The sequence below is a fragment of the Mercenaria mercenaria genome, unplaced genomic scaffold, assembly GCF_021730395.1.
Source record: "Mercenaria mercenaria strain notata unplaced genomic scaffold, MADL_Memer_1 contig_679, whole genome shotgun sequence".
NCBI lineage: Eukaryota > Metazoa > Mollusca > Bivalvia > Venerida > Veneridae > Mercenaria > Mercenaria mercenaria.
The window spans coordinates 1-64304 of record NW_026463569.1 but is presented as its reverse complement, the minus strand read 5'-3'; the positions used below and the strand labels follow the sequence as shown (position 1 = coordinate 64304).

The 64304-nt window shown below is 34.6% G+C and overlaps 1 protein-coding gene across 2 annotated transcripts; it reads right to left on the bottom strand.

Moving 5' to 3' along the window:
* Positions 1 to 29881: 29881 nt before the first annotated feature.
* LOC128554714 (uncharacterized) lies at positions 29882 to 59544 on the bottom strand. Of its 2 annotated transcripts, none has more exons than XM_053536027.1 (6): positions 59494 to 59544; positions 49135 to 49705; positions 46906 to 47064; positions 42407 to 43555; positions 40964 to 41045; positions 29882 to 34444 (listed from the first exon to the last, which is right to left on the bottom strand). In XM_053536027.1, exons 2-6 carry the CDS (start codon positions 49690 to 49692, stop codon positions 31833 to 31835), a joined length of 4560 nt encoding a protein of 1519 aa, XP_053392002.1. In that variant the 5' UTR covers positions 49693 to 49705; positions 59494 to 59544; the 3' UTR covers positions 29882 to 31832. The 2 variants fall into 2 exon arrangements, with proteins under 2 accessions (XP_053392002.1, XP_053392001.1); XM_053536026.1 differs by lacking the exon at positions 59494 to 59544 and adding an exon at positions 50683 to 50828.
* Between the last annotated feature and the right edge of the window lie 4760 nt (positions 59545 to 64304).

Genomic DNA, 64304 nt, shown 5'->3' with positions numbered 1-64304 from the left:
TCTCTGTGAACTGTAAATTGGAGCTAAAATCATCTTTCTTTGAAAGGAAAAAATTATACTCCCTTGATAGGACCTCAATAGAGAAAAAGTGTTCCGATATATATCGGAACAGTTTTACTGTGCTGATATATATCGGAACACTTTTTTTCTTATGAAACTCCATAGAGATTTCCGTGTTGATATATATCGCAACAGTTTTGTAAGATATCAGCACAGTTTTGTAGTAATAATGTGTGTTACTATGTATAACATGCTGCAAAGATCAAAGGAAAATTGCCGCACTATGCGATAATTTCTAGATAATATAAAGTGCTATCTTGAAAACTTTTATTTCATTTATAGCTTAAACCCCCAACTGCCATATAAAAGCCACAAGATGGTGCTGGGGCAGATTTTTATATAAATTATGCATGTTTCACATCAGAGAGCCCTTTTTCAAAATTTTAAATAAACCACTGAATAAAAAGTTATGAAAAATTGCATAAATACACATTGAAATATTCTTTATCAATTGGTGTTTTTATTTTTTAAAACAAGAAATGCTGAAGTATAGTTTCAAAAAATTATTTAAACCTAACTGCCAAAAATTTGAATTAGCTGGGAGGAGCTAATGAGGTCATGAACCCTAGAGGAACAGAGAATGTAAACAATTCCCACGTGGTTAATTTTATCAACAAACTTGATCGTCAGAAGGCTTCATATGTATCAATGGAATTAACACCTAGAGTGCATTGCAAAAGTTCTCCAGAAAGTAATTTTGAATTTTTAAACCAAATAGAATATCATAGTCATTTCTACAGTTATATTTTTATATGTAATATCATAAAAAATGTTTTAAAGAAATAGGGAACTACTAATAACAGACATATAGTGATAAATATTATTTCAAATTTATTAGTCCTTATCACAGCAGCACTTGCTAATTTGTGTGTATTGTTCTGCATCCCAGATTTAAATAGTTTATTATTTCTACATTTATGTGCTAGGTTATCTCAATTAATGGACCAGCCAGTAATGACAGAATTTTAGTTAAATGAATGTTTGATTTTGAGTTTCATTGTTAAATTTACATAAACAAGATTAAAAATCAGGAATGCTAGTCTTGACTCAATTTTTCATAGGATTGATACTGATATGGATGCACAATATGGATAATAATAGTTTTTAACCATCAAAACATGCAAACTAGTTAAAATTTCTTCTTCAACTGACCATTGTTTACATTTGCCTGTGAATCATTTAAAGTGAGCTATTTTTAGCTAACAGACAGCGTAGAGTAGCATTGTTATTTGATAGGTTCCTCCTACAAAACTTACTGCCAGGGTAGTAAATGTTGGGGCTTTAACATTATATGTATCAGTCAGAAAAATATCAATACCAAACCTGATCTACTTTAATAGATATTTGAAATTACCTACCCCTACCCCATTGTAAATCTTACGTTAATTTTAGGCAAATGCCAGCCAAAAATAAGGATGAAAATTTTTTTTTCGCTAAAAGGATAATATATTTGGTTAAATGGTACATTTTTAGCCATATTTTAATTATTTAGCATTAATTTTTGGCAAAACTTTTGTTAGAAAGCAATATTCGAAGAAACATTTTTCAAAATGGCGGATATCCTGAAAAAAAACGCTCGTACATCCTTAAACAGTGTCTCTATGTTTGGTTATGGACTAACTTGAGGTAAAATGATATAATTGGCCAATAAAGTAGTACCTACCTCTAATTTTGAAACTATTTATTTGCATAGATCCAGTGCGTCCACAACTGACAGACTGACCGGCGAAACTGTAGTCCATGTTTACACCTTACCATTCGGATTACTCCGGGCATATACACTTGTATCTGTCTTGCAACGAAAAATTCCGAGAATTCCGACTGGCTAGAATTTGCATATTCATTAGCTTATGCACACACAAGATTTAAGGGGCAGATAATGACCGATAATAAAAATGTGTAACATTTGTGTGTTAACAGACTTGATATTGCCTCTTTATGAGGACTAAAAGTTTTTTGCATAATCAAGAAGTGGTCCTCAAGAAGACTCCATATCTTGAAAAACAACTAGAGGACCCGTGTGCAAGTCCTCGAATCAGAGGAGGGTTCTCGCACCGTTGGTGTGTATACAATAATCACGCCTCGCAACGTCTGCTATACAAACGCACACACACACACACACACACACACACACACACACACACACACACACTTCAACTGAGTAAGAGGCGTGGCTATAAGCCGTACTCTAACTAAGTTAGAGAACGTGTCTAAGGTCACGCCTACGTACAGAATACTGTAGGGAAATGTTGAACGTTCTGAAACCATCTCTATTTCAGTTAGAAAACGCTGGTCACGTGATACTACTGACGCTTAAAATGGACTGTTATCTTGTCAATCAAATTGGTAGCCGAATGCGTTGTTCATATTGGCGGACCATAATACAAACAGAAAGCGTAGGGCAACTAGAATTATGAGGTTATTTCTCGAAGGCTACGTCTTCTCAAAATAACCAGATTATTCTTATGAACCCCTACTCTTTCATGACAAGAATTTAGAATTACACCCTGTATCATTCTAATTTGTTGCTGTTTGTGAAATTTATTAATGTTCATCACTAAAATAACCAGTCAAGTAATAAATGTTTGCTTATATTTATTACATAGTTATTTCAGAAAGTTCAAATATCATTTTCTGTTATATATTTATACAAAATGAATGATTGGGATTATATTTCATATAACAAGTTTATATACACATGTATTATATTTCGGTATGATACATAGAATAGGGGAAACCGGGTAAGTCGGAACACGGGGTAAGTCGGAACAAGAGCGATAATTTGAATATGTTGATAATGTACATGAAATTTAGGTATAAGACTGACGTAAACAGTACCTGCTATCTCCAAAAGTTTCAACTTCGGGAGGTCAAAACAAAAGGACGGAGTAAGAAACGTTTAATTTGCGACTCCATAAGTAAATTTTCGCATTTTGCACAAGTTTTGTTTCACACATCATGAGTAAAGAAACATTGTTTATGGTCATGCATGATTTAAAAGTCCTTTTTCTGAGCTAGCATCTGAAGCACTGCAATTTGAAATATCGTGATCGACGTGCTTTCACAAGACGATGACAGAAGGTAACACGTGGTTGGGGTAAATTGGTACAGCTTTGTCGGGTCATGTTGGAACAGTGTTGCGACTTGCCTCATTAAGGCCTATTGGTCGTCTGTGTGTCAAGAAATGCGTCTTTATAATATGATTGCCAATGCAAATTCCAGCAGCCAGTGTACAATTAAGCACATTTGACGTACGTTGGTATACTGCTCTATAGGCAATATTTAGCTCACCAGAGCACGAAATGCTCAAGGTAAGCTTTTGTGACCGGTCATTGTCTGGCGTCCGTCAACATTTGCCTTGTGAACATTCTTGAGGCCACAATTGTAACCAAATATTTATGAAACTTGGTCGGAATATTTGTCTTGACTTATGTAGGTCAAGTTTGAAACAGTGTTTGTGGGTCAAAACCTAGGTCACTAGGTCAAATCAAAGGAAAATCTTGTAACTTGTAAACGCAACAATTTAATGTTGAAACTCACGAGAAATAATCAGAATGTTTGTCTTGACTAACTCTAGGGCAGGTTCAAAACTTGGTCATTTGAGGTCAAAAACTAGGTCAGTAAGCAACATCAAAGAAAAATCCTGTTAACACTCTATAGAGTCCACGGTTTAAGTTCGAAACTTATGAGAATTACTCAGAATGTTTGTATTAATGACCTCTAGGACAAGTTCGAATCTGTGTCATGTGTGGTCAAGAACTATTTAACCCGTTCAATATGTTCCTTTTTACCCCTGTCCGTGTTCCGACGACGGGGCAAGTTGGAAATCTTTGTACTAGTGTAATGTGATAAATACTCATTCATTCTCGAAGCAATTGCAATGTTTTGCTAAGATATTTGTAATTGATTGACCAAATGTGTTAGAGATACACTGAACAGTTCGATGAGTACCTATTCTTTGTTCCTACTTGCCGCGGTCTCCCCTGATAACGTCTGTTATTAGTAATTAGAGCTATTCCTGTTTCATTGGTGGGAGGTTAAGTGAGACCTTGAGTTCAACTCAGCAAATGCACTGTCATACTTCTGGCAGACATGTTGGATCATTTTTCTTGCCTATCAAGATTTGGGTATTTCCTGGCATAACTTTTGTAGTTTATGACGTCGTAATAGTGCCAGTACTATGTTACGTCACCGGAGTGCACGCTGATTTAGACAATGTATTCCCTAGGGAAAGAAAGGAATATCTATCCCTGGCGTGTGCTCAGACAAATGTATACTTTCCCCTTTCCCCGCTATGTAGGCCAGAAATACAGACGAGCAGCTTGAAAACTAAGTAATTTTGCTATCTTTACCGCTGTAGCAGGAATGCTTTCAACACTTTGTTAGTGTCCTCTTTACTAAATGAAAACAAATGCAAGGTTGTTTCTCTATCTTTCAGTTTATGCACAGTATTTGTCTGTGCTGGTATGATCATCTTCCCATAAAATTCCAAGGAATTAAAACAACCTCTTCAAAAGACCAAAACCGACACATGCAGACTACTTTAACTCCACCTCCCCCCCCCCCCCCACACACACACACACCCTACGTAAGTACAGTTGAACATGATGCCTTTGATCATGCTATAAATGCACGCGTGCATATAGCTCTGCCAATGTCTTAGACATGTTTTAAAAAATCAAATTCCTTTCTCATCACTCACTCATGTATTCTTATAAACCTTTGTTTTTACTCCTGTGTCCACTCACTGTATTGATGCACACCTGCACGTAATAACATCACACTTGGTGACTTACCGCCCGGCAACCTTTCAAGTTTGAAGGTCAGTAATTGTATTTTATCAGAGAGTTCGGAAACTCTTCAGTCTTTAGATCCCTGTGACCCTTACGAAATCAATAGCTTGTTTTCTGTAATAGAGCTAGTACAGTGCTAACTCGTCCTGCAAAGTTTAAAAGTTGTAACTGTTATATTCATGACTTAGAGTCCATAGACATATGATCTTGTTGGGATATTACATTTCTTCTTCAACAAGGTTTCACTGTAGTCACATTTTGAAGTCGTGACAGACATGGAAAATATTTGTATATAAATAAGATTAAAATATTTGTATATAAATAAGATTAAATAATGTTTATCTGAAACTGAAGTACAATGATAAAGTAATCTTATCGAAATTGATACAGTTTAAAAACTTGGTATACGTCCTTGCGTGATCACCCCATTAAAGATCTACTTTTGAGACAGATGAACAAAATACAGGAAAGGGTGTTTCATTGTTCTAGATTTTGTTCACTTGTCCTTGCTGTAGAATCAAATTACAACCGCTTTACTAAACAGTTAGGATGTAAGATGTTGCTTCTTTGAACGGCTTGGTGAATTTGTTGACCATCTTTGCTTGATATATATTAGCATCGTACGATCCAGACAAATTAAATGCAGTCTCTTGGAATCATCGTTTGGAAAAAGAAATAGTTGAGTAACGAATAGAGACATGCAACTTCAGAATACAAAGTAGGTCGCAGAGTATGACTGATCCGTGTAGGAACAATCTAAAGCCTTCCAACTTGTTAAGAAGTACGACCACGAACAGCATTGACGCATTATCATCATCAATTTCAAAATAATTGTAAAATTTGTTTTTTATGATTTTATAGTTTTATTAGTATCAGTAAAAATAAAATTGAACTCTGCGTTTGTAAATGATCAGTAACCACAGAAATTGCGTTAACGCAGTGTATACGCACATCGGATCCCTCTCTATGGTAAATGAGAAAACGGATCCCTCTCTGTTTGCACACAGGACACTCTTTGTGGTAAACAATGAACTCTAACGTCAGAGTGCTCAGAAAATCAAACTTTTCGTCCTGAACACATTTTTATGCATCACAAAATATATGAACCACGGAAAGACGTAGCTATATACCATTGCTTTTTTATCGTTACATTTGTTATCAGTTGACCCAAGTCCAAACGAAGGTGGAATGTAGCCGGAGGTACCGGCTCGGATGATTATCGTGCTATGTTTATGAAACTTAAATACGACTTTACTTGAATATAGCAAGTATCTAATACCTTAGATGAGAAGCCGTTGATTCCCATCTTATTTGTAAATACACAATATGTGGTTATTTTAATTATATTTCCTTAAAAATGTTCTACTTTCGATTGCGTTAATTCATGGGATCCCTCTCAGTCGGCTCAATTTTGCCTCACAGGATCTCTCTTGACACTCTGCACACGGTACGGGAACCCTCTCGGACTCAATTAATTTTCTATCGGTACCGGTGCCCTCTCAATTTATCTTCAGTGTTAGAGATATGAGATGTTATTCGTATTTAAAAGCACCATAATAATTATAGGCTATGCACGAGTTTTTCAGCAGAAATAGATTGCACGACTTTAGGAGCGCACTTTTCTTCCGCTAAAGAACGAGTGCATATTTACCGATGCAAAGATAATAACCTTTCTACATACGCATACAATGTAATGTACTTAATATAAATTTGTTCAATAGTCTGAATAAGATTGACAATACTGAACTAAATAAAAAAATTAATGCCACTACACACATTCAGTTACGTCACACATCCGATGTGAAAGTCAGGCGTCAGTGTATGGAACAATATCGATGTTTCCGGTACAGACTTGTGTGCCCGGGTGGACGGGGTTTTGTTATGGTACAGATCAAAGGTGGCAGTAACGTACTTAGGATATAGTATGAGTCCATGATAAATATGTTACAATTATAATGTTTTCTTTAAAAAAAAATGCCAAAAAGTCAGGGGCAACAAATTTTCAAAATAACATTTTTTTGTCTTTTTTTCTAAAGAGCTTGGCTGATTCTTTTCCTTGGGTAGCGATTATAGAATTTTCCTCTATTATACTATAGCTGATTCTTTTCCTTGGGGTAGCGATTATAGATTTTTCCTCTATTATACTATGTAAAGAAGTTGTGAATTGCCCAAAATAAAACAGGTGAATACTGACAGAGAATATGTGAACATCAGTAAAATTAATATAGATATGTATGTAGCTAAACTGCATGACAAACTGCATTGAACCCTACAATTCAAATAAACAACTTTCAAATTCATGATTACCTTGTGTATCTTATTTTAAGTTAAGATAAAAGTTCTGTTTAATTACTTTGCAGCAATGTATACATTTATCTATATTGTGTATGTTGTTTTTAATACGACAATAGTTTTATTTACTTAATTTGAAGCATTCAATACAATTACTGAATGTGTGTTTTTGGTGTATTCAAGTTATTACAGTGAATGGTTTTTAAAATGGCAGTTTTTTTATATCTAAGGTTGCAATGTAGTCACGTCTGATAAAATCAATGTGGAAAGAAAATCACCGGTGGAACAAATGCAAATTGATAACTAAAATTTAACCGAAATAAACTTGATTATATTAATTTCATGTTCTATTTAAATACTGATTGATAAACAATGTTTAACAGAATATTTGATTTTTGTATTATAAGTCTATAATCCTTTACATGTACGAAGTATTAATTAGTCGTAATAGTTTTGTTTTTCTGCCGAGTCAGACTTACAATTATAACAATAGACAGCTTGCACTTGGAAATACTATAAATAAAAGCTATGGGCAGTGGTTACCGCAAAAAAATTAGTAAATAAACAACCCATTTATTAACAAGACAGTCAGTGCAGTGCATTTTAGCACATTTTAGTCTAAAATGTCATCATTTTTATTATTTTTTCATTCAATGCATATTATTTAGATTAAATAGAAGCCTTCCTTCCATCTATTTTAACATGAACCGATACGTTAAAGAACTTGTTGCGATGCGCCGAAATGCGAAACCGTCCGAAAAGTTATGTTGCAATGCATCCCAGTTTGAATGAGTTTATTTAAAAGTCGCTTGCCTTCACGTAGAGAAGCTGTCAGATACTTGTGAAGACAAAGTTAATACTAGTATGAAATCCAGGAAGCTGACTGTCCAGCTTTACTGAAATAATGCATGACATCAAGTTTATTGGACGGGATAGAGTTTTAGACAATACGGTGTTGAAATGCATAGCACCTTATGACTTGTATTTTTACAAGGTTTGGTAATATCATGAAAAAAAAACATGTAAAAAAAGAGCTTTACCAAATGATAAACGTATAAATGTGTTCAATTGCTCAAATGACAAAGTCCGACTGTTCGCAATGTACTAGATAGCATCAATACGAGTCTATGTAAACAAAGATATTAAAACAAAGATAGTAGAAATGATAAAATTGTAAATATAGACTGCGTATCAGTAACAGGTACCCAAAGTGACCTTGGATTTTAAGACCTTAATATTGAACCTCCAGTCAAAAAACGAGGATACGAAAGTTAGATGTTGATTATTTCTGTTCAGATAAAAGAGATTTGGATATTCGATCAATTGAAAGCAGAAAGAAACAAAAAACTGAAGGAGAAGAAAACAATGAAACTACGTCTAATTAAGACGTATTATATGACGAAACGTTTAATTTGTTAAGTATTTTGTGAATATAAACAGTGTAGGTCCCAGCAAGATTCTACCTGTAGCACCAACAGAGGGGTACTGTTCTTAGCTGGAGATGTCTTGTTCTTAGCAATACACACGAAACGTCTCAGCTACGATTACGATAATATGGAGGACGTTGTACCTTTGTTCCCTATAAACAAAGCACATTATGCTTTCGAAGGATTACATATAAGTTTTGTGTATTATAACCTGTCTGTGCTGTAGTTCTATCAACGGTTTGTAAATAGTACACATTCCCTTTGTTGTGACTGAACACTTATTTTTGGTATAAAAATATTCTGTCATATTCTGTGTTGTTTCGTTCGACAATATGCAACCTAGGAAATCCATATGTCCCAATACTTCCCGGCCTGTACTATATAAATACAACGCATTAAACGATTTGTAACTTAGAGACCAGATATCACTCAAAATTGGCCAATGTTATTAATCTAATCAGTACATTTATCTGTTAAAACATTCATATGAAAGTTTTTGCAAACAAAAATTCCCTATGTGGTCACCTTGGCATTAATTTATTTGGTACTGTGTAAATGATATTTAATTTATAGCCCCGTTTATGTGATTGAAAACAATGTTTAACAGAATATTTGATTTTTGTATTATAAGTCTGTAATCCTTTACCTGTATGCAGTATTATTTAGTCGTAATAGTTTTGTTCTTTTGCCGAGTCAGAATTACAATTATAACTCTAGACAGCTTGCACTTTGAAACACTATAAATAAAGGGTTTTATTACTTCAATTACAGAAATTAAATTCTTATGGGCAGTGGTAACCGCAAAAATTAATAACACAAATTGTTTTGTTTTTCTTGACAGCAATGTTGCAATAGCTACTATGTTTTACTTACAACGAAAGGCTGTCCCAGTTAGGTTACTCCGAAAAAGGTATTTTGTTTTTCTTTATATTTTATGACAATATGGTACCTGCATGAATTAAGTTTCATTACCAAGACAGTAGTGTTACTGTTACCAGTTTTGATTTTCTTTTATAGATAATCACATTTAAAGTGGGTGGGGTAATTTGACATGTAACCTGCCAGGAGCAAAATTTCCATTATTTCTTTTTAAATGTTTCAAACATTTTACATTGAACTTTCATGATAAAATATCTATGCAATGGACATTCACATAACAAATTGCATTTTAAATTGTTTTGAATACTTTTTCAAAAAAGTGGCCTAATCAAATTTAATGATTTTCAATGGACTAATTTCACCTAAAATCTAAAACATGTTTTATAAGTTGAGATATTCAAGTTTTATTTTAAGCAGATATTTTGAACTGAATTAATATTAAAATGACAGTTTAACAATAACAGTACACTCTGGTTAATATTGGAAAAATGGTACACTCTCAAACTGAGAAAAAGTCGGTGGGGTAAATAAACATTCGAAGCAACATCATTGAAGGAATAAAAATTTCGCAGTTGTTAAGAAATTACCTCAGATTTTCTACTACTTGTGTCTTTGTTTCGCAGACACCTAACTAGGACGCAAACACCCCCTCTCCATCACCAAATATTTGTCTATTATATTATGTATATGTACACATCGCCATGTACTTTTTGTAGCCTGCAAAACTTGAAATCATTGCAGTAAATCCTGCTTTAGCGGTCACCTCTATTGAGCAGCCAGCCTCTCTTATGCAGCCAGTGTCTCATTTCTCAAAATTGTCCGTCATTCTATGAATTTCTTGTATTAAGCAACCGCATGCTGTAAGCAGTCACGTTTTCCTACTCCCTTGGCAGTTGGCTACGGATAGAGTGTTGTGGCATGTGTCTCGTTTTCATTTTGCATTTATGCTCCTATATGTCTTAGACACTAATGTTTCTCAAGCTTTCAAAGTATGAACAAAACTAAACTTAAGGAGAGAAAACTTAAGATCTTAAGGATAACCGGTGCATTGCATGAATATGAGTAATGTTGATTTGATTTAAGATGGTTTCTAAACTTTAGTTTGTACCTTTTACTTTCATTCCGTTAGAGTTGACCGGGTTTAGAAATTGTATCATGGCATACCTGCAATATCATTATAACTGTTAACTTCTATCTGTAATATTCTTCAGCTAAGGAAGAGGCTATAAGCCGCACTCTTACTTACTTACTTAGAGAACATGTCTAAGTTCCCGCGTATACATAGCATAATGTAGGGAAATGTCGAATTTTCTGAAACCGTTCTCTATTTCAGTTACAGAACGCTTGGTACGTGGTAATGTCGACGCTTAATTGGAATGTTAACTTGTCAATCAAAATAAGTAGCCGAATGCGTTGTTCATATTGACCATGACACAAAACAGAAAGCTAAGAGGCCATTAGAATAATGAGGTTATCTGTCGAAATATCCTCGAAATAGCCAAATTATTTTTATGAACCTCAACTCTTTCCTTCACAGAATTATCTTAACAAGAGTTTTAGAATTACATCCTGTATCATTCTAATTTGTTGCTGTTGGTGAACTATATTAATGTTAATAAATAATAAAACAATTTAGTTTAGTAATGTCTTCGTATTATATACATATATTATATTATTATATGTAGAGCTAATTATTTCAGAAAGTTCAAATATCACTTTCCGTTTCATATCATTATATAATGAGTAATTAAATTAATATATAATATCACAAGTTTATATTATATTTCGATATGTTTCATAGAATAATAACGCATGTTATTAGTAAATATTATACATGTGCATATGATTTATAATATATTTCATCCATCTTTAGTGGACTGAACATTTTATTTTCTAAAATAACTTCTTTGCATTGCAATACAGTATTGTCCAATATCATATAAACTATTTGTCATCGTCTGTGTCAAAAAACATTCAAGAGATAACTGCCATTTATGGGACGTTAAGCGGGACCTTCAAATCAACAAATGCACTGGCATACTTCTGACCACTAGATACTTCTTTTATAGCCTACTTTTATCAAGCGGAGGTCGGTTGGTCATTATCTGCGAGAGACAGCATTATAAGGATATTACATGCCTGGCTATGCATGACTGTGTTTTCCCTACCCCAAGGGCAGTGTGGATTAAAAATACGAGCGTTAGCTAGGTTTTTTATCCAAGTTGTCCCGAGGGCTGGGAAAAAACGTTGTCTTACACAGGCAGACAGTTTTCTTGCCCGTCACGTTTAAACTAAATCTTGATGACGAATAGATATGGGTATTTCAAGTCATTATTTCTATAGTTTATGACGTCATGATAGTGCCAGTACTATGTGAGATCACCGGGTTCCACGATAGTTTAGACAAGAGTTTTTCCCGCGAGAATACTGTGGAAATACTATTGATAAACGGCGTTAAACCCAAAACAAACAGAGATCTTTGCTATATATGCCACTGTGATAGGAATGTTTTCAATTCTTGGTTGGTGTCCTCTTGACTTCAGGAGAACAAATTTGTTCTTACTCTTGTGTCCACTCACAATGTATTGATGCACACCTGCACATAACATCGCCACAATTTAAGACTTACCATCCGGCAATCTTTTAAGTCAGTCATTGTATTTATGAAGAGATTTCGGAAACTCTTTAGTCTCCAGATCCCTGTGACCTTGACAAAACCTACTGCTATTTTTCTGTAATAGTACTATGCTAAGTCATCCTGTAATGTTCAAAAGTTGTAGCTGTTACATTGACGACAAGATAAACATAAACATAAATATCAACCTATAATGTTGAAAGGGTATAACAACACTTTTTCACAAGGATTCACTGTGGTCACATTTTGAGGACGTGATAGACATGGAAAAGATTTGTATACATGTAAGCTAAATAATGTTTATCTGAAACTGAATACAAAGATAAAGTGATCTTACCGAAATTAGAACAGTTTAAAAACTAGGTATATGTCCTTGCGTGATCACCCCATAACACGATCTACTTTTGAGATAAATGAACAAAATACAGAAAAGGATATTACTTTGTACTAGATTTTATTAACTTGTCCTTGTTGTAAAAATCAAATTACGACCGCTTTACTGAACAATTGGGATGTAAGAAACATGTGGCTCCTTTAAAAGCTTGATGCATTCCTTATCAATCTGGGGTTAGTAATATATTACGATGCGTACGATCCTGACAATGTATTTCCTGGTATTACCGTTTGGAGTAAATAATAGAGGCATGCAACTTCAGAATATATAGTACAGTAGGTCACATAGGCTGGCTGATAAGTGCAAGAACAACCGAAATCCTTCTAACTTTTCACGAAAAGAATTATCATTATCAATATCTAAATAACTTTAAAATTCATTTTTAATGATTTTATAGTTTTATCAGTATTAATAAAATAAAATAGGAATCTTCGTTTGTTCACAGAAATAGCGGTGATAAAGGTCGTGAGCAAGATTAAGTATTTTATCCGTGTTAAACAGGGCTGGATTGGAAAAAAGCAAACAAAGTTGCATATCAACAACTGAAGCACAAAGTGGCATGATAACACATCAAACTTATTCATTGATATATAGCATATAACAAGTATGTATGCCCAGTACAAAAGGCTCATAATTTTAAAAGTACGGTCTACTGAAATCAGTAATGTCCATACAAACTATTCAGCTATATGGAGGTTTACATTAGCTACGAAAAGCGTCATTACATTAAATGCTCTAAAATAGGTGGGCCAGTGGTCTAGTGGTAAGACACTTGACTGCCAATCTAGAGGTCCGGGGTTTGAATCCCGGTCCAGGAACTGGAAAATTCTGAAATGCTCTTGAGTGTCTCCCACCTGACTATGAGCCCTGTACTTGTTCTTTCCTGAAAAAGACGGCTTCTCGTGTATCGGTGCTATACACAGGGCACGTAAAAGGACCAGACTGTCTATTCGAAAGAGCTAGACTAAGTTAGCAGGACAGGCCTGCATCTCTCTCTGTTATCATTGTCTGTCCCTGTATTTGATGTTTTAAACTATTAAAGATTGTAACAATGGTTCTTAAAATAGCAGTTTTATATAGGTTGCACTGTAGTCACGTTGATAAAATCAATGTGGAAACAAAATCACCGGTGAAACAAATGCAAATTGATAACAAACACTTAACCGAAATATGAAAACCTTGAAAACTTGATTAATATGTCCATTTCATCTTCTATTTAAATACTGATAGTCTGTTCACTTTAAAAATGTTTGACAGGATATTTGAATTTTGTTTATAATTCTATTATCTTTTTCTTGTATGAAGTATTTATAATTCGTTATAGTTTCGTTGTTCTGGCCAGTCAGAGTAACAATTATAAATATACGTCTTGCTCTTTGAAAACTATCAATGAAGGGTATTATTTACCATTCAATGCATTGTTTTTAGATACTATTTAATACAAAACTTCCTTCCATCCATTTTAACATGGAACGATATGCTAAAATACTTGTTGCGATGAGCAGAAATGCGAAACCGTCCGACAAGTTATGTTGCCATGCTGCCCAATGTGAGGTCATTAGACGAAACATGAGTTTGTTAAACAAAAATGTCGTTTGCAACTAACAACTGATTCACGTGAAGAAGCTGTCCGCTACTTGTGTGAAATCCAGGAAGCTGACTGTCCAGCTTAACTGAAATACTGCATGGCCTCAGCTTTTAATACGCCGCTCTAAATCACACAAAATGATTTCAATATGCCTCAGACGGCGTCATGTTGTAATAAATCATTTCATCCTACACTGCTTGTTTTGTTAAAGCGTTTCTCGTTGAACTGCATGCTTCTCATGTTTTGTCGGATGATTTCATATTTCGATGCATTGCAACAAGTTTTTTTCAATGTTTTCTTTCATATTTAAATTGGCGGCAAGAAGTTTTGTATTAAATGGTTTCAAAAGACAATGCGTTGAATGCAAACTTATTGGACGGGAATAAGTTTTAGACAATACGGTGTTGAAATGCACCGCACCTACATACTTGCTTTCGGATTTTTATTAGTTTTGGTGATAGCCGCCTCCTATAAATTCCAGCATAAGAAAAGGAAAAAGAAAAAAAGTCAGCTTTAACAAATGATAAACGTATAAATGTGTTTAGCTGATTAAATGACAAAGTCCGACTGTTCGGAGTTTACTACATAGCATCAAAACGAGTCTATTTAAACAAAGATATTAAAACAAAGACTGTAGAAATGATAAAACAGTAACTATAGACAGCTTATCTAGTAACAGGTACCCTTAGTGACCTTGAATTTTAAGAGGTTAATATTGAACCTCCAGTCAAAAAAGGAGCATACGAATGTTAAAAGTTTTATAATTATGTTATAAAATTCAGATAAAAAAAAACGTTTTGATATTAGATCAATTGAAAACAGAGGAATTAAAGAAAATTTGTAATTTTACAAGAAAACAATGACAATTCGTCTAATAAAGACGTATTTAATGACAACACGTTTGATTAGTTAAGTATTTTGTGACTATAACAGGGTAGGTACCTGCAAGAATCTACCTGTAGTACCAACAGAGAGATTCTTCTTCTTAGCTGGTGGTGTATTGTTCTTAGCAAGACACACAAAACGTCTCAACTACAATTATGATATTATGGAGGACTGTGTACCTCTGTTCCCTATAAACAAAGACATTCACACCAGCACATTACTCTTCAGAAGAATTACATATCAGTTTTATGTGTTATAACATATCTGTGCTGCAGTTCTATGCACTGCTTGGAAATGGTACACGTTTCCTTTGTTTTGACTGAACACTTATTTTTGGTAAAACAATGTTCTTTCATGTGTTGTTTCGTCCGACAATATGCAACCTAGGAAGTCAATATGTTTCAATACTGCCCGACATGTACTACATAAATACAGTACATTAAACGATTTGTAACTCAGAGACCAGAAATCACTTAAAATTGGCCAATGTCTTTAATTTAATCTGTAAATTTATCTGTTAAACAAATGCATATGAAACTATTCCTTCGGTATGTGTTAACCATTTGGATGTAATTTATGTGGTATTTTGTACATGATATTCAATTTACAGGCCCGTTTAAAGGCTATATACTTATAAAAGATTTTGAAACATTCCTTTTTTCTCAAAATAAAACAATGACTGCGTTGTTTTGAAGAATTGAACAATGATTTTGAAAGCTGCAGATCAAAGCCTAAGAAAAATTTTCATGTTGGTGCTAGGTTGTTTAATGAGGTCTGTGTTTTATCACTAAGATTTTTTATGTTAATGTAAGCATGTCCGTCGTTTATATGACTGAAAAATTGTTGAAAAAGACGTTAAACCCGAACACACACACAATGTAAGCATGTGCACAACGGGAGTGTACGTGTAAACTTTAACACGATCCCTATTTCCGTTTGCTATAGTGTATTGGTGGTTGCATTCTTTTAATGTAAGTATTCCTAGTGGACTTCTGACAACGCAATGGAGAAAACTCTTTCAATGGTGTACTGAACCATAAATAATAGTTTTCTCCCCTAAGCAAAATCAGCACACATTACATTTGTGTTCAATATTATATGTGCTTTAAGATTTTTACATTGTCAGACGTCCTTAAAGATGTTAGTGTGTTTGAACATTTATTCCAAAAAAATAGGTTACCTCTTAGTTAGGACTTTAGTTTGAGGTATTTGAAATCACCGGGAAGACATAATTATGGAAAGTCGTAGCTGTTTCCAGATCTTGATATGGCACTTTATGCTGTAATCAGCATATGTTGTGCTTTAGTTTATATGCACAATGTTTATACATGTATATGTTTCTGTTAACACTAAATTTGGGGTGCTTGCATCAACTTGTATGTGCGGTGTTTGTAAATTTCAGATGTAAATGCGATGCTTTCATTTGATTGCGTGGTATATTAAACTTTATGTGCGGTTGTAACAACTGTTTATGCGGTGCTTTCAACTTTATATCTTTCTGCAAGTGATACAGACGGAAGCTACTGAACACTTTAATTATATTTTCTAAAAGAGATCTGTGAAGAAATTTGAAATGAAATTGTCTCGCTCAGGACGACGATGCCCACAGCGGGCCCTGAATAGTATTAGACGAAGAAGAGGACTTGTAAATAGCGACCAGTACTTTTTATTCAAAACTTGTGCAAAGTATGTTTGCTTTTTTTCCTTTTAGCTGAAAGTTTTCTTTATCTTAAATCATACGTTTTGACTAATTAAGACATCTGTCTGTTAGTTTACATGTTTTGAGATCATGAAGTTCATTCAACATATGTATCACAGAGTTCCGCTTAAGCCGGTACTAGGGGGCGTGAGAGATATTGCACATTCAATCGCCTATCATGAACAGACTCAATCAAATCGAGTTTGCTATTATTTGGCTTGGATACATTCTTTGCCTCCAGATATTTTTCATAGATTTTATTACATGTATACGTATGCGTCAAAATTAGTAACGGAAATTCCACCAGTGTTAAATGTTTCATATAAATTTACTTTTACGTGTGCATCTTCTAGCTATCATGAAATTTGTTGCAGAAAAGTAGAAAACTTTAAAGTTTAGCAGTATTTCACAAAACACCAGACATTAACAGTAAACAAACAACATCTTAAAAACAACTCATCTGTCCAATTCATGTTTTACTCTTCTGTCCCATAGAATTGGATACTTGAAATATTGGATACTTGAAATATTCTTAAGAAGTTGCACCCTTAACAGAGAATGTCATTTGTAAAGAAATAGATGTAAACCATTGTCAAAAACTATGTTTTACCTAGTTATGTTAAGTTTAGAACACAGGTACTTTGTTGCAAATGCATCAAAACGAAGACAAGCTTTTTAAAGATAATGAGTTGTTAAAGGTGCTGAACTGTGCAGAATTGTGGCTCCTTTATGCAGTCTTTTTCCGAAATTCAATACATAAATTATATCAGTAAATTGACATTGGTTTTGTAAAATAATATATATGTTTTATATGCTGTTTAATTGTTTTCATGTGCCCGCCCGCTTAGCTCAGTAGGCAAAAGCGTTGGTCTACGGATCGCGGGGTCACGAGTTCGATCCTCGGGCGGGGCGTATGTTCTCCGTGACTATTTGATAAACGACATTGTGTCTGAAATCATTAGTACTCCAACTCTGATAATTCATGTGGGGAAGTTGGCAGTTACTTGCGGAGAACAGGTTTGTACTGGTACAGAATCCAGGAACACTGGTTAGGTTAACTGCCCGCCGTTTACATGACTGAAATACTGTTGAAAAACGTCGTTAAACCCAAAACAAAACAAAAAAAAATAATTTTCATGTAAAACAAATGCTTTCTATTTATGAATAGTTAATATTCAAACACTTAACACGACATAAATCTAAGCAATGTCCTAAAGTTATTCTTCAATTTCATAACAACGACGGCATATTTCTGCCTCGAGATAGGTAGGTAACTATCAAGATAATACTGTTAATTTTCTGGGAAGTTTGCGCATTCTTTTTGTCTGAAAACTTTGCAACAAAATATGATATTTTTTAGACATCTTCTTGTTGTTTTTTTCCTGAAAATATTTTTGCGAAAACAATTGCGTAAGTGCTTAAAACTGCTACGAGATATTTAATATATATCATGATCATATTCTAAACTTTCCAGAAATGCTGTGCATATTCTGAAACTTTTAACGCAATAAATGATTGTTTTCAAGATATGCATTTTATTTCTATGACACTTGAGGCTACTGCAATAAAAGCTTCAGAAAATTTCGAAATATCAAGATAATTGCTGAAAGTATCGCTAAAGCTATCTTGTTGATACATGGCACCTATACAAAAGCCACCAAAATACTAATGTAAAGTATCGTAATAATATTTCAGCAACGTTTGACTATTGGGATAATCGTTTTAGAAAACTTTGCTTTGATTATCAAGAGAACACTTTAAGGTATCGCGGCAGCTACCGAACTATCTCGTGGATTATATTCCACAATACATAACAAACACCTTTTTATTTACTTTTTGGGGGTTATCTATACTGGTTCTTTTAAAAGTAATATTGACAAAAAAAACCATGATCTATCCACTACAAGAAATAACGCATATACCTGTATATCTAAGTTTCCGTGTACGAACTATATTATTGTTAACGTAGTATTTTCTATAAAAGACGCCAAATTATTGTATGCGTGTATAAATTCTGTACAAAATTGTAAGAATGCTTTTTACAAGTAAATACTGACAATCAGAAAACAATTTTCGTATTGTCCTGCAAATCTTCTTTTGTGCAATTTGCCGGATTACTTTAATTAAGCTTATTTAAATAAAGAATTAAATCATGCAGACGCTTATTTAGATAAAGAATGGAATCATACAGACCCTTACTTACTAGTATACAAAGAATAAAATTCTCATGCAAAAAGTATTTCGATTAAAATATTTCACACGTATTATATTCTAACAATATCTTCTGGCAAATTACGCAGGTACTGTGACAGTATTCCTTTGCAGTTAGCTCAGTAGATAGAGTATATGAAGCGACCGATGCATATTGAACAAACAGTTAGATCATTAAGCAGGACACGCGGAACAACCGGACATCAAAATGATGGAGCACATAGAACAACATGTTAGCTCTGTAAGTAGACCACATGGAACGGCCAGTAAGTACAGTATGCAGATCACATTGAGCCACCAGTCAGCAAAGCGAAAATGCACATGGAACGACCAGTTAAATCGGTAAACACAGCAACCATATATCTCAGTGATAGGGAACATGGAACGACCAGTAAACGTACTCTGTAAAGCACATAGATCGACCAATTAGCTCAGTATGTAGAATACATGGAACCACCAGTCAGCTAGGCAGATAATTCATATGAGACGACCAGTTTGATCGGTATGTACGTGGGGCAGCCGGAAATCTAAGAACAGTTCAAAATATTTCTTACTGAAGAAAAGGCTAACAAAATTTACACGAATGCTAAAGCCTTGTTTGGAAAAAGAATAGTTATAGTGCTGAGTCTAGCAAATTTCATATAAGGGGAAACAAAATGTTCATTTGCACATTCAGTCTGACAATATCTGTGCTATCTTATATATCAATGATATGGGTGGCATGTCATCAAAATCAATGGATCAGCTTGCTAAAGATATATGGCAATGGTCTTTAGAAAGAAATATATATATTTCCGCTTGTCATATACCTGGGAAACAAAATATTGTCGCCGATTTTTATTCAAGAAATTTCTCGGATTCAATGGAATGGATGCTAAAACCAGAAATTTTTCCGAAGTTATGTAGACAGTTTTTTCAACCGAATGTAGATTTGTTCGCTTCAAGGTTAAACAAACAGACTGATGATTTTGTGTCATGGTTTCCAGAACCAGGCGCTTTACATTGCAATGCTTTCTCATTACATTGGAGTGAATATCATCCCTATATTTTTTTCTTCCATTTAATTTAGTAGGAAGGGTTATAAACAAGATAATTCACGATGAAGTTTTCAATGTCATTCTAGACATTCCATTTTGGAAATCACAGCCGTGGTTTCCACTATTACTGAATCATATTTCGTCTTTCCCTGTCAGGTTACCATGACACAAGGACCTGATTTACCTCCTACACAATGGAGATATTCACCCATTACACAGAACTCTAAAGATGGTCGCTGTGACAGTATCAGGAAAGGACTCTGTGGTCAAGGAATTTCGAGATCGGTTGCAGTTATCATTTACAAGATCCTGGCGTACAGGCACTAGGAAGCAATACCAATATGCATAGGAAAAGTGGATTGTTTGGAACAATTTCAGGTTTGGCAATCCATTTAAGACGACTGAAGCTATAGTATTACAGTATTTATTCTTTTTTCATCAACTGGGTAAGTCTTATTCGGTTATTATTACTCACAAAGCTATGCTTTTACAGACCTTGCCGTTCTTTGAAAATCATTGGTGTAAAAAGTGTGATCTTATATCCTGGTTTATGAAAGGAATTTTCTTCCAGAAGCCAGCCAGACCTAAATATTCTGTTACTTGGGATGTTTCGTGTGTTATAAAATTTCTGTCTTTATTATCCTTCAAAAATGTTAACTTTTAAAGTGACAGCACTTATTGCTTTTGCTACAGCCCCAAGGGCGCAGACTTTGGTGTCCATGAGTTTAAATAATATGTTGAAAGAACAGAATTATATTGTATTTCTTTTTCCATGTTTACTTAAATGTTCCAGGCAGGGACATAGGTTTTCGCTGAAAGTTGAACACTAAAGTGACGAGCGCCTGTGTGCTATGCATAATTTGCTACAGTATTATAAAAGTTACTGAATCTGTAAGACTTACTGAACAGCTGTTTATTATTTCATATGTTACTTTTAAGGCAGTGACCTCTAGCACTATTGCTATGTGGTTGAGGATTGTTTTGGAACTTGCAGCAATAGACTCTAATAAATTCCAATCTCATTCCTTTAGAGGTACTGCTGTATCTGCAGCTTTTGACAAAGGTTGTTCTTTGAAGAAAATTCTAGAGACTGCTGATTGGAGTTCAGATAAAAATTTTAATAAATTTTATTAAAGACATTCAGTTAGAAATAGTAAAATGTAATTTACAGAGTCAGTATTTAAGTGACTACTTATTACATAACTGGGAGTTTTCAGCTGTACTTTGTTGTTTGTTTAAAAAATGGACATAGAATACATGTGTGTTTCCTGACATGTGTTGTTTTGTTGCCTTTAAAGATGCTAGTGTATACATGCGAAGCTGAACGCCTTACGGAAAATAATGTCCTCTCATCTAAGCTTTAGTGAAGAATGAAGGGCATTATTGGAGTATGACCGGAGGCCGAGCATGTATACACCCAGCTCAATTTTAAATTCTATATATTTTATTCTTTATAGCGAGCTCGAAGGGCCTGCTCTAGAATCGAGCTTTACGGTAACACAAGTATACCTCCACACTTGATGATGGATTTGAAAAGTTTCGTCGGAAGTTCTTAAAAAGCGCACCCTAACGGATAGGTGCTCACAGGAAGTACTTCTTTCCGGAGTGAATACATAACTTCATTCAATTGCTAAAAAATATTCATCAAAAAAAATGAAAGAAGGCTTTCCAGTTGTTTGGAAAAAAAATATTATTTTCATTTAAAAGATCAAGCATCGCCCAGAAAATGGAAACAAATGTCATTAATAAGCAGAAAGAAACGGGAACGCTGTAATCATGTCACCGTGACACCGGCTTCCCATATTTTTGGCAACGTATAATATTCACTGTTACAGGTATTGTGACACTAAATGTAGACTTTTTCAAGTGAATGGGTTCTCCAGAATTCTTGTGAGTAGGGAATAATTTCTTTGTGACAAATAAATGATGCATAATGTTTTTAGCTAAATCTGATTTCTTTGAGCTCGCTTTGAGGCTTTGCCTTATTTCATATAATTGTAATGTCAGCCCACCCGTGGTGACTGTCTTGTGCAGGTTATAACACACTAAATAGCCACCACTATATATTCTATATAAAATGACAAGTTTTCACAATGCTGCAATACACACCTAGACCCATTTTAAATTTCTTTAGCTTACATTTTCTTGTAGATCAACATTAATACTGTAAAAATATCCAAAGAAAAGTAGGGGTCATGTTTGATGCAAGAAAAATATTTCTGGTCAAACGGACACAACGTAATTTTTACACTGAAATGACAATCACAATTTAGGGTAGGGGTGTATGAATAAATTTCACATGTTAAATCAGTTTGGAGTCTTTTTTCAACATGCAAATGCTACCAGTATGTCAAGTATAGGCATGCAATATGATTTCAACCAATATATAGCAATGATTTCAAGGAAAATCCTTCTTACAGCAAAAAAAACTGAGAACTATTTGAATCCGCCACTATGCGACTACCATTTTTTCATAGGTGCTCAGGCTATTTAGTGTCTGTATGCCTGCAACAAAACAAAGGCTTTAAATTATGATGGCCACCTGTTCATAACTTCCGGTTATCACTTCCGGTTGTGTTTGATTTTTTTTTAAGCGGAACATAATTGATGTCAGAACGATATGCCGGTGTATACACGCTCGGCCTCTTCATCCTTCACTAAAGCTTTGATGAGGGGTCATTTTTTGTATGGAGAAATGAGAAATAACAAGTATCTAGTTACAGTTTGACGGTAACATACAAAAATGTATATAAGGCTTATTATAATAAGACAAATAAGACAATGTGTTGTATTTCAATTAATGTAGTAGTATGCACGGTACTTCATGTATTAAGGTGAATTTGGACCACACTTTGTTTCTACAGTGTAAGTGTTATTATTCTATGCTTATAAAACTATACTGAGAAGAGAATGACTGAATAAGTTTGCAGATGAAGTTGTTAAACAAGGCCTTGATTGTCTACCTGACATCTTGTAGTACGGTTGCATTACCCCAGTATTACCAGAATTATTTGCACAAAGTTCACGTGGGAGGAAAAAGTAGACCACTAGTTATTGGTTGGTCTTTATCACTTCCAATTTCTTGAATACCGATGGATAACATTAACGGTTAATGCGAATACGATAATTTTACACACCGACAGCCACACGAGAACTACATTCAGATACAGATTTGCCACAGTTCGCTATTGCGAATATATAAAGTGGTAATATTGGACTGGGAATTCATAACATGATTTTGCCATGGAACAATCATTGGAAGAAGTGTGGAAACAGTGTGTGAGCTCGACAAATATGTCTGTAAATTAGTTAACTGTTTAATCTTTTGCTAAAACAGATTTTCAATGACAAAAAAACAGCAATTATATGGTAGAATACATGTAACAGACATTCCATGTAACAAGAAACAACTCGTGTTAATTGCTACAATCTGACTAAAGTACTTGATCTTCTAAACGAAGATCTGAGAACGACCCATTCACTGACGTCTTCTGTATATTTTGGATTTCCAGCATTGCTATTTTTATTTTCGCACTTCTATTTTTATTTGAACCAATCGGACGACTTGTTCGAATGTGAAAGAGTAAGAAAATTTTTCAGTCAGTCCAAGGCTCGAACTCGGGACCCCTCGCTTACAGAGCAATTGTCCTACCGACTGGGCTAACCGGCTATCTGACCTCTGACGACATAAGAATTATGGATATCAAAAACCAAGGCTTTTTAAGCTCGCAGAATGTTGTAAGTTAGGTTTTGATTGGCTTGCGGAAGGGTCGTCAGAACAGGGCTATCAATAGCTCGTGTTTAGATCCTATGCGTAGCGTAATAGGATATGTACTTTAGTCAGATTGTTAATTGCTGCTACCAACAGGGACCAGTTCTTTGAAACTTAAACCGACTCACGGTTAAACTAACTAATAAAAGAGGGAGTGAGCGGTCAGCTCAGTATTAACAGCACATGGAGCGATCGCTCAAATCAATATTTACAGCACAGGGAGCAATCAGTGAGCTCAGTATTTACAGCACTGACAGCGATCGGTCGGCTTACTATTTACAGCATAGTAAGCGATCGGTCAGCTCACTATTTACAGCACATTAAGCATCGGTCAGCTCACTTATTTTCAGCACAGGGAGTATCGGTCAGCTCAGTATATGCAGCGTTTCGAGCGAACGGTCAGCTGAATATTTACAACACGGGAAGCAATCGGTCAGCTCAGTTTTTACAACACAGGAAGTAATTGGTCAGCTCAGTTTTACAGCATAGCTATGGCCTTAAGCAATCGGTTAGCTCAGCATTTACAGGACATGGAGCGATTGGTCAACTCAGTATTTCCAGCACAGGAAATATTGGTCAGCTCAGTAATAACAGTACTGGGAGCGGTCGGTCAGTTCAGTATTTACAGCTCAAGGAATATTGGTCAGGTCAGTATTTACATCACTGGGAGTATCGGTCAGCTCAATACTTACAGCATAGACTGCGATCTTTCAGCTCAGTATTCACAGCACAATGAGCAATTGTTCAGGTCAGTACTTTCAGCACAGACAGCAATCTTTCCATCTTTAAGCTCGGTATTTAAAACACAAAGCGACATCGGCCAGCTCAGTATTTACAGCACAGGTTTATCGGCCAGCTCTGTATTTACAGCACATAGAGCTACAGTTCATAAGAGAAACAAACGTGTTTGTAAACATGGACGAATCCAAACTGAAAGGGAAGAAACAGCTCAGTATTTACAGCACAGTAAGCGATCGGCGGGATATTATTTACAGCACAGATAACGATCGGTTAGCTCAGTTTTTACAGCACAGACAGCAATCTGTCAGCTCAGTATTCACAGCAAAATGAGCGATTCATCAGATCAGTACTTCCAGCTCAGAATGCAATCTTTCAGCCCACTATATAAACCACAAGGTGCGATAGGTCACCTAAGTATGGACAGCACATGTAGTAATAATTTAAGGCAGTTGCGGACGGTCCGGCCGGTCCGGCCATGGTCGGACCACTTTTTGTGCCCAAGCATAATATCGGCCGTATCAGGATTTTCGTATTATCATCTTTTGCTTAGATTAAAGTCACTGTATGCTGTCACGTGACGTGGTGTATGGCAAGAAAAAATAAAGATGGCAGATGTAGATATTGAAAAAAAAGGTAGTGTCCTTGTTTGTTCATTGATTTCTCTTATTCCTTTAAGGGAGAATGTTTTGTCGTATAGCACGGCACTGACATTTGTCTTTCATCGGTTGTATACCATTACCTCAGACAACGTCTCGATTTTCTAAACACTGCCCTTGAATGCAACAAAAACAACGGAAAATAAATCTAAGCGAGGAGAGACTCGTTTTTTCGAATTTTTCTTCACTTTCTTGTGCGATTTCTGCCAGTTTATGAAGCATACATAGACTATGTACATAAACAAAACGTGTGTATCAGCCAGTTCTTTGAAAACCGCATATTTCTTCAAAAACAAATTCGTTTTAAAATTTGCCGAGTGTACGGGAAGAAGGCCGAGGTTGTTTTGTCGGTGTACGGTAAGACGACGGCCAAACGTGTACTGTAAGAAGACAAAAATTCAAAGATTTTGGTATACCATTGGGTAAATAAGGAAGACAAAATCCTGACTCGACCACTTATTTTCTATATTTCAACATTAGTGCTGCAAATTTTCAATGTTTTTCAAAACAACAGAATAATCTGATATAATCTGGTAGATCTATTCTTTCATACGTTTTCTTTAGACGATCTTAATTTGTTGGGAAGGAAAGTACAGAGGGATTCTAACCTTGTAGTGATTTGTTTTACCTGAACATCTGAGCTCACTTATGTCATAATTATGTGAATCCTTCGTGCAAATACAAAGTTGGTTTTTAATATTTCACACGATTTTTATGTATGTCATGCTGCTCTTTCAGAAGAAACTTTGAAGTCGCCATTTGAAAAATTATTAATAATCGACATTTGAAATGTATTTTGACGTATCGTCTTAGACAAGACCAAGTATTAATTTTAATAAGATCATTTACTGAAATATGATTTAAATTACAGTTATACTGATGAAAGTATGTTGAAGTTCAAAGGAAGACCTTGCCATTGGTATATTTAACACGATGTAGATACTATCATTAATGTTTAAGGATGTAGGAGCCTACTTTTTTATAACCTTAAGAATTTTTTCATACTCCGTGAGCTTGACGAATATTAGTTTCTAAGACAAACAAGAGAGGAAAAATTACAGGTCACCGAACTCGTTTTATTCTTATAGGACATTTTCTTCACCCACTGTTTAAGAATTTCTAAAAACTTTATAAAACTGAAAAAATGGTGGTTCTTTATAAAACATGTAATATCCCATTTAATGCTATAGGGATTTTATGTCTTACAGGCTGATATGAATACAATGTCAGTATTATATAAGCATAAATGTCACTAACAAATCTCTTTCATTTTTACATGTGGACATAATTTCCCCACCCACTTTATTTTCAGTGGAAAAATGTATTAAGATCTACAAAAAAAAAAAAAATCTGACGGTAAGATTTTCAAAATATTTTGCAGCTTTAATGACACGCATAAATGCTTCCAAACCTGAAATAATGTTTGGGGTCACCTTGCATATAAGAGATTTATAAAGAAAAAAATGTTAAAAACTGGTGCATTTTGATAGTTTGTTCTTTTTATTTCAATCTATATCTTTAGATAAAATAAAGTGCTATCTTGAAAAGTTTTATTTCAATTATTATCTTATTTTTATATGTATCAGTCAGGAAAATATCAAAACCAAACCTGATCTACTTTCGCAGACATTTGAATTTATCTATCTCTACCCAATCGAAAACCTTACGTCAATTTTAGGCAAATGCCAGCCAAAAATAAGGGTGATTTTTTCACAAAAAGTAGAATCTATTTTGTTAAATGGTATATTATTAGTCATTTTTTAATTATTCAGTGTTAATTTTTGGCAAAACTTTTGTTAGAATACAATGCTCGAAGAAAGATTTTTCAAAATGGCGAATATCCTGAAAGAAAAACGCTAATACACCCTGAAGAAAAACAACATAGACATGATAGAGATCAAAAATGGCTTTTTTGCGCCTTTTGATGCAAAATGATATTCAATATTTCGTTATAGTGAAAATACATTTACAACAATAAAAAATATAAAGTTTGATTCAGTAGGTATGTCACTAAAGAAGTTTCAAACTCTTTTGGAAATCAAGTTTGGCTACTTAATAATAAAATTGTAACGGAAAATATGAGTAAATACCAGCGTTATGTTTTGGGTTTTTTATATGTTTTTTCGGGGTTTTGTTACATAAGTCATTTAATTTTCAATTAAAATGAAGCAAATCATGCTTTGATTACTGTACTAATTATATACACGTGTTCTGTTGAGTGTTTCAAAGTCGGCATATGAACTGAAGTGAGCATCAGTATGTTGAATACCTGCCGTGTTGAAACGCGGCATATTTTTGAGGTGTCCGTAGCCCCTATTTAAAACTACAGCAGAAACACACATCTTACTTGGCATAATCACATGTTTACAATCTACTGTTTCATATCCACAGAAGGTATGACATATTTTTTTTTTGTACTTTGCAAGCTGTGGGTCAATATTGGCTATCCATAGCCCTTCAGCATCCGTAGCACATTGGAATAATCCGTTTTAAATAGATTTTCATCTGAATCAACAGATGCTTATAAACTGCATTCATTTCATTAGTTATTATGCTGTATATAGATAACAGAACCACTGGATTAATTCATGTTTTAGAACAAACTCGAGATATATGACGGAGGACTAATGACAAATGCGTTGCTCATTCTTTCCCCAACTATTTTTTATGCGGTCTCTAATGTTATTAGGTCTATGTTCTGACTGCAAAAACAGAACCCTTATTCATGCAAATTTATTCTAAATTCGGCCTTTATCTAACTATGACAATGTTTCTGGAAGAAATATTCACAAAATTGGCGGAACTATTCCCAGTCCTTGATTCGAACCATAACACAGCTTGTATTTGGCTGATTTATGACTGGACTTTACTAAATATATGATAGAATCACAATCAAAATGACAACAAATTGCTATGCAGGCATCCGTTTTTCATATACAGTGGTAAATCGAAAGAAAATTGTAGCTTGTATATTCATTTGTTCAAGTTAGCCCACACGATCAGGTAAAACACAATACTTTTATGTTTTCATACTTTGCTTCCCAACAATTTAAGGGTTCAAAGTGCATGAAAGAATATATATATCACATTATATTTTTCAATAATCTTTAAAATTCTGTACAGTTTAGAGAGACTGGAGAATTCTGTTGAAACAGGTTGAAAATTGACAGCACTAATGTCAAAGTACAGGTCACATTAATCCTTCTAAGTTCTAGGGTAATGCAATTGGTGATCGTGCCAGGATATCGTCTTCTTTCCGTACACCATTTCGTAGCAAAACCTTTTGAATTTTTGCCTGCTACTGTACACTTTTGGTCGACGTCATTCCGTAAACCGACAGAATATCCTTGGCCTTCTGGCCGTACACTTGGCAAATTTTAAAACGAATATTTTTGTAGGAAGTATGCGGTTTTCAGTGGACTGGCTATGTTCATAATCTATGTGTGCTTCATAATTTGGCAAAAATCGTAGAAGAAAGGGATGGAAAATTCAAAAAACTAAGTCTCTCCTTCTTAAATTTATTTTCCGTTGTTTTCGTTGCAATCTGGATCAAAGTCGTTGTCGGAGGTAATGGTATACAACCGATAAAAGACAAATGTCAGTACAGTGTTATACGACAAAACATTCTTCCCTAAAGGAAATATTAACAGAGAAATCTATGAACAATCAAGGAGCCTACCTTTCCCAAATATCCAAGTCCGCCATCTTGCATTTTCTCGCCGTACACCACGTCACGTGACAGCATACAGTGAAAGTGCCGAAATATTGCCTTGTTAATGTAATTTTCCACAAAGAGCAGTATCTGTCATGATTACCCACTGGTGTGAAAACAACTTCGGCACGCTTCGTGTCAGCTTGGTTGGATTTATCATAATTAAACGTTTATCTGTTGTATCTTTAATCCAGTATGGTTTAAAGGGCTATTTCTTTTTCTAAAATAATTGTATAAACAGATAAGAAAAGAATTATGCCGTATGTTTAAACAAAATGGAAACAATTGTGTTTGTTTGCGGCGTAATAAAACAATACTAACCGAAAGCTAATGTCTTCTGATTAAAATAATTGCTTCAAATAAAAAAATGCCGACATACATCTCAACAATGAAAACGTAGAAACTTCGTTTCTGTCTTCTTTAGATTCTGAAACCGTATACTTAAAGTATTACTTAACTTATCGCCAAGTTCGAATCTTTACAAAACCTTCATTATTAATGGATTTTCAAAGTGGTAGGGTGCTAGCGTATCGTTCAAAAAGTATGAGTCGTCCGGGTGCAAACTCGAGTAGAGAGAAGGGTAACGTTGCCAAAAGTGACTAGGGTCATAGATGAAACATTGTCGAAATTGACCGAAGATGCTTTCAAGATGCAAGAAAATCGCACTTAATTACATCTCAAATTTTACTTTTTTCTCCTGGGAGGCCCCCGATTCCCCTCATAAGTGAGAGGGAAAGCCCCCTCTCGTGCCTAAAGCTCTCGCGGAACGCTTTCGGTATCCCGTAGCCGGACCACCTTTTCGAAGCCGGCGACGGCCCTGAGCATTTGGTCAGCTCGGTATTTACAGCACAGGGAGTATTGGTCAGGTCAGTACTTATAGCACAGACAGCGATCTTTCCAAATTTCAGCGAAGTATTTAAAGCACAAAGAGACATCGGTCAGCTCAGTAATAAATATAGCACTAGGTGTATTGGTCAGCTTAGACTTTACAGCGCAGGGAATGATCGTTCAGGTCAGCATTAACAGCACAGAGAGCGATCTTTTAGCTCAGTATTCACGGAACAATGAGAGACTGGTCAGGTCAGTACTTAAAACACAGACACGATTATATCCGTTTTTCATCTAAATATTTTAAAAGACGTGATATCACACAAGTTATGTCGGCATTTACCACTTTACATAAAGCTATAGAATATACTCAGTTATAAACTCCGGTTAGTTACAATGGAACTAATATTTTTTCCATATTTCATATCTGGAGCAAGACGTCATTAGCGACATTATTTGCAATTGTTTCGTGGATTTTAAAATGTTTTTAATGACAGCATTTTCAATTTCGCTCATGTTGAATAAAAAACAATTTATATAAAAAATAGAGAAAACTGGAAACTTCACAGGTCGCTCAACACGACAAAAACGAAAATGTTGCAGGCTCGGTTTGATTGAGCCTGTTCATGGACGGTAGTGGAAATGCATGCTACCGTCCATGCCCTCTAGCCCCGGGTTGAGCAGAACTCAACATTTACATATGTTAAAGTACAAAAAGCAATTTAGAGACATCCGCAAATGTATTCAAACGGCGGTGAACATGGAACCTTCAATGATACACGTGTTGAGGCGTGTAATTCCATGAAAAGCGGCGTTTGGTCCCCAGATACAATAATGGGTTTGCCCCAAACGAGAAAATAACGGGCAGAACTAAACAAACTGGAATTTAGAAAGGGGATCTGAGGTTATAGAGTCACAGGACCTGTTAAAAGACAAAATTAAAAAACAGACACCATATCAAAGGGGTGATTATACAATACCCAGGCTATAAAAGCGGGAGTATTGGAATCACCCAGACCGAAATGGTTATGTTGAGAAACTAAAGAGTACCAATAACACGACATAAAAGTCGTGCTGAACGGTCTGAGAAGATCGAAGTATTATTGCAAAACCGTCTGTTATAAAAAGATTATTATATTTGCATCGGGAAATATACACTCGTTCTATCGCGGAATAATATTCAACACCTACACTCGCGCAATATTTCCGCTGCAGAGCTCGTGCATTACCTACATGCTATGTTAATATCCTAAAATTACAACTGAGTTAAAATTGTCCAAACAGTACTGTACATTGAACAAGTATAGGAAACGCTGAAGACATTTCATCAAACATAGCTACATGTACCGACAAGGCAATCAACAGGAGAAAAATATATACTTGCTTTAAAAGACGTTCTCTATGATAATATTTACTAAATCATAAATTACTCTAAAATATTACACATTTTTGCATTTTAAGTCAATAGTAGACATCAATAAACTTTGCCGAAAATATATACATTATGCAGTATACCAATGTTTGTGTCAACTTATTACATGTTAAACTAATTACATTACATATAATATAAATTGGCAATCAACACTCTATGCTATTGACATATCTATATAACAACTTTAATTTTTGCTGTACCAAATTTTTTTCTGATTTCATAAAATAATTGCCAGCCGTACCGAAAATAATACAACTTACATGTAATAATATGAATAAATATTAATAATAAGCATAAGATAAACGGTTAGAGACAGCCATGTCGACATATGAGTGACGACAACTTTAAAGTGAGAAGCCTCCACGTGCACATTGTATAATGTCAAAATAGTTTAAGCAAATAGCAAGTAAGACTATTCAATATAAGAATAAATCAACTAACATTTTCATATTGTTAAGTTTACAGCTAAGTTCCTTCTATATCATATCAAATATGAATCGCAGTAATTGTTGTTGTTTTTTTTATTTTTTGCAATTATCATGAATCTCATCATACTCATGTAAATTATGTGTTAATACAATTATATATACAGACTCAAACTATCAAAAGTACAATGATTTTGCATTTTGTTAATTGGTAATTCACAAATACAAAAGACAAACAAATGCTGTAAAGTAAGCCTAATATTAAACATTTAGGGTGTACGTTCTTTAATTTTTCATGAAACATTGTCAACAGTTTTGCCTATTTAAATGATCGTAATCTGCGTTTTAATAGACACATATTCTGAGTCACACTTTTTTACAAGTGAACTGAAAACGAACGGAAACATCTTCTGTCACGATGAATAAATGCGTTTTCTCTCTAACATACTGTTTTGCATCTTCTTCTTGTTTTTCATCAAACATACTGTACTTAAGTAATGTCCCATCTGTAATATACATTTGTGATGCTTCTACCGTTACTTCATTTGGCAGTGCAGGAAGACTATCTATAAACTTGCACCACGTTGTCATACTCATTTTTACCCTGCAATATTTTATTGTTTTCAAATTGTTCATAGCACACGGACGTGCTATAACATTGTTAGTAAAAACAAAGTCCCATAACTCAAGAGTAGTGAGATTGACTAATGATGGCAACAGTCTGATAAGATTTTCACTGAGACTGACAGTCCTGTTTTCTGTTATATATTTGTTGTAACACAGATGAAGATGCTTTAATTTACATGCATTATACAGACTGTTACACAATTTTCTTGTAATGTTATGCTTACACGTTTCTAGATTGTCAGTATTACAACTGAGCTTATAGAACGAAGAATGAAACAAGTTAACATGTCGAAGTTGCTTATGATTTGATAGGTGTAACGTATGTTTGTCGTGTTTCTCACAATAACAAAGAAGCGATATATGCTGAAGACTTGTATTTTGGGTCAGAAATTCACCCAACGACAAAATAACATCATGCGGCCAAAACTTTACTAAATTATTATACATCTGGAGAGAAGTTAACTGTCTCATTTTCGATAATGTTGGAAGAAGACGTGTTAAAATGCTGTTGTCTACATCTAACAAACTGACAGTTTCAAGCGTGCGAACATTTGTCTCAAGTATTGTAGCAACTTCACTGTCAATCCTCTTGTCACTTAAATGATGAGACCTTATTTTCACTGCTTTTAATTGAACAAAGTTTCTAAACTGTCGAACGGTTTCTTCATCAAGTGTTTCACCTGTTAAGAATTCAAAGGCATCTACTTCTACCGATAGAACATTTTTCGCAATAATATTGTTAACATAACGTTTCAAATCATTTGCAGGGCCAATGGAAAGATCGGCAATATAAACAGGTAGGTGAACATCTTTTTCAATCGACATAACTTCTTTAATGCACTTAAAAATGCACCTTTGAATACTATAGATCCATAAAAAAAAATCTTTAAAATCTGGTACCGGAACCTTGTTTCTTTCCTCAATGATCGTTTTGTCAACAAGTGTTACGTTATATATATGCTCACTTACATTTGTCAGCAACTGTGGTTCTAATCTACAAAGTATATTTAATACGTCTGACTGTTCTAAAATATCAACAACCGTTTTGCAACTGCCGAAGTACTTCTCTACGCACTTTTTGCAGACATTTGTGAGATCAAGTTTATCCTTCTGCGATTTTAGCATTTCTTTGAATTCATTAGCGATATATACTGCAGCTAGATATTCTTGCATAGATTTGTGAAAGAAGGAAATTGATAATTGTATGCTCTCACTCAAACTTACGTTTCGCTCTTGTTTTAAAATGCCACTGTCCAAACAGTCCTTTATCACATCATTTGGTATGCTCAACTGGGTAAGTGTTGAACTGCTAAACGCCAACCTGGTTTCTTTATTTTGGTCGAACAAGGTTTCGTACGCTAAATATGAAAGGTATTGCGTAACGTGTGTATTTCTACTAGGGGCCTTGATACCATAAAGTTGCTTTTGACCTTCAGAAGTCCAAAGTACTTTCCACTCAAAAAAGTAGTTTAACATACTTTTGTATATATCACATTTCGAATTATCTCGGAGTTTATCATCAAACCATAGACAAACTAGTTGCTGCAAGACCAGTGGTGAATGGCTAATGTCGGACACTTCTCTCCTTTCAAGATCAGTTACACACTCCGCTGCAGTTTTACTTTTTTGATAGATGTCATTTAATATTTCGATTGTTTTCTTAGTGAGGTTTTCTATTTCATACAAATCAATTCCTTTTAGTTTGATTTTTTTATCAACTTCGCTATCACTTATTGGCAGAGCATCAAATTTCCATTGTCTTGTAGTTGTAATAATGGTGTAGTCCGCATCGAGCTCACGTCCTGGAAGTCCTATGGTAAAAAACTGCGAACTGTGTTTTCTTTCTGGGCTCCATTCGTCAAGACCGTCAAGGACAATGAGACATTTACCTGAGTCATTTTGTAAAATATTTCCAAGAGCAGTATCACTGTATGATTTCTTTAGCATTTCTTCTATACTGCTGCAATCGGAGAAGTGCTGGAGTGAAACATAAAATAAGAAATTAAATTTCTTCATTTCTTCAACTATGTCACGTTCGTCTACACGGCATTCCTGATACGATTGAGCGATACACCAGAAATGCACCAGCATTTTACATAACGTGCTTTTCCCTGAGCCAGCTTCTCCGATTATGTAGATATATTTTGCGGGCTTTTCATCATTTCTGAATATTTGATGCGTTGAAATATTAACCTCTTTCCATCTGTTAGGCTCTTCATCCTTTATTTGTACAGTCATCCAGGGAGAAACATACATGTCACTTACATTCCTCCTATCTTTATGTAGGCGGGGCAACGGAGGTACCATCATTACTTGTGTTTTATATAGTTTGACCAGCTTCTTCTGAAAGTCTTCAAAACATAATGGTAAATTTATTACACGTTTGAATTTTATAAGCATAATGATTTTAAACATATTATCTTTTTATACACTGGACTGCACTTATTCGAACAGTGATTATGTTCTTCCCATGTCTTTTTCCGTAAAATGGTAGTATAGACCGTACATTGTCAAAACATGTGAATACCTCTACATGTATTATTTAACTGAATTTCTATTTTTGCAGTATACGGACTGTTTCATCAATATGCAGTATGTCCTATAAACTCTCATGCCTTCGTAATGAAATGCTAAAATTGCAGTAACTTGTTCAATGTTTTCATGCATATTATACTCACAGTTTACACTTTTTTATCTGGTACGCCTCTTTAAATCGGCTAATATATTTAATGTTTAATGAAGTTTACGATTTGAAGCTGAATGAATATATTTCATGTTTAATGTAGCTTACGACTGTAAGCTAACATGAATATATTTTATGTTTGAAGCTAACGATTGGAAGCTAAAAATATATTCAAACTCTCTCTTGAATCATGGCTACAATAAATAATTAACTTCTATTCTATCGTATTCTAAAGCTGATAAGGAGGTTGCACACTTTTAAATAGTAATCTGTCTTAGTTTTACTACGGTCTGTAGACCCATGCCATATTCCTTCAATATTTCTTATTCCAGAGAAACGCACGTTGTTTATAGTATCATCAACGTTTCAGAAAAAAACTTGAATGAACTTCCCTTATGCAGTTCCAGTCTAGATTACAGAATTATTCTGCTTGGCTGAAACGAAAATGTATCATGTCAGTCGTCGTACGCTTAATTATGTAGCCTATAAGCAGCATTAATTGGCAATGTTAGTGAAATAAAAAATACAAATGTTTACCAATTTATGACTTCAAATTCAAAATCAATTTTTAGATTAATTTCATTTATCATTTCGAGTTTTATTGAATAACTGTGAATATTATGATTTTGTTAGTATACATTTCGACAAACATGTAACCATGTGACCTTTAGACGGGATGTTCATTAGGGAAGTTCACGCAAGTTTTCTTTTTTGTAACGTTGACGAAAGCACTGAATAGATCTATGGGGAGTATGAAATATTGTTAAAATTGGGACTTGTGCACGATGGAAGATATATTCCTGCTTGTTCAATATGCTTAGTACCCATTCAAGACAATGGTTCTTACGCTATACCTTAGGGTAGGGTATAACCACAGGAATCTGAAATTCTATCCATAAGCCAGCACAACTCTATATAAAATGAAGCCCCTGTAACGTTGTAAACTGACCCCCATAGAATCATGACCACCGGTCATTATTTTATATAGAATAATGACCCCTTTTCTATAAAATACTAACACCCCTTACAAAATAATGACCCCCCCCCCCGCCCCCTCCATTTTTATCTATAAAATAGTGACCCCCACCTAACCTATTACTTTCAATTGAAATCACTGTCGTTGTTCTATTGCTTATATTTGGTGTTGTTGTTGTAGTTTCTGCTGCTATTGTTGCTGCGTCTACAGCTGACACAACAGCAGTATTCTTAAAGGCCCCGCTAAGAAATAAACGTACATCTATTGAAAAATGAAATTTTAAAGGGTTTGTATTTGAATTATCATTAATGTACTTAAGAGAATTTTATGTAAATAAATATACCTAGCAGCTTCTATTGAGATTGTTTTGAAAGATTATTTATGTCTTCCATGGTAAGAAATAGTCATGTTCCATAACTCTTGATTAGATGTTTATCGATATGAATACTTTTCTTATATATTGTTGTTAAAACCTATATCTTCTACATGCATATACCAATGCATGATTAACTCCCCTGATTTTTATAAGAATGGATTTAACTCAGTATTTATAGGACTCATTTGAAACTTCATTATTGTCATTAGTTGGACTGAGATACTGATTTGAAATGTCATTAATGCCATCAGATGGACTCGGACAATCAGGGTAGATAACTTTTGATTGAATTTATGACAAATTACCTCCCTTCATTTTATGTAAATGGATATACCTCAGCAGCATCTAATGAGACTGGTTTTAAATGTTAATTAAGTCTTCCAGTGTAAGAAATAATCATGCTATTACAGTCTAGGACCCTCAAACAACTTGATATGGAGATTGGCCCTTATTAGTATGTGACCCACAGATCAAAAGGGACAGTAACAAGAATTTGTTCATCCTGATGATATTTAATGTGTATGCCCATGTGAGCTATGTCAAAACTTGATCTTATCATTAAGAGCAATGGTACTTAGGTGAGCGATATAGAGCCATCACGACCATCTTGTTTGCTATAACAATTATACAAAGAAAAACACATTTTAATGCTATAAAGAAGTTTTAAAATTCTCGAAATATCGCAGGTTCAGTAGCTTTAAGCTTACCTGATAACTGTGTCTAACAGAGGACAGTGTCATTAATCGGTATCCACAAAGTCCCAGACATGACCCTGCAAGCGACTCTACTCGATGGTTCACAATATCTTGTATAGATTACTATTAAAATTACAACATTTATAAATTCCGCAAGGTCACTGCTTTATTGGCTTCCGATCGGGACCTGTATCCATAATCATACCCAAGTAAATAAAAAACGAAAGGCTTTATTTACAAATAATTATTATTTTCCTATTTCTAACTTATTCGCTCTTATCTATTCACTTAACGTGGCCTGCCAGTCTTCTTTGACGTCGGGCGATGCCATAATGCTCAAAAAGTAAAGATACTTGTATTGCCATGATACTCGCTATGCATATACAAGGAGACATTCTGTTAATTTTGTATGTTTCAGATTTTCGTATTCCATTTCATTGCCTAGCAACGGGCTTTTTGTGCAACTGGTGAACATTTAAGAATTATTTTGCATGAATTGCTTATTCTTTTTTGTGTTAAATGATTTCTAAAACCACTTTTCGAATGTTTGGTCTATGGAAAATGATTCAAACTACTTGTCACTTATAGTGATTTTGCTTAAATACTTGGTTGATGTTGCCGGGTGGTTAAGGTCGTACTGGTAAGCAACCCAGCGTTACTGGATTGAAACCCAGGCATCCTCGCCGCCTGAAAACTAGCCAATTCTGGCTATCTAAAAGAAGACGTTAAACTGAATAGGAATGATATAAATATGAACAAATCTATGAAATAGAAAATAGGATTCTTACCGTGATTTATTTCATAAACAGCAATTACATTAAGATTTTGTAATACTGAAACTTGTGTTACGTCGAATGACAAATAGGCTACTTCAATTATGCACTCGATGCAAATATTTCTTCTACCGCATTTTGTGAAATATGACCCTCTTTTTTATTTCATAAACCTGTTCGGAATATTCCTTACAAAAAGACTGCGTAAGTCGTTAGTAAATTGAATCGTTTTCCGTCGACCAAATCGTTCACCGAAGCTCGTATGGTGCTACTCTAAGATCAAAAGAATCGCGCATTTTTAATAACATTTAACGAGCACCATAGTGACATTTTATGAAATTTCCGATTGACAACACTGACTTGTATAAGTTTGTTTCCCTTGTCAACTCTTAGCATACGCAAGTTGTTTTTGAAAGTAAACCTTCGAAATAAAACAGCCATTTTTACTACAGATACTACAACTTTTCATTGATTGTACGAATTAGCCCTTTTGCTAAACAAAAAAGGAATATAAAAGATCTGAATCGTACAAAATAAAGGAGAGGTGGTCTTGTATATGAATACCAAATATCAGGGCAATACGATATCTTTACTTTTCGACCCTTATTACGTCGACCGACGTCAAAATAGACTGGCAAGCCACCTTAATTCACCCTATTCTTCGAATTGCGGTGGCATAACAACGCATCTTAAAAACCAGCTTTCCCAGTTGAGGCCGCATCCTCTTTTAAATACTTACTACTTTTGTGAGCCTCGGTGGCGCAATGGTAGTGCGCTTGCTTATTAAAGCGGATAGGTCTCACCAAAGGGGGGGGGGGGGTACATAAAGGAATCATTTTGCAATTTGGAACCCCTGCAAATTTCAAGGTACACGGTAGAACATACTTAGAACATAGATCAAGAAACTCCTGCTTTGAAGGTACATGACAGTTTTGTTGCAAACATGTTTTAAATCTAAATGTTACCTACAAAAGTTTCATGCTATAAGTATTTCAACTGGCTTAAGTTTTATTTCTCCAAGATTTTTCCAAGATTCGATGAGATAGTACCTTTTGACAGCCTCGTAACTTTGTGACATCGTATTATATGCAAGGTATAATATATATAAAGAAAAAAATAACAAAGGGCCATAACTCCCGAACAGGTGGAGCAAATCCTGCACCACTAGGCATCGGTAGTAGTAATCCCTGAGATTTTGAATTAACTACGTCAAATAATGAATGAGGAGTTGCGGTCACAAAAATGTTGCACGAACGCACGCACGGACGGGTGCCATTACCATATTCTCCTCCGATGCCTATCGGCCGGGGATAATTATGTTGAAAGTGTACCTTAGATGGGTTAGAGTTATGGTTTTGGTTAGGGGGTCATTATTCTATAGGGGTCATAATTTCATGTGAGGGTCATTTTTCTACGTGTTGGGGAGTCATAATATTATATTCTATCTAAAATAATGATATATAAAATAATGCCGGGGGTCATTATTCTATTGGGTTCAGTTTACAACGTTACACCCCCTCTAGTATATGAAAAAGCACCAGGAATGCAACGCATTCACATCCCACCCACCACACGAAAACAAGAAAAAATAAATAAAAAACACCAGTGCGAGTGTGGTCGGATGGGGTAACAGTCAGATAAAAAATATCTATAGATCTATTCGTTGTTTTTCATTGTTACTAGTTCTATGTATAAAGTCTACATCTTTGAATTAATTAAATAAAATAATTTGAATCTATTTCATATGCATGGTGATACCATGCTTTAAGATTTTGAGCGACGTATAAAGAATTGACACCATGCATCCAAATGTGAAACATTTAACGCAAAATGAGAATATGCAATGTAAAATGAAGCAATTCATTACAAATTGACTCCGTCTAATGCATCTTTGAGATTTAGTCTTCCCTTATGCCTTTGAAGAGGCACTTCCAAAGCTCTAATATGGTTTAACTTTCATTCACCCATAAATGTAAATATTAAAATTAGAAATACATTATGCATGCCCACGGGCAGAATGTCGAGCCCGCCAGCACCTTTGGCCTCTAAGTGTGACCTAGACTTTAGACCTAGGGCCCTGGTTCTTGCGCATGACACTCCGTCTTATAATGGTGAACATTCACGCCAAATTACATCAAAATCCCACAAAGCAAGAAGAAGAAATGCACCGGACAAACTTCAATTTGAACTTTGACCTCCAACTGTGACCTTGACCTTTAAGATAGGAACATGTGGTTTGCACATGACACTCCTTCTCATTGAGTTTAACATTTATGCCAAATGTAAACAAGATTGGTCCATGCCTGTCAAAGTTATGGTCCGGACAAACTTCAATTTGATCTTTGACCTCAAACTGTGACATTGACTATTGAGATAGGACCATAGGGTTTTTGCATGACACTCCTTCTCATTGAGATAAACGTTTACGCCAAATACAAACAAGATTGGTCCATACATGTCAAAGTTATGATCCGTACAAAATCGGACGGACGCAAGCACATGCACGCACATACAGCGACCTGCCAAAAGTGAAGACTATATCGAGCTCACCGCAAGCGGGCTCGACAAAAATGTTTTTTGATCGTGCATCGCATGCTCCAACGGCAAGCGAGATCACAACGGCGAAGAGCAAAATTAAGTAAAGGACAATCAGAAAACTTTGTTTTACTGAATGGGAAATACTGAAGAAATCAGATATAAAATCATTTGTCTGTATAGCAGTTTTTGAACAAACTAAACGTATTTGAAGCCTTTTCCTCAATTTTACTGTTCTATAGATTCACTGTTTTAGGATATTCTAAATTCATTTATGTATATCACGAATTTATTCATGAATATCCTTAATTCATTTTTTATATCACTGAAGGTATTTGTAGACATGACATTTGTGTCATGATTTCGGTAAATGATATCCGTAACTCATTTTCATAATATCTTTAACTCTCTTTCATTATATCAATAAATGATCTTTGGATATTACAAAATGACAATTAAGATAATAATAAAGATAATAAAAATAGAATTAAGGATATCATAAATAAATCGACTTTGTGCTATCACTAAATAGACATTTAGATAACATTAAATAAACCAAGGATATCAAATATTCGATTTTAAGAAATCATCAAATAGATAATTAATATCCAAAATCAAAGGCGATTTTGGATATGTTCAATGATACTATTGCGTATGTAGTACTGCTATCTATAAATGATATCATTAACAACACCATATTTCAGGATATGACAAAATACATAAAGGGTTTTCACAAAATGAATAAAGGAGATCATAAAATGAATTTAGGATATCACAAAATATTTTTAAAAAGACTAAAACGACGCCATCTGTAAATTCTGAAAGAAATTACCTGTTTTTTCTCTGTTAGTCACATCTTCTGTTCTAGTCTGAGAGGTGCTCGTCATCGACCCTTCGATGAAGTTTTTGTGACTCTGTATTAAATAGATTTAAAAGCCCTGTTATCTCTAGTTTAAAGGTCATGTTTGCATCATAGATAAGCACAAACACACTTGCAAGAATGCAAGAATGACTTTTCACATTAATATAAAGGAGTATCACGTAGATGAAACAGTAGTCTTTCTGAACAGCTGGATTCATCATTTAGCATTTGGATATTTTAAAGAAAATGCTCTGCATCTTCAACAAGACCCCATATTGGCTGTTTGGTTCGATTACGTAACATTCAACTGTTACGATTTCTACACTGAATTCTCGGTCTCTCTGCATATCAAAGAAAGGACATCTGCCGTGTTATGTTTGTTTGTTTTGGGTTTAACGCCGTTTTTCAACAGTATTTCAGTCATGTAACAGCGGGCAGTTAACCTAACCAGTGTTCCTGGATTCTGTACCAGCTAGTACAAACCTGGTAAATGTATACATTTCAACGGTTTCGTTTTACAAATTTACATTGTTTTTCAACATATATCATCCAAAAATATCTAGGTCAGTTCAAGTAAATGTATTATATATATATATTAGAATTTCTCTATAAACTTATTTATAAATGTACCACATTCTCGTTTATATTTTAAGTACTGTTTCATCATATTCATTTCATATGATGTTGATAATGTTCAATTCTTTTGAACGTTGATTACTTAAGAAAAAGGATTTGTATATACAATAACTGGCTACCTTTAAAATTACATTGAATTCAAAGTAATGGCTGTTGTCAAAGTTGTATCCTAGAACAACACTTTTTAGGTACTCAATATATCTATGAAGACCTAGTGACTTAAAGACATTCGATGCTCTGTTCCATAAAGGTCTTATCAAATGACAGTCAACAAAGGAGTGTTCTAAATTGTCTGGTATTTTGCAAAAATCACAATTAGGATTTTCGTTAATTTTCCATTCACACAAGTTTTTACCATTGGCAATAATATTATTAACCAATTTGTATCGAAACTGTCTATTTCTATTATCAATAGATATATTCAATTGTGAGTAAAGTTTGTTCAATGGTATTTTGAGACCAAACTTCCTTTCCCAAAATGAATGCAAATATGCTTTCGAGACTCTTTTCTGCAAAAGTGTATTGTATATCGCTTTATTATTCAAGAATTCTAATTTTAGTGTAGAAAAAATAAGACATAAAACAAATATGAAAGTTCATTTTGTAGCCAATATATATAGCCAATATGTAACAGTTATTTGAAATAATGTTCTATATAATAAAGGTATTTATTTGATAACTTCACCATACTGAAATTCAGATTAGGATTCAAATCCAGATTGAGGTGTGTTTTTCTCGTTTGAAATGGTCTAGTGCCACTTTACTTTAATATTTTACCTCTAAATGCAACTCTGCTTCTTGAAGTTTCTGCTCTAGTTTTTTTGTTGCTTGCTTTTCGATATCGATTCCTTTCTGTTCAATTTTCAATTTTGACTCCTCTTCTTTTATCACCAATGTCCTTTTAATGTGGTGCCCTGTCTGCTCGAGTTCAGCTTCTTTCATCTCCAAATCCTGTCTAATTTTCTGTCCCGTCTGTTCGAGATCAGCTTCTTTCATCGCCACAACTTTTATTATTTTCTGTCCCGTCTGCTCGAGATCAGCTTCTTTCATCACCACTTCTTTTATTATTTTCTGTCCCGTCTGCTCGAGATCAGCTTCTTTCATCGCCACTTCTTTTATTATTTTCTGTCCCGTCTGCTCGAGATCAGCTTCTTTCATCACCACTTCTTTTATTATTTTCTGTCCCGTCTGCTCGAGATCAGCTTCTTTCATCGCCACTTCTTTTATTATTTTCTGTCCCGTCTGTTTGAGATCAGCTTCTTTCATCACCACTTCTTTTATTATTTTCTGTCCCGTCTGCTCGAGATCAGCTTCTTTCATCACCACTTCTTTTATTATTTTCTGTCCCGTCTGCTCGAGATCAGCTTCTTTCATCGCCACTTCTTTTATTATTTTCTGTCCCTTCTGTTCGAGTTCAACTTCTTTCATCGCCAAATCCTTTCTGATTTTCTGTCCCGTCTGCTCGAGATCAGCTTCTTTCATCACCACTTCTTTTATTATTTTCTGTCCCGTCTGTTCGAGTTCAACTTCTTTCATCGCCAAATCCATTCTGATTTTCTGTCCCGTCTGCTCGAGATCAGCTTCTTTCATCACCACTTCTTTTATTATTTTCTGTCCCGTCTGTTCGAGTTCAGCCTCTTTCATCACCAAATCCTTTTTTATGTTCTGTCCTGTCTGTTCGAGTTCTGCTTCTTTCATCACTAACTCTTTACTTATTTTTTGTTCTGTCTGACCGAGTTCCACCTTGATAACTGAACCCTTCCACTCAATATCGTGTTTTCCTTCGTCAGCTGTAGTCCTAAGTTTGTTTCCTGCGTCGACTATCGTCTGTTCAAGTTCTTTTTCCTTTTCATTAATTGCAGCCATCGCAACACGACGAATTTCGGTCTCGTCCGTAGTTGATATAATGAAATCCTCCTGCTTTAGCTGTAAAAATTGACCGAATTATGTAAAACATTCCAAATGTTCTCAGAGTAGATATCTATACGCATATGAATAAGCTATTCTTTTTAAGAGAGATGAGATAAGATTCGTGTTAAGGACGAATAACTCAAATCCTACTGCCGACCATAGAGTCATTGTTTTACCTTTTATTGATATAAAAGACATGTCAAGTAAGAAACTCAATTTCAGATTTCTGTTATTTGTTAGGTAATATGTGTGCGAAATATCCATGGTTTTGCTAATATAACCTACATATATCAAGTAAAATATTTCAATGCAATAAATATACAATGCTTCACGTTGAAATTACGGATTGCAACTACTAAACACTTAAGGTGACCATATAATTTGACACTTTTCTACATTTTAGGCCGCTTTATATATTGTAAGTATCGACTTGGTTTAACTGACTGCATTCGATGTCGTTCAAAAAGTGAGAATAAAAGTGCAGATATATCTATGATCTGTTTCAAAAATGAATATATAAAACTTTGAAAATGAAACTAGACAAAGCTTTAACAAAAAACGTATATTTTATTTAACATATTTATTTTAATTACATTAGAAATGGATATATTTCAACAATGCATTTTCTATTCAATCAGCTTTGTTGTTATCAAAACTTTGTGTACTTGTTATCTATATGCATTACTTATTTTTATTTTTTATTTCTTACTCACATGACTTTCGTTTGCATTCTATAATGCTTGAAATATGGCCTGTCCTTTTAATTTGAATTTTACTGAATTTCACCAATGATTCAATACGATCATCAAAATGATCCGATAGAAAAAATATTGATAATACAATTGTTTTCGAACATGTTTTCAGATGTTCGGTATATGCAAATGGATCTCTATCAAGTTATATATAATGTTATTAAAGGGAATTCCAGACCTATAGTTGTTTTTATGCGCATCTTTCTGCGTAGCCGACACTTTCTATGGAAAACTGAGTCGACATTTGTTAAAACATGTTACAGACAATCTTAAATATGAGGAATCTTGAATGAAATAACATTTTTATAAGTTTTATCAGTAATCAAATGTTGATACTGGTTTATGTTGTATTGACAAGTATCATGCCTGACAGATATCTTGCTATTTTTGTGGTTGTGTTTTCACAGCGCATTTTAGTACAAAGACAGTGTTGTTAATATAATGTCCGATAATTGACTTAGTACTAATAAGACAATATCACTTTTGAGATTATTTAGTATTCAATTATAGAAAATATTAGGAATTTGTAAAAAAAAATTTCGACTTCCAGCACACAAACATGTAATCAATTTGGCCAGGTTCGCGCCACTTTCCGTTTAAACAGGTGTTGTATTTTAGCGGTCTTAACATAAAATTTAGCCTGGTGACCCATACATTTTCAGCAATTTTTATGCTCACAATACAATCATCTATACACAAGAAAAATAGGAAAACATAATTCTATGAAAGAGTTTTTTCAGAATTAAAACAACAACTTTAATATGGGTATTTTTCATTGAAAAAGGTTCTCAAAAGTAAATATGAAGCAATAATTCTTTTTTCATCTGTACCCATTATTGTAAGGATAGAGTATTACAAATACGACTATGATATCAAATAAGTATATAATAATATCTGTAAGAAGGACAAAAACCTTATTGTGTTGTCTTGATGTATATTTTGGTTGGTATTTATACAAAAAGCAGAAAATTATGAAAATGTTGAAAAATTGCCGGCAGTTTCAGCAACAGTGGGTGTGTTCAAAACTACTTTTCACAAAAACAAACCAAGTGACCTATTGTTTTTATTTGTTCATTGTATTCAGCACAAAATTTCCTATCACATATGTGAATTTAAAAAAAAATCTATGAAAGGAAGAAAACTATAGAAATTCAATTTGCCTTGTGACTTGCCGACGGTTAGTCGTATTGGCAAGGCTTGACGCCATTATGAAATCACATGATTTAAGGCAAAAATTATTCAACTCAAAAATATTGGCTAAAATTCAAATATACCAATATAATTTTAGAACAGGGGTACCAATATGGCCCTAAATCGCTAACCTGAGTTTAGTTGCTTGCTTGAAAAATATTGTTTGTTTAAGCTTCACTTACAAAAATTAGTGAGTAGGTCATGGTTAAGATTATTCAAGATAACTACTGCAATTTGTTTAAAAATTAAACTGGTGGTCCAAATTTCTTTGTTGTAGCTTAAAAAATAAGAAGGAAGATCAGTATTTCAGAATTCAGAATATTAAAGATGAGTATTGAAATCAGTATCAAAAGTTATAATAGTGGTCCGAATTTCTATACTCTATCTTCAAAAACAAGATAAAAGGTCAGTAGGTCATGATTAATTTGTTTGGTTTAACGTCGCACCGACACATTTATGAGTCATATGGCGACTTCCCAGCTTTGATGGTGGAGGAAGACCCCAGGTGTCCTATAGGCCCGGTGGTATTTCAAAGTTTTTCCCTATACATGTATAAGTCTATATAAACCATGGGATCCATTTTTTAACAAAATTTGAACAAATTTGGTAGAGGATCATTAGATGATGCTACATACCTATATAAAAGCCCAGTAAAATTGGACAAGAATATTTTTTTTCCTCCTCGGTTGCCATGGCAACAAGAGTTCTGTATCGAATACAATTCTTTGCACTTTTTAAGAAGGACTTTCCAAGGGACATCCCTGTGAAGCTTCATCAAAATTGACTTGGTGGTTTGGAGATGTTGCTTAAAGGAAAGTGTGGACCGACGGAAGCCGGACGTTTTGCGATCACAATAGTTCACCCTGAGAACTTTGGGCTCAGGTGAGCTAAACCTAAGCCAATTATTTATATTACTACGCGTTCATTTTTGAAGTATTTGAAATTGTTTAATTCTACTGTAACTATGAAATTCAACGAAAGCGACTTGACCCTTTCGTTTAAACGAGTCAAAATGCTTGAATTCCGTATTAGCCCGCTTTTTTCGTATTGACGCATATTTTCTCATATTGGCTCAACAGAGTTATTAGCTCTACCTATTTCACATGATGTGGTCATTTATCTAATAACATGTATAATATTGAAAAGTTAAATAATCCATTACATCAACCAATTTGAAAATACCTAATACACTTTTCTATCTGGACCATTTCCTTGAAAAAATGTACTCTAAACAATGATTTTCTTCAGTGACAAATTACTGTTTGGAATATATCATCTCTTAAACAAACAAACTATTACTACAGTGATCTATTTCATCAGCCAACATACCTACACAGCTTTCCATCTGGAATATTTCCTTGAGAAAATATATATAATGCAAAAAGTGTTAATGCATTGACACATTAACAAAATTATTTTTACCTCTTGCAGTTTTTTGACAGCATCTTGAGATTCTGGTGTGTGTTTAATTTCTTGTTCATCTTCCAACAGTTCTATCATATCATCAATATAACCGTTAACCTCAGTGTCTTCTAGTTCCAAGCTATTAGAATGCAATATATCGTTTCTAGACTTGCGTACCTGTATAATATAAAAAAGACATACAAAGTTTATCTGAAATTGATAATGACAAATAGTATGTACGAACAACATCTCTGCAAAATTTCTCAAATCTTATCATCTATATCTTGAGCAGATAATGGAAACAAGAGTGAAAACGTGCAATAAAGGGATTCTCGCGCTCACGTGCTGACAAATACTTGTTTATATATTTTTCGTTCGTAGCACTAAACGGCCACAAAACGGATAATTCAAATGGGTATTACATCAACGTGAAAAAGCAAACACGACAGTCCCGAGTATTTCATGAAGTTGAGGGACAATATAATAGGGTTATTATAACAGTAGCTTGATCTGGGATGCAGTATTCGGCTCGAGTGGATTTTGCTACATCGGATCTCACGAGGCGCGCAAGCGCCGAGTGTGATCCGACCTTGCAAAATCCACGAGAGCCGAATACAAAGTCCCAGATCTAGCTACTGTTAAAATGACCCTTTTATTATATACCTTTACCATTTTGATTCTTGTTTTGTTCTTGAACAAAATCTTCAATGTTTATCGATATTAAATGGAACTTAGTGAAGTTTTTATGTACGCTATTTATAGAACTGCGTCAGGTTATGCATATTAATGAAAAAAGTCCGGCAGCATACAATACGGAAGGTACAATACGGAATTTAAAAGGTACAATACGGAATTTTTGTCTGTCTGTTCATATTTAATTGTGAAATACACGCCTTTTTTTTTACAGAATTTATATAGGTATATAATAAATTCATTTATCAGTATCTCTGTGGATATTTGTGCAGATGATCTTACTTTTGTATTGTCAGTGCTGAATTAGCTGTATGCATTATCTTCCTGAAAATATATGCGTATTAGTAGTACTGAATTTTATTAGTTGTATGGATGATCTTTGTGGAAATTTATGCAGCTTATCCTATCAGCAGCACGAAATTAACTGTATGCATTTTTGTGGATATTTATGCATACATTGTATTTGTACATATGATCCTATCGGCAGCTTTTAATTAGTTGTATGGATGATCTTTGTGGAAATGTGTACAGATGATCCTATCAGCTGCGCTGAATAAGTTGTATGCATTGTGTTTGTGGATATTTGTGTAGATGATTATACCAGTAGCGCTGAATAAGCGGCATGTACTGTCTTTGTTGATATTTGTGCAGATGATCCTATCAGAAGCTTTAAACTTACCATAACTTTGATCTGTAAGGGTATATTGTATGCCGTATATTTCTTTCCCTATTAAACAACAAAGGCTACAACTGGGATGCATTATACAACAAAGTCACTGCTTGTACGTCACAATTATTTGATTGTAGCGTCTGACGCCATACATGTAGCGGCGCGCTGTAAATGAATATGACACGGAACCTAACGTAGTAAAGGATATAGAAAAGTGTTCGAATCAAAATGATATATCTCAAGCAGTGTCATAATGATTTCATTCAACATTCTAATATGGCTAACAATGCTTTAATCATCACAACGATGTTATGTTGACGTCACGTCAACGTGTTTATTTAGCGCCATGTACGCATCAAGAAATAGCGCTTTCAAATTTTATGAAATATTTTACTTAGTAAAACGTTTTTAACGAAATGTCACATTGCAAAAATGTTTTGATTAATTTTTACACCTACTGAATAAGTTATTCGCTTTGCTGAATAATTCGCAATAATTTTCGCCCGAACAGAATTCTGCCGCAAGACGTATTACCGTTTCCGGTCCTGGTGTGTTTAACAAATACCTACTTTTGGCGTCATGCTTGTGCGAAGAAACAGTTCCATCATATTTGATATAAATTTTACAATAAAGAACATATTAGAATCGAAATAATTTATAGCAAAACAGTGCTTTATTACTATTTATATACTCGGGCGGTTATACGTCGTCCGAAATAATTTCACTCGGCCTGCGCCCTCGTGAAATTATTACGCCCAACGTATAACCGCCCATTGTGTATGAGTAGTGATAAAGCACTGTTTTGCTATAAATTATTTCTAAAATAAAAGCACTGTTTGGGATACATAATTTCTCAAACAAGTGAATGATTAAATAATATTTACCCTTGTAAATACATCTGTGCCAGAAATCTTACACTTGATGTGTTGCTGAAAACCTTTATTGTTTATCAACACATGTAATAAGCCAGAACAGTCAAATTCATTAGCTTTTGTTTTTTTGTCATATCCCGGAGCATTTATGAAACATTTTGCTACAGACCATGGTTCAGTGCACCATTGACGTGCATCCGTGTTCTTCCAGTATGGCGCTGGAGGAGTTGATGCGTGGAGTTGAATGATTTCATCATAGATGGCGCCACATACATTGTTGGGACACAGCCATTTTCCGCCAGGATATTGGCAGTTACAATTACTTTGACCAAGAGGACACTGCTTATTTTTTGTTCGAACATGATTAGGCTGGAGAGTCCGTACATCGCACTGCCCACAAGCCACTGAAAGTGTGTGTGTCTGTTGAACTTTATTCAGGATATCAATATGTTGTTGTGTAGCCAGGTGGTCACAGAATGGTTCCAAGCCTTCTTTAACGTACTTTATACCAAGCCCAGCCCTCACCCAGTTCCGGTATTTGACATTCGCTAGCTGAGCTTGATGCGCCATGTTTTATATATACCTACAAAAGAGGAAAGAAGTTATCATGCTGAATCAAATTTTCACATCTTTGCTGGGTGTTCAATGTCGCATGGACTGTAAATGCTGAATATGATGTTTGCAAAAATGTCAAAATAAAAACCAACTATTTAACAAACTGTATAGGCATATATAACTTTAAGGAACTTACATCTTTGTTCGATTATCACTAGACCATTACATAACAACAATAAACTGCTGTTCAATTTAACAAAAATAAATGTTTCTACTTCGTAATATAAGATGCATTATCATACAGATTTACCTTCATACAAATAACCTTGAGTGTTATTAAATAGATATATAGAAAAGCATCCTTTTATGCGTTATAATAATGATGATTATATTTGTAGTAGTAGAAATAGTAACATAAAATTAGATTTTTCACGAAATGAAGGTAAATATTATGACATGTATACTTCTTTCAGCATAACCTCCATTGCACACCATATGGAAAACAAAGAAAACTAAAATATACAATATTGTTCAACTTCATAATTACCCATCATTGGATCAATTTTAAACAGTATTTTCTGAAAACTATAAAACAGAACACGCATTTCCATCAGGAATCATTCATTAAATTATAATTTTATAACCTTTCTCACATCACTGCAGAGTCCTTGCCTCATGGAATATCTAGGGGGGCAAGGGAAAAGATATTCTATGATCTTTTTATTCTAAATATTTAAGATACAACAAAATACGAAAGGCAGGAACACTCATATATCTAAGAGAGAGAGAGAGAGAGAGAGAGCAATCAACTAATACTGCGTTTGTGCTTTACATTCAAATGCATGGTTACATGTAAGTAGCTTAATATTTCCAGGTTTTATATCAATGTTAAAAGGGTTTTTATGATTATGTAACACAATACGTAAAATATACATTATCATTGTTTCAGGAAGCTGTATGTACAATATAAGCATAATAAAGCTTTAAACAGACTTGGTAACTCACATCGACAACCTTAATATAGAGGTCACCTGTCTATAGCGGTTATTTTCAGTCAGTTCGGTGGCTGCTAGAGGTGAAGCCATTATGATTATGGCGCGTGAGGGACACAACGCCATCGTGGATCCGTCAGCAGCTGGTTTATTGACTGTTTTGAAGGACATCTTTGTTACTATCTAAAGTAACGTATTTAATTAATGGGTATGATGCCTTTGTTTATAATATGACTGCAACATGTATTGTTAAGAACATAAAATATACCTTGTTCTTCGTAAATCTTGTGTTACCTCCCTATATGACTGTTTTTGTGTAATATTGAAAACGGTATATTTCTACCCATCTAATCATACGTTACGCTTTAACAAGTTTTTAAAACATCTTCATGATCTTTATGGAAACCCAAAAGAAATAAGATTTCTATCATTTGCATTTTTTTTTCTAATATGTTTGATATACCAGGGTAAAGCTTTCCCATGAAAAACTATTTAATTTGCGCATAGTGGATGGTTCGAAAATGTATTAAAAAACACTAAATACAGTAAAAGTCCTTATTTCAGCTAGAATGTTCTGTAGGACACAGGGTGTGTCCCCACTTGTACATTTGTCACAAATAAGGGGCAATAGTTCAAATGTTTGCATTCTTTATGGGGTATAGCCTCAACAAACAGTTTATGCAAAGGATTCATTACTTTTGAGTTATGAGCATCACAAACAAAAAATCCACTATTTGGCTATTTTAAGGGCCATAACTCTGTAATAAGACCTAAGATTCTCAAAAAGAATGCCATGTGTGCAAGGTCACATCACGATAAAGACCCCAGCAAGGTTTCCTGAATTTACATCTAATACTTCTTTAGCTAGGCACATAATTAGGTGAAAAGGTGCATTTTTGTTACTATTTCAGGGGCAATAACTTTAAAAAAGGGGATGGAGCCAGCCAAAAAATTAGATGTGTGCAAGTTTATATCATGAACTTATGCAAGTTTTCGAGCATTTATTTTAAATACTGAGCTAGGTGCATCATAAGGTAAAAATGTACATTTTTGTCTATTTCAGGGGCCATAGCTCTAAAAATAGGGGCGGAGCCAGATAAGAAATAGGAGGTGCGCTAGTTCGTATCATGATTAAGACTCATGCAAGGTTTCATGAATCTACATTAAATATATTTTAGTTAGGCATGTCACAAGGAAAGAATGTGCATTTTAGACTTTTTCAGGGGCCATAACTTTAAAATAAGGGGTAGATCCAGATGAAAAATATGAGGTGCGCAAGTTCATATCATGATTAAGACTCATGCAAGGTTTCATGGATCTATATCAAATACTTTTTAACTAGGCGTGTCACAAGGTAAACATGTGCATTTTAGGCGTTTTAGGGGCCATAACTGTGAAAATAGGGGGCGGAGCAAGATGATAAATAGGAGGTGCGCAATTTCATATCATGATTAAGACTCATGCAAGGTTTCATGAATCTACATTAAATATATTTTTAGTTAGGCATGTCACAAAGTAAAATGTGCATTTAAGACTTTTTCAGGTGCCATAGCTTTGAAAATAGGGGGCGGATCCAGATGAAAAATATGAGGTGCGCAAGTTCATATCATGATTAAGACTCGTGCAAGGTTACATCACTTTATATCAAATACTTTTTAGCTAGGCGTGTCACAAACTGAAAATGTGCATTTTTTTCTATTTCAGGGGCCATAACTCTGAAAATAGGGGCGGAGTCAGATGACAACTAGGAGGTGCGCAAGTTCATATCATGATTAAGACTCATGCAACGTTTCATGAATCTATATCAAACTCTTTCTGAGCTAGGCGTGTCACAAGGTGAAAATGTGCATTTTTTACTATTTCAGAGGCCATTACTCTGAGAATAGGGGGCGGAGCAAGATAAAAAATAGTAGGTTTGCTAGTTCATATCAAGATTAAGACTCATGCAATGTTTCATGAATCTATATCAAATATTTTTAGAGATAGACACGTCACAAGGTGAAAATGTGCATTTTAGACATTTTAGGGGCCATAACTGTGAAATTAGGGGGCGGGGAAGATGAAAAATAGGAGGTGCGCAAGTTCATATCATGATTAAGACTCATGCAAGGTTTCATGAATCTACATTTATTTAAATATATTTTTAGTTAGGCATGTCACAAGGTAAAAATGTGCATTTTAGACTTTTTCAGGGGCCATAACTTTGAAAATAGGAGGCGGAGCCAGACGAAAACTATGCGGTGTGCAAGTTCATATCATGATAAAGACTCATGCAAGGTTACATCACATTACATCAAATACTTTTTGAGCTAGGCGCGTCACGAACGACGGACGGACGGACGCACGGATGCACGGACAAGACCAAATCTATATGCCCCCACTACTCATGGGGTGGGGGCACAAAAAGTTGATTAATGTTGTAATATGATACAAAGAATACTGTATTTGTTTTTCTTTCAGTCTCGACGGTCTTTCAGAATTTAGAAACTTAGGGCTATATTCATAGACAATACTCCAACATCACTCATTGAGTACACCCGAATAAATTGCCTAACGGTCACGTCTTTACTCAGGAAAGATTCCATTTGTATTCATAAAGGCGAGTGACAGTCGAGTCAACTCCCAAGAGTGAGTGACTGTTGAGGGAGGTCCTGGGGACCCTTGAGTGTTTCTCAAGGTCTCATAATGTTACTTTAGATGATAAATTTACAATATTCGATTAATTTGAAGGTAAGATAACAGTGTCATGTTAAAGCGGAAGTTCATATTTGTGCAAGATATTTTGGAAAAAAAATATATTAAATTATGTTCTTTTTTAAATACATGTTGTTGAGAACGATGAAAACGTAAAAAAGGCCCAGCAAATCAACAAGTAGTAACAAGTATTTACATTTTACAAGCATAGATATCCGTTAATTCTTACTGAAATATATACAATCCGTCAAATTAAATGTCATGAAGAACCTATCATTATTAAATCTCATTGCTTAAATTACAACGGAAACATTTACTCGTACAAAACGATATGAGCCGCGACATGAGAAAACCAACATAGAGCGTCTGTAGTCTGGTCAGGATCCACGTTGTTCGCATTCAACGCCAACTGCAATTAGAGAAATTATTAGCGAACAGTATGGATAAATGAGCAGAGTGCGCCGATGCGCAGGTTGATCTGGATTCATGCTGGTCGCAAACGCACTATTTTGGTTATATCATGGTGCGGCTTAATTATGTTTTTAGTAATTGCACTTTAAAAATACGCGGACTGGCATTCGGGAAACACCAACAATTAACGACAGAGTTAATAATTCAGTTGTTTAAATAAATTTCAATTTCAGCGAAAGTTAAACGCTATATTTCTAAGTATTAATTAAATTCTACTAATGCAGATTAGTAGATTGACTGACGGACGGACGAACGGATGGAAGAACGTATTATAAAACAAATAGACGAACCAACGGACGAATAAACATACAGACGAGCAATAAGATGACAAGTTCCAACTATAAAAGTAATGATCAGCACTTTTGCATATCTTTGATGTTATTGTCATATAAACCGTTATAATCCTCTAAATCCATTGTGTGCAATGAAACCATTACTCGAGCTGTCCTTCCGAAAGTTAAGATTGAGTGGGATTTATGAATATGACTTTCGAGCTCCACTCACACTCCCGCAAGGTCTACTCGAGGTCCACTTGAGTGATACATACCCAAGTTTGAGTCAAGTGTGAGTTTGAGTGTCGACTATGAATATAGCCCTTAGGTCTTACAACATCACTACCATAAGAGATCTCATTTTCATTAGATTTTGCAGTGCGTTTGCTTGACTGATATTTAATCTTGCATCAAACATGACCACACTTGTCTTTTGATCTTTATTCAACTCTGACAATATGTCATTAAAAGACATTTAAAATGGGTCATGATTACTGCAAGCATTGAAAGTTACTCAGTTGTATACAGAATAAAGACAATCCACTATATACTGTGTTTATGCCTTGAATTCAATTTTATAATTTTATAGCGAGCCTATTTCTTGTCAAATATCAAGGTGAACGATATGACAAATTTACGAACATTCTAATTTCCAGCCAAACGGACTTGATAATCAAATTTCCTTCAGTGAATAAATACTACTGGTAACTTTAAGCCATTATGTTTATCATTATAAATGATGGTGATGTTACGAATAGATGTTTTAAATATGAACACCGTTTTGTTCGAGCGCGTCCCTCTTGTTAAAATATGTCATTGGCGGCCAAAGGGCAGAGGGCAGTCGCATTATGATATACCCTCTTTAATCAGATGACATTCTCGATATAACAAAAAGTCAAAAAGTATAATGATAGGATCAAAAGAAGAACAAGATGGCCATGATGGCCCAATATCGTAACCCTGAGTTTAGTTTCTTGCTTGAACAGTAAAAAGTTTCTACTTAATAAATACAGTCAGGTAAAGTGTATGTGTGTGTATTTTTTCAGGGAGGGTGGGGGTGGGCTTGAGGTGGTGTAAGACATAGGGGAAATGATGTCATATTACAATATCAAACATGAAGACTTTTAAAGTTTCCTCTACATAAATAAGTGGTAAAGTGATCACACCACTAAGGGCAATGCTGAAACAGAAGAATTTCTACAATCTGCGTATAGAGTCATCCAAGAAACATTTGTGTAATATTATTTTTTAATGGTGCCTGCTGTTTTTGAAAAGAATTCTTTTACTATTTCCAATATATGCATACAGGAAAAAGGTGGCCACACTCCTCACCCATGTTTTTACGAAACAAAATAAGTTAAATAATGTTTGTAGAGGAGCACTCAAGGACCATTTGTGTGAAATAATATCAAAATCTGGCCAGCGGTTTCATAAAAGAAGAGTTTTAAATGTTCCACTAAATTCATATAGGAAAGGTCGCCAAGCCCTCTGGTGGCCATATTATTTTATGAATCGGAATAATTTGACCAATCATAGTTAAGGATCACACAAGGAACATGTGTGTGTGTGTGTGTGTGTTTAATTATTAAAAAGCCAGGCTAGCAGTTTCATACAGGAAGATTTTTTAAGTTCCCACCGATAAGATTTGAATTATCTTAACAGAGGGTTACAAACACACGACAAAGGGACCATCTGTTTGAAATAATTCTGAAAACGGACAAGTGGTTTATGAGGAAATGTTGTTAGAAGATTTTTCTATTTTTAGCTCTGGTGGACCCTATGTGCAACCAAGCGGAACTGAATAGTTGTGAAAGAAACGTCTTGGTCAAGTTTTATCAACTTCACCAAATGGTTCGGAGGACATGTTGTTTGAAGACAAATATATTTTCAAAGTTTTTCCCTATATAAGTTTATATAAACAATGTGACCCCCAGGGCTGGGCCATATTTGACTCTAGTGATATACTTTGAACAATCTCGGTAGAGGCCCACTAGATGATGCTACATACCAAATATCCAAACTTTAATTTTCAAAGACGACTATCTCATGAACATTCCTGTTAAGTTTCAGTGAATTTGGCCAACTTTTTTTAGGAGGAGGTGTTGTTTAAAAGAAAATGTTGAAGGACGTAGGACGACGGATAATTACTGACCACAATCAATAGCTCACCCTTGACATGCTTCAGCACTTCGTTCTCAGATGAGCTAAAATATCATTTTCAGTCAAAGAAATGCGTCCCTTAAATAGTCACAAGCGGTGATACTTGAAATAAATCTTGTGACAGATAAAAAGAAAAAAAAAAACATTTTAGCACACCTGAGTAATGCTAAGGTGAGTTTTTGTGATCGCTCGCTGTCCGGCGTCCGTCGTCTGTCAATATTTAGCTTGTGTATGCGATAGAGGCTGTATTTTTAAACTGATCTTTTTCAAATTTGGTCAGCATGATAACCTTGATAAAATTTAGGCCAAGTTTGAAAATGGATCATCTGGGGACAAAAACTAGGTCACTAGGTCAGATAAAAAAAAACTTGTGTATGCGATAGAGGCTGTATATTTCAATTACTGTATAGTGGGTTATATTCTCGGTGCCAAATGTTCGCGTTTTTGAAGAGTTTTGAATTCACGGTGTATAAATTTCGCGGAAACTACTTCGACTGTGAATTATAAACCTTGGTTTTAAACAACAGAAAGGGTGGTATCTCTTCCTAGATATGCATTAAAAATAAATACGCATATTTTAGGTAGATTGAAAGCAAAAGTAGGATTTACATCGACACTTCCTTTGCGGAGAGTGGGATTGGTCTCACTGTTTTATCAATTTGTGTTTCCTTGACAATAAAACCAATACAATATTGTTCTATTTGATTTTTCCTTTTCAAAATTTAAATATTTTATGAATGAATAAAAAGCAATTTTCAATATCTCGGAATGGCATTTTTCAAAATGACATCAACTTCTCAATTCAAACAGATAACAAATGGTGTGATTGTCCTTGGTTAAACTTTATAGATGAAATTGCCAGTAATTATCGGCAATTAGCGTGACGCCTCGAGACAGTTTTGTTGTCACTATCTCGGTTAAAGATTAAAGTCGATCATTTTATTAAGTATCATAAAATTTGGGAATTTTCATAATACTATTCAATCTATATAAAACTAGAGCTACTGATGAGTAAAGTTTGTAATTGAGTGGTCAGCCTTTGTGAAATGTGTATATACGCGGTAACAAAAAATCGCGGGGTTTAGATTTCGCGCTGTCAGTGTTGACCTTGAACATAGCGAAAATTAAACCTCCGTGAATATAACCCGCTATACAGTTATCTTCATGAATTTTAGTCAGAATGATTATCTTGTTTAATTCCAGTTTGTTTAGTTCTGCCCATTGTTTTCTCGTTTGGGGCAAACCCTTTACTTTATCTGGGGACCAAACGCCGCTCTTCATGGAATTACACGCCTCAACACATGTATCACTGAAGGTTCCATGTTCATCGCCGTTTGAATACATCTGCGGATGTCTCTAAATTGCTTTTTGTACTTTTAGCATGTGTAAATGTTGAGTTCTGCTCAACCCGGGGCTAGAGGGCGTGGACGGTAGCATGCATTTCCACTACCGTCTATGAACAGGCTCAATCAAACCGAGCCTGCAACATTTTCGTTTTTGCCGTGTTGAGCGACCTGTGAAGTTTCTACTTTTCTCTATTTTATCTGAAATCAAACACTAGGTTACTAAAGGTCAAATCAAAGAAAAACATTGTGTATGCGATAAAGGCTGTATTTTTCAATTAGTCTTCATGACTTTTAGTCAGAATGATTTTCTTGATGAAATCTAGGCCGGGTTCAAATATGGGTTATCTGGGGTCTAACAGTAAGCCACTAGGTCAAATCAAAAGAAAACATTGTGTGTTCGATAGAGGCTGTATTTTTCAATTAATCTTCATGAAATTAAGTCAGAATGGTAACCTTGATGAAGTCTAGGCCGGGTTTTAAAATGGGTTATCTGAGGTTAATAAGTAGGTCACAAGGTCAAATCAAAGAAAAACCTTGTATATGCGATAGAGGCTGTATTTTTCAATTGATTTTCATGAAATTAAGAATTATGAAATTTAGATAGAATTAGAATATGGTCATCTAGGGTTAAAAAGTAGGTCTCTAGGTTAAATCAAAGAAAAAGCTCACGTGTGCGATAGAGGCTGTATTTTTTAACTGATCTTCATGAAATCAGAATAATAGACTTATTGTAATCTAGGTCAAGTTTGAACATGGGTTATCTGAGTTTAAAAACTATGTCATAAGGTCAAATCAAAGTTAAACATTGTGTATGCAATAGGGGCTGCATTTTACACTGGATTTTAATTAAATTTAATCAGATTGTTTGCCTTGATGAACTCTAGATCAAGTTCGAATGTGGGTAGTCTGGGGTAAAAAAAAACGAGGTCACTAGGTCAAATCAAAGAAAACCCTTGTGTGTGCGTTAGAGGCTGTATTTGTCAATTGATCTTCATGAAATGTGGTAAGAATGATAGCCTTGAGAAATCTAGGTCAACTATGAATATGGGTCATCTGGGGTCAAAAACTAGGTCACTAGGTCAAATAAAATAATACTTGTTTATACTCAAGATTGTTGCTCCAATTTTAATGATAATTGGTCAGAAGATTTATTTCCATGAAATCACTAGGTCACACATGTTTACACTGTTATAGTTTGTTTCTCAGGTGAGCGACCTAGGGCCATCTTGGTCCTCTTGTTCAAATATTTCGGTATAAAGATAAAGATGTCTGTCCATATTAAAGGCGCATGGTGCCTTCGTAAAAACGTGGCTGTCGCATCTTTTATAATGAATATAAATTTTATTAATTTCGTGTTAAATCCTATTTCCAATAATACTTTTCTAAATACTTTTCAAAGGTTTGAATATTAATTAATACAGGAAATACTTTTATGGAAAGTTTTATTTCTAATTAACTTCCTTTATGGCTCTAACTGTAAAAAGTTCATGTGCAGTATTAAATTTAGCGCTTTTATAACCATGTAATCATGCATAACAATTAATTGGATAGTTATTTCATCAGTTTTAACATAAAATTTAAAGCGTATATATAAGGAGCAAATTTTTGATCTGTTTCTATTATTAGTGCGGACAGGCCAAAATATAAAAGCAGCTTCTCGGGTAATACATAAATCAAAACATCCGTTGGCAAGCAACGCCTTTGTACGGTTAAATGTGTCTGTATTGAATTTCATTGATTATATTATACAAGAAGTCAGCACTTCTTCAGACTTTGATTTTAAACTGTAAAACGCACACTTTAAACGTTGCAAACACTGATTATCATCTGACATAAATATAAGTATAATTGAGTTAAAAGCATAATACTTATATATTTTACCTCAAAATATTTTACTATCCTGGACTCATTTCCGCCATGACGAAAAAAAAAACAGATATGTAATTTTACGCATGCGCGTGTACATAGATATTCCTCATCAACCTGGTTTTTCAAAAGAATGTAATTCAATAAGATAATGATTCAAATTTGCAAATAGTCTAACGTGTTTCAGGTCGCATTGATCGATAATTAACAGGTCTAGTTTTAGCGTTCTTTCCAAACCAACAAGTATGAAGTTATGCCTTTGTCATCTATAACTGAATGTCTTTCAAGCCTATAAACATTTTAAGCATTGAACATTTGTATTATGAGACTCCTAAAAATGTTCTATAAACGCAAGAAATGAGGGGATATATACAGAGACATAATGAATTGTAAATATATAAGGTATTGGCCGGTAGACAGAGTCCAGTAATAAAACATTTGAAGATGTATCACAGGGCTACACACTTTTCGGGTTAATCCGGAAATCCTTTACTGGTACCGGACTATTAACTGTTCATAAGAGTCAGGAATAAAATTGATTTTCCAGAAAAATGCACATGAAAGAACAATATAAATATCGGATGTGCTGATGGTCTAGTGGTAACACGCTTGACTGTCAATCCAGAGGTCCGGGGTTCAAATCACGGTCCAGGCATTGGAAATTTTTGATATGCTCTTGGGTGTATCCCACCTAACTAAGAGGCATGTACTGGGTCGTCCCAGGAAAGACGGCTACGCGTGTATCGCTGCTATACAGCGGGCACATTAAACAGACGAGCTAGGCTAAGTTACTCGGACAAGCCAGTATCTAAAACGGATTTCTCTCTATCTGTTCTGGGGCTTTATCTCACTCTGTCTCTATGTAAAGTGCCTTTGAACGTGTTTATCATGAAAAGGGCGGTATATAAATCTTGTCCAATAAAAATAACAATAGATATATGTGAACGTGACAGTTGAAGACCACAGACACTAGGGGTTCGGACCTCCACACACCCCATTCTCCTCCGCCCTGGTTAAGTTTAGCCAATATATTTTAGCATTTTACCATGTATTGAGCATAGGTGATGATCATAAAACGCATTTTGTAACATTTCAGCGTGTTTTTAAAAAATGTATATTTACCATCAATGCTTTCAATATTACAAGATATGAATATTCGCACGAACAATGGGAACACTTGCTTGCGCTAGACCCTCGCTTTGTGTAGCGCATGTCATAAACCGGGAACCAAAATTGTTACTCTTACGGCTATGTTAAACCAGATCATCACTTCTTTATGCAAACAAACCTCGTGTAACACGTGCTAAAGCGATAATCAGGTATAATGCAGTCGAAACAGTATCAATTTTGGTACCCGGCAACGATATGCGCAGTTCAAAGCAGGGATCTATTCGCAAGGAAGTGTGCTATATAATTTTGATAGATTGATTTATATTATTTATTGATTTCTCGTCGGAATACAAATGACAGTTGTCGGGACCGGTGTCATTTGACATAATGGTAACAGATCTGACGATTGATACCAGTGATTTATTGGTAGCGGTTCATTTAAACGTTTAATTGGCTATTGTTTCCCTAGAATTCGTGAGATGTTTCATATCTTGTAATATTGAGAGCATTGATGGTAAAAATACATTTTTTAAAAACAAGCTGAAATGTTGCAAAATGCGTTTTATGATCGTCGCATATGCTTAATACATGGTAAAATGCTAAAATATATTGGCTAAACTTAACCAGGGGCGGATGAGAATGGGGTGTGTGGAGGTCCGAGTCCCAAGTGTCTGTGTTGAAGACTATTAAGCTTAAGATTAACTTCACTTCTCCGAATAAAACTGTCATATGATCAACCTATTCACCGTTATCAATGAAAACAATTAAGTCTACAAAATGTTTTTCATTGACATCAATGTCAGGTGGCGATAGGTAGGTCCGATTAAATAAGATTGTAATCGAAACATTTTACGGCAACGGTTTCACATGCCTAATAGGACTCGTGCTGAATGGACAAGGGCGTTATTCAGCGGCAGTTGCCGTATCAATCAAAGTGTAGTTGATGGCAGAATAGGCATAGTTGGACGTTCTGCTAATAATTGTTTGTTGAAGCGTGATCGATTTGAAGGGGGAAGTGTCTATATGGCTTGGGGTCTGTAATGATAGGATTAGAGTGAAGACAGATTGGTCTTCATTCCTTACAATCTGAATAGCAAGCGTTATGTTGGCGAGGTTTTTCACCCAGTAAGCATCATGCTATTAACATCATTCGTATTAGTTAAGCACAAAGTTTCATTCTTGATAAAACTAAAACATTGAAATCATGCTATTTTCTGAGATCCATTATCGCAATAACACATAAAATTATAGGTTATATACGGTTTTATAATGGGAATTGCTGGGCGAACGTAAATGTTTAAAATGTCACTGAAGTAGTATGGACGTGATATTTTATGGTATGGTCCGGGCTACTTAGTGGAAAGGACGGGATATCTTACTAGTTTGTTTAACAATTATCTCAATGAATATTTCAGTTGAATATGTCACCGTCATACACTAAATTTACTCCGGAAATCAGTCATTCATTTATTATGTGAGTAATATATATTGTATGATATTAGATAATAAAAGAATTTCAAGGTTTGGTACAAAGCTAGACTAATTAATTGATCATTAGCAAGATTAAATACACTTAAATTAAAACAATGTTGATCAATTGAATTCATTGATTTTGTTTACTGGTTATCATTACAAATAATATATAAGATAATATGATGTTAAGGAGAACTATTCAACCCAGATTTGTGGTATTTCCCAGGCCACTTTTCCGCTATGTTTACAAGGCATAAAATGGGTTCAAGCCTGTGCAGGATTTGTAAACAGTAAATTGCATAGCTAAGTGACGCATCTGACCGTATTTACTTCCTGCTAAAAAAAACATTAAAATGAAATACCGTTGTGGTACTGGAGCGAAAAGTGTAAACAAACGTATTGAATGATTTATGTATTTCACCATGATATCAAAGTCAATGAAGGGTAGTCGAAGACATAATTTAATATCCTCTTATTCACTGATGGCCTAGTGCAATATTTTTTACTTTACTCTTCACAGGAATGCACAATAATTAATAGTCAGGTGTATATTACACATTATTCCATAGAGTATTATATTTAATACCGTTCTAAAATTTTCTAAATTGCAATTGACTATTGATCATTATTAGATATACATGTCAGTAAAACTTAGTCACATAAGTATAATTTTCGTTGACCAATATCATCAGAATCAAGAATATATATATATTTCACCTCAAAATATTGAACCATTCAACACTCATCTTCGCCAGTGTAAATATGTGAACGCACATATACAAAATGACGAAACATATGACAAAACTAAAATTTTGTAAAAGCTGGTCGGGGGCTTGTTTATTATGACAATGTTCAACAAAACTGAGACTGAAATATTTCTAACGACATATACTAGTATACCAACGCCCAGATACTTCAGAAAAAGAAATAACGTTCATTTAGAAAGAATCTCTTTAGGTTTATTAATTACAATAGCCGGATCTCCACAAAACAATGCATTTGCAGCCTCCGTTAGATTCGCTGTTTCTTTACAAAAAATCTGTCGTTAAACTGACCTGCCGAGACAGGTCGCAATATGGACAGTAAAGACCGCCAGTTCTATTTACGGTAGTTCTGCCCGTTTTATAAATAAGAATTAATGGCGTAACGTCTTTTATTTAGATAATGTAGACTAATATCTTGGCTTGTCATACGGATCATCAGTCTAGAAATTTATGGCATGACATAGATAAATTATATGAAATAAAAGCCATGTAAAGCTCAACAATACCAGTCATAACACAAACATGTGGAAAGAATTCCTCTAATTTCCATTGTGGTCACTAATATTGGAGGTATGACACAGAAAGTCGTGTTATAATTAAATATTCAGTACGAGTATTGCACAAAATTACATAATTCAAAAATGCATTTGAGATCACATGTGACATATATAACAATCAAAGCTTGTACCACATTATTGAAAACATGAAATAGTTCATTGCAGAATTTGTCAGCAAAACTTTAAAAACTACCGTTGATATTATTATAATGGTGGTATTTATATTGTAAAATGAATACAATGATATTATTAAAATGAAATCAGTACTGCAGTAGAGTAAAACATTGATAAATTAGTTTGAGAAAAATATCTTTAATATTTTCATAACTAAACATATTAAAAGATTCAAATTCTTATTAAAAGTGACTAAAATGAAATTTACTGGCCATTAAATGGGCTTTGGTGGCATGCTTGAATGTATGGGAAGAGTTCAATACCACAAAGATGTTGAGTGAGACTACTCCACAGAACAATACCATTAAAAGCAAAAGATTTTCTACAAAAGCTTCCTACAGTCTGGTTAAGAAAATCGCTCTGTGTCACTAAAAGTATGGCTAGCATCAATTTAGTCGGAAGAAGGAAGTGCAGACATTCTTGATCTGGTACAACCGTCATGGACATGAACAAGGGGTACAAAATGCTCCTTAAGGTATTTCTGGTGCTGTGTTTGACTTTATTTTATGCACATGACAGAGAGTGATCTGATCTACTCTCTTTGTGACAGGTAACCAGTTAGGATACTTGAATTGATCTAACCCAACATGAGACCTACTATCCATATGTAAGACAAAGCAAACCTACTTATTCTGGGTAGTCTGAAGCCTCTTTTTTCAATATTGGGGCAAACTAGGGTTTAAAAAAGAGTATACATAGTCAAACTGACATTGAACTAAGGACATGACCAAAGGTTTCTTAGTGTGAA

Coding starts and splice junctions, on each gene's coding strand:
- LOC128554714 (XM_053536027.1), bottom strand. CDS start 49,692: ATGGCGCATCAAGCTCAGCTAGCGAATGTCAAATACCGGAACTGGGTG. Junction 43,556..46,905: donor CTGTCAAAAAACTGCAAGAG/GTAAAAATAATT, acceptor CAATTTTTACAG/CTAAAGCAGGAGGATTTCAT. Junction 41,046..42,406: donor AAGCAGAGTTGCATTTAGAG/GTAAAATATTAA, acceptor TATTTAATACAG/AGTCACAAAAACTTCATCGA.